The sequence below is a fragment of the Bufo gargarizans genome, chromosome 2, assembly GCF_014858855.1.
Source record: "Bufo gargarizans isolate SCDJY-AF-19 chromosome 2, ASM1485885v1, whole genome shotgun sequence".
NCBI classification, from domain to species: Eukaryota; Metazoa; Chordata; class Amphibia; order Anura; family Bufonidae; genus Bufo; species Bufo gargarizans.
In genome coordinates this window covers 701,622,811-701,694,899 of record NC_058081.1, presented here as the reverse complement: position 1 = coordinate 701,694,899, position 72,089 = coordinate 701,622,811, and the positions used below count along the sequence as shown (strand labels likewise).

General features: G+C 47.2%; 1 protein-coding gene across 9 annotated transcripts; it reads right to left on the bottom strand.

Annotated features, from left to right (window-relative positions):
• Window positions 1–12,868: 12,868 nt before the first annotated feature.
• On the bottom strand, window positions 12,869–70,287 carry EIF4G3 (eukaryotic translation initiation factor 4 gamma 3). Of its 9 annotated transcripts, none has more exons than XM_044282462.1 (35): window positions 69,914–70,287; window positions 60,441–60,510; window positions 59,988–60,119; window positions 55,756–55,851; window positions 54,968–55,000; window positions 54,309–54,329; window positions 53,172–53,354; window positions 52,979–53,093; window positions 52,789–52,895; window positions 52,587–52,709; window positions 51,134–51,224; window positions 48,109–48,858; window positions 29,224–29,312; window positions 28,764–28,971; window positions 26,141–26,340; window positions 25,736–25,855; window positions 25,448–25,624; window positions 25,139–25,336; window positions 24,213–24,359; window positions 22,397–22,636; window positions 21,701–21,805; window positions 21,489–21,621; window positions 21,309–21,403; window positions 20,962–21,055; window positions 20,740–20,854; window positions 20,440–20,654; window positions 20,233–20,339; window positions 19,981–20,153; window positions 19,684–19,809; window positions 18,958–19,039; window positions 16,980–17,078; window positions 16,737–16,883; window positions 16,472–16,553; window positions 16,250–16,396; window positions 12,869–14,167 (listed from the first exon to the last, which is right to left on the bottom strand). In XM_044282462.1, the coding sequence occupies exons 1-35, from the start codon at window positions 70,108–70,110 to the stop codon at window positions 13,986–13,988; spliced, it is 5,199 nt and encodes a 1,732-aa protein (XP_044138397.1). In that variant the 5' UTR covers window positions 70,111–70,287; the 3' UTR covers window positions 12,869–13,985. The 9 variants fall into 9 exon arrangements, with proteins under 9 accessions (XP_044138397.1, XP_044138398.1, XP_044138399.1 ...); XM_044282463.1 differs by having other exon boundaries at window positions 26,153–26,340; XM_044282464.1 differs by having other exon boundaries at window positions 22,397–22,633; window positions 26,153–26,340.
• Between the last annotated feature and the right edge of the window lie 1,802 nt (window positions 70,288–72,089).

Genomic DNA, 72,089 nt, shown 5'->3' with positions numbered 1-72,089 from the left:
GAGGCAGTTTAGGCTACTTTCACACTAGCGTTCGAGTGTCCGCTTGTGAGCTCCGTTTGAAGGGGCTCACAAGCGGCCCTGAACGGATCTGTCCAGCACTAATGCATTCTGAGTGGACGCAGATCCGCTCAGAATGCATCAGTCTGGCGGCGTTCAGCCTCCGCTCCGCTCAGCAGGCGGACACCTGAACGCTGCTTGCAGCATTCGGGTGTCCGCCTGGCCGTGCGGAGGCAAGCGGATCCGTCCAGACTTACAATGTAAGTCAATGGGGACGGATCCGTTTGAATATGACACTATATGGCTCAATTTTCAAACGGATCCGTCCCCCATTGACTTTCAATGTAAAGTCTGGACGGATCCGTCTGAGGCTACTTTCACACTTAGAATTTTTTTTACAATATAATGCAGACGGATCCGTTCTGAACGGAGTCACCGTCTGCATTATATGAGCGGATCCGTCTCAGACGGATCCGCTCTGAACGCAAGTATGAAAGTAGCCTTAGAAGAGCTGGAGGGGGGCGGGCACCAGAGGCTCTGACGTCTCGTTTACAGAGCCTGGCCACTCCCTCAAGCAGGGAGAAGGCTGTAAACGAGACGTCATCAGCGGAGCAGGCTTACTGACGTCGGGGGTCACATGACCCAGAACTGAACTGGCCAAATAGTGATAGAAAGGTTATGAAAGTGATTTTAATAAACTTTCACTGGACTACAATAAAAGCAATTAGAATAGATTTATTCAAGTCGGATAACCCCTTTAAAGATAAAAAAGTTGTGCGGGAGGATGTATTCCAGGAGTGTGATAACAAATGATTGTGTGCTCTGCAGTGAATGCCCCTAGTGCCGAGGTATTGTGAAACCGCCTTGAGTCCTTTCTCGTGCGGAATGCTACTATACAGGGACTCGACGTCTATGCTGGCCAGGAGGTAGGTGGGATCAATGACAAGGGACTCAATCTTATTTAAAAAGTCCATCATGTCCCTAGTGTACGATGGGAGGGACAGGACTAATGGTCTAAGGCAGGGGTGTCCAAACTTTTTTCGAAGAGTGCCAGATTAGATGAAGTGAACATGTGCGAGGCCGACCATTTTGCCTGACATTCTTTGAACCATTAAAATGAAATGCAAATTAACTATTTTATGCAAAGTTTATTGAAAACGGCATACTTTTCATCTTGTGACTTGGATGACCAATCTAAGCAGGTGTTCAATCACTCTGCCTTTAATATAAAAAAAAACAGGAAGCTGAAATATGTCAGGAATCTTGCAAAGTACATTACACAAAGTTAGAAAGGTTGTCTGTCGACAGGAGCATAACACCAAGTATACATGTGTTCAAATATACCTATAACTGATTTAGACCAACTGACATCCACTGAGATATGTATTCATCTCAATTGAAAAAAAAACCTTGCCTGCACTAATGTGAAGGGTGAAACTGAGATCTGCAGCACATAGACCAGGTCTGGTTCAAAGGCCGTGGTTTTGATGTGCACTTAGTCTTGTCCTCACGCGGTTCTTTGGTAAAGTTCATAACAGAGAATGTCTTCTCGCACAAATATGTTGAGCAAAACAAGCTCAGCATTTTCTTAGCCAATGTTCGAATCTCTTGAGACCGGCTCTTATCCAGTTGGCCGTAAAATTTCACAAGAGAGAGCTGTTGGTGCCGACTGTGTAACTCGCTGTCACAATGCAGGTCAATGAGCTCGAGCTGAAGCTGATCTGGAGCATCGTCGGGGTCAACAGCGAATGGAGAGGAGAAAAGGCTGATCTCCTTTTCAATAGCTGCAATATCTTGAAAGCGCCGTGTAAACTCCCCAGCCAGAGATGCGATGTCTGCTGCATACCTGCTCGCTTGCGCAGTGATATCATCCTGTGGAAAACGGTTCATTATTTCCTGCAACGCTGAAAAATGAATGGTATTGGGCTGTGTTTGTGACTAATGCCTTTGGAAAAGTTGCAGCTTTGTTCCAAAGGCTTTGAGGTGGGAATAAAGCTGGTTCACCGCTGCATCTTTGCCCTGAAGACTCGTGTTCAGTACATTCAGATGCTTTGTTATGTCGACTAGAAACCCCAAATCAGCCAGCCAAATAGGATCAGCTAGTTCTCGCATCGATTGTCCCTTTGTTTCCAAGAATTCTCCAATTCCCTTTCTGAGAGAGTAGAAACGCTGCAGTGCAGCCCCTCGACTGAGCCATCTTACATCGCTATGATATAAAACATCTTCGTATTCCGCCTGGATATCCAGTAGAAACTAAGGCACGGGGCTTTAGAGCGAATAAGATTAATGGTCTTTAGCACTGGTTTCATAACATAATCATATGTGAGATGTTTAGCACAGACAACTTGTTGATGAATAATACAATGAAGTTTAAAGGGAACCTGTCACCGGGATTTTGTGTATAGAGCTGAGGACATGGGTTGCTAGATCACCGCTAGCACATCCGCAATATCCAGTCCCCATAGCTCTGTGTGCTTTTATTGTGTAAAAAAACCAATTTGATATACAGACGTGGACAAAATTGTTGGTACCCTTTGGTCAATGAAAGAAAAAGTCACAATGGTCACAGAAATAACTTTAATCTGACAAAAGTAATAATAAATTAAAATTCTATAAATGTTAACCAATGAAAGTCAGACATTGTTTTTCAACCATGCTTCAACAGAATTATGTAAAAAAATAAACTCATGAAACAGGCATGGACAAAAATGATGGTACCCCTAACTTAATATTTTGTTGCGCAACCTTTTGAGGCAATCACTGCAATCAAACGCTTCCTGTAACTGTCAATGAGACATCTGCACCTCTCAGCAGGTATTTTGGCCCACTCCTCATGAGCAAACTGCTCCAGTTGTGTCCGGTTTGAAGGGTGCCTTTTCCAGACTGCATGTTTCAGCTCCTTCCAAAGATGCTCAATAGGATTGAGGTCAGGGCTCATAGAAGGCCACTTTAGAATAGTCCAATTTTTTCCTCTTAGCCATTCTTGGGTGTTTTTAGCGGTGTGTTTTGGGTCATTGTCCTGTTGCAAGACCCATGACCTGCGACTGAGACCAAGCTTTCTGACACTGGCTAGTACATTTCTCTCTAGAATTCCTTGATAGTCTTGAGATTTCATTGTACCCTGCACAGATTCAAGACACCCTGTGCCAGACGCAGCAAAGCAGCCCCAGAACATAACAGAGCCTCCTCCATGTTTCACAGTAGGGACAGTGTTCTTTTCTTGATATGCTTCATTTTTTCGTCTGTGAACATACAGCTGATGTGCCTTGGCAAAAACTTCGATTTTTGTCTCATCTGTCCACAGGACATTCTCCCAGAAGCTTTGTGGCTTGTCAACATGTAGTTTGGCATATTCCAGTCTTGCTTTTTTATGATTCGTTTTCAACAATGGTGTCCTCCTTGGTCGTCTCCCATGTAGTCCACTTTGGCTCAAACAACGACGGATGGTGCGATCTGACACTGATGTTCCTTGAGCATGAAGTTCACCTTGAATCTCTTTAGAAGTCTTTCTAGGCTCTTTTGTTACCATTCGGATTATCCGTCTCTTAGATTTGTCATCAATTTTCCTCCTGCGGCCACGTCCAGGGAGGTTGGCTACAGTCCCATGGATCTTAAACTTATGAATAATATGTGCAACTGTACTCACAGGAACATCTAGTTGCTTGGAGATGGTCTTATAGCCTTTACCTTTAACATGCTTGTCTATAATTTTCTTTCTGATCTCTTGAGACAGCTCTTTCCTTTGCTTCCTCTGGTCCATGTCGAGTGTGGTACACACCATATCACCAAACAACACAGTGATTACCTGGAGCCATATATATAGGCCCAATGGCTGATTACAAGGTTGTAGACACCTGTGATGCTAATTAGTGGACACACCTTGAATTAACATGTCCCTTTGGTCACATTATGTTCTGTGTTTTCTAGGGGTACCATCATTTTTGTCCATGCCTGTTTCATGAGTTTATTTTTTTACATAATTCTGTTGAAGCATGGTTGAAAAACAATGTCTGACTTTCATTGGTTAACATTTATAGAATTTTAATTTATTATTACTTTTGTCAGATTAAAGTTATTTCTGTGACCATTGTGACTTTTTCTTTCATTGACCAAAGGGTACCAACAATTTTGTCCACGTCTGTATATGCAAATTAACCTGAGATGAGTCCTGTACGTGAGATTAGTCAAGGACAGGACTCATCTCAGGTTAATTTGCATATGTATCAAATCTTTTTTTTACACAATAAAAGCACACAGAGCTATGGGGACTGGGTATTGCGGATGTGCTAGCGGCCATCTAGCAACCCATGTCCTCAGCTCTATACACAAAATCCAGGCGACAGGTTCCCTTTAACAGTTTTGCCTCCTTCTTCGATCACCTTGCTACAGATTAGGGTTTTGGATACTCTTCATCTATATAAAAAATAATGTATCAGATTTTAAGGGTCCTATTTTCTTTAGTTAGTGATTTATATTTTTTCGGGACACCACATAATTTTTTCTACATCACTATGTACACCCCCTCCCATTATATCATAGCCCTCAATGTCAGTATTCACAATACCTCTCCACCCACTACCAGTATAACAGGTTAGTAAACATGGTGTATGGATCAGACCGTATGCGTTTTCTGCCTGCAGACAAAAGCACAATGGCCCAGACCTTTATTTCCCAAGCCCTTGTGTGAAAGGTTGTGGCCCTCAGTGTGGGGACAATGCATTGGTTATCACCCCCTCAACAGGTCACATGTCTGACAGTAACGTGGAGGTGAGCAATTGTTTCGGAGGGAAACCAGCTCTTGCTGTAAATGGAGACCAGTTGAAATTACTTGCACTGCGCTCTGTTCACATTGGTGTTTTTTTTTCTCTCCGTTATTCTATTCTTTCATTTCTACAGAACTAAAGGGGAATGTTTCTGTTCACGTCTCTGCTGATTTAGCTGCAGTTCTGCCCCATAAGATTTCTGGTGGCCTCGTCTCCTGTATTCTTCTTTCTTTTTTCCAACTGATGCGCAGCAAAGAGAATGCGACGGCGACCCTGATGCCTCAAAACATGGACAGGACTAAGCACTTGTCTTGCACCACTGTCCTCTGGCCATGATATACACTACTCACAAAAAGTTAGGGATATTTGGCTTGTGGGTGAAATTTCAGGATGAACCTAAAATATACTCTAACCTTTACAGGTGAACTTAATGTGACCTTCTCCAAACTTTTGAATGCACATGTCCAACTGTTCAATGTTTCAGTACTTTTTGCACAACTTGCTGTTCTCTGACAAGGAACTTAACGGCAAAATTCACAAAAGGGGTGTTTGATCCATGAATCACCCAATAAATATCATGGTTCAATTAGAATTGGTATCTAAACAGTCATTTTGACATCATGAGACCAAGACAACACCTAACAATTGATGAACAGTACTTTGCCATTACAAGGCTTCAAGCAGGATGTTCTCAGACGGAGGTGGCCACTGAGCTTAGAGTGTCATCAGCAGGGTGTAAGAGAGATAGAGAGAGACTAAAACATTCACAGAAAGGCAGAGAAGTGGACTTCCTTTGGCCACATCCCACACTGATGACCGCTTCATTGTGAACAATGCCCTGTGGAACCGGATGATAAGTGCCACACAACTCCAGGCACATTTAAGGGAGGTGAGAGGCACCCAAGTGTCACATCAGACCATTCAAAACCATTTACATCAGCATGGTCTGCATGCTAGACGACTTGCAAGGAAACCTGACCACACAACCAGGCACAGACGACAGTCTTGCATGGACCAAGGAGCATCTACGCTGGACAAGGGACCAGTGGGCCTCAGTGCTCTTCACTGATTAAAGTCAATTCACGCTGAGAAGAAGTGATGTCCGCCAACGATGTTGGAGAGAGCGCTATGCATCAGCCACTGTTGTCACCAGATGAGCCTTTGGTGGTGGTGTTACAGGGTGGACAGGTGTGTCTAGTCAGTACAGAACTGCCCTACACTGTGTAAATGGTCCAGTGACAAGCCCATACTATTTGAGTAACATCAATAATCCAGTCATTGTGCCTCTGCATGAACAACACAGGCCTAATTTCATCTTCATGGACGACAATGCGCCAGCTCATCGAGGTTGAATCATTAAGGAACGACTGCTGGAGACAGGGGGACATCAAATGGAGTGGCCTGCACTTTCTCCAGACCTGAATCCCATTGAAAACCTATGGGATCAGCTGAGTCGCAGTGTAGACGCTCGTAACTCTGTACCCCAGAAACTCAATGACATGAGGGCCGTCCTTCAAGAAGAGTGGGATGCCATGCCTCAGCAGACAATAAGACGACTTGTGAACAGCAGGAGACGTCGTTGTCAAGCTGTAATTGATGCTCAAGGCCGCGTGACAAGTCATTAAGACACTGACATTTTTGTGGGGGGTGTACCCACCACTGGTGTGGGCTTTGGTTTCAGAAAATCATTTGAGATTAGGAAATCACCATTGCTGCTTCTACTTAAATGCTCTACTTTCATGATATAATATAACTGGAGCCTGAACTTTTTCAGTTTTCCATAAATTTCACCCGAAAGCCAAATATCCCTAACCTTTTGTTAGTATTGTATTTATACTCATCACTGATCGTGTTCTCCACATCCCAGGATGGATTTTGGTCACACCATCCAACAGATTCGGATTTAGCTGCTTTGACTGGTTTGGAGGCATCAGCATCAACTTCTGCTGGAGACCAGACATGCGTATAAGCCTCCATGGCCACATGTGGCTGGTGATGCATATTGTATTTTGAGGACACTTTATCAATGTCCTCATTACACACGTAAAAGGGGGATGATTTCTGCAGGATCTTGTGTATGGAGCCACCGGAACGCCCCTGACAGAAAAAGTCGGGTGAATGAGGTATTGGTCCTGCTGAATTTCACAATGCTCGACCTTTTGTCCCAGCAAGTGGCAAGCAACTTTCACTAAACAATTTCAATTTCTCACGATTTTCAAGATTCCTGCTTACTGACAGTGAACACACATTCTTGTTTGCTGTGTCCTCGAATGTGGTCATGCTCTACTATGGATTATGCATTTGATTACATCCAGAGGCTGGAAAGACCTCAAGAAGGAGGTCTTAACCTCTTGCTGTACTCAAGAACGTTTCCATTTTTCCGACAGTGAGCAGAGAATTAACCCTTTCATGATGAAGCCATTTTTGTTTTTCCCTCCCCACATTCCAAGAGCCATAACTTTTTAGGAGGGCTTATTTTTGCAGGTCAGGTTGTATTTTAATTGCATCATTTAATGTGCCGTGTCTTTGGAATTGGAAAAACGAGAACAAATTATTTGTGGGGGTGATTTTGAAAAAAAAATAAAAATCCATAATTGCGCCACGTTTTATTGGGTTTTGATATTACAGTGTTCACTGTGCGCTAAAAATGACATGACATCCTTATTCTGTGGGTCAATACAATTACGGCGTTTTTCTATAAAAAAAATAATCCTAATTTTGTTTGCATCGCTATTTTCTGACGGCCATAACATTTTAAAATTTCTGTCCACAGCGCTGTATGAGGGCTTGTTTTCTGCAGAACGAACTGTCATTTTTATTGGTACCATTTTTGGGGAACGTACAACTTTTTGATCACTGTTATTCAATTGTTTGAGGTGTGGGGGGGGGGTGACAAGGTTACTTTTTAGGGGGTTAGAACCTGCAATCTTCTGATCTCTTGTCCCATAATAGAACGCTATTATGGTCTTTGGGATTTTGACACTGCCTGCTGAGCTGTGCTTCATCCATGGCTTTACAGGCATTTAGCCATGACAGGCCTGGGAACCTTCAGCAGGCTCCAGGCTGTCATGGTAACCGATCAGAGCCCCGCAATTTCACTGCGGGCCCTCCATTCGGAAGGCACAGGGAGCTACTGACCGTGGCATCTGACGGGTTAAATGACCAGGTTCTGAGTCATCCCCAATCCCGGTCATTGCAGCCAGGTGCCTATTGTATTACACAGACAACACCCGCCATGTATGGTGAGCATAACAGCCTATCCATACAATCAACCCCTTACACAAGGGATGCCCAACCTGCACCCCCCACTCCCCCTCCCAGCTGGAATGAAGTTTTCTCTGTGTGACTGTAATGGTGATGTATGGAAGTGATTACAATATCAGAGAAAAGGAGTTTATTGGGGAAAACTGTACAACTGAAAGGAGGCTCTAAGACCCTGTTGTGCCACCTCTAGCCTGGACACGAGATGAGATATGGCCTCTAGCCTGGACACAGGATGAGATACGGCCTCTAGCCTGGACACGGGATGAGATACGGCCTCTAGCCTGGACACGGGATGAGATACGGCCTCTAGCCTGGACACGGGATGAGATACGGCCTCTAGCCTGGACACGGGATGAGATACGGCCTCTAGCCTGGATACGGGATGAGAATTCACTATATTGTTTTTAAAGAGATAGGCGACTGAGCGAAAATGACATTTAACTGTTAAAGTGACTGTCGCTAAAATATACCTTTTATTTAGATTCAATTAAAATGTTGGTAATTCAACTCAAGTGTATAAATAAATTATTTGTCGTCCGGGATCATAATCGTCCCAAGGGGCTGTACGAACCTTTCTGGTGCCCAGCCACGCCCGCCTGTGAAGGAGCCCAGCACCGCCTATGTCCTCCGAATCTCCTCCTTTCATCACAGTTAGATTGCCACAAGCTCGCGCATGTGCAGTGCCGGTATAGTGTTCCTTCCCTGTGCTGGCATCAGCCTCAGGGAAGGAACTGCGCATGCGCGAGTATACGGCAATATGTGTCGAAAGGAGGAGATTCGGAGGACATTGGCGGTGCTGGGCTCCTTCACAGGGGGGGCGTGGCTGGACACCAGGAAGGTTAGTACAGCCCCTTGGGCACCTTACAAGGCTAATTTACATATCTCTAAAATCAATTTTTAAACAAAATAAAAGCACACAGCCCTATAGGACCGGTATATAGCACCGGCTGAGTGACAGACAACAGAGGGTTGTAGTCAATGGAGAACATTCAAAACAAGGTCATGTTACCAGTGGGATTCCACAGGGATCTGTACTGGGACCAATTTTGTTTAATATCTTCATAAGTGACATTGCAAAAGGCCTCGATGGTAAGGTTTGTCTTTTTGCTGATGACACAAAGATATGTAACAGGGTTGATGTTCCTGGAGGGAAACGCCAAATGGAAAAGGATTTAGGAAAACTAGAAGAATGGTCAGAACTCTGGCAACTGAAATTTAATGTGGATAAGTGCAAGATAATGCACCTGGGGCGTAAAAACCCAAGGGCAGAATATAGAATATTTGACACAGTCCTGACCTCAGTATCTGAGGAAAGGGATTTAGGAGTAATTATTTCAGAAAACTTAAAAGTGGGAAGACAATGTAATAAAGCAGCACGAAATGCAAGCAGAATGCTTGGATGTATAGGGAGAGGTATAAGCAGTAGAAAGAGTGAGGTGCTTATGCCGCTGTACAGATCACTAGTGAGACCTCACTTGGAGTATTGTGCGCAGTACTGGAGGCCATATCTCCAGAAGGATATAGATACTCTAGAGAGAGTTCAGAGAAGAGCTACTAAACTAGTACATGGATTGCAGGATAAAACTTACCAGGAAAGGTTAAAAGACCTTAATATGTATAGCTTGGAAGAAAGAAGAGACCGAGGGGATATGATAGAAACTTTTAAATACATAAAGGGAATCAACTCGGTAAAGGAGGAGAGCATATTTAAAAGAAGAAAAACTACCACAAGAGGACACAGTTTTAAATTAGAGGGGCAAAGGTTTAAAAGTAATATAAGGAAGTATTACTTTACTGAGAGGGTAGTGGATGCATGGAATAGCCTTCCTGCAGAAGTGGTAGCTGCAAATACAGTGAAGGAGTTTAAGCATGCATGGGATAGGCCATCCTTCATATAAGATAGGGCCGGGGCTATTCATAGGATTCAGATATATTGGGCAGACTAGATGGGCCAAATGGTTCTTATCTGCCGACACATTCTATGTTTCTATATTGCGGACATGCTAGCGGCGATCTAGCCGTGCATGTCTGCAGCTCTATAACCGAAAACGAGGTGACAGAATCCCTTTAAGCCACCAAGCTTGGAGAGAACTCTGACCAGAGCGAATTTATCCATCGGTTCTCATAGTTATGTTTACTTTACTTTATTAATGGTTCCCATAGTTAATAGTGACCACAGCATCTAGGCGGTTAGACAGAGGAAGAAGGATTCCCTCTCCCCCTTTGTCATGTAATGATTTACAATTATTGATGTGCAGAAAGGGTTAAACAGCCAGAATCACAGTTTTCTACAATCCCGACTGTTACTGCTGGAGGACAGCTGTCAATCACAGGAAGTTATGATACCATTTGACTAGACAGAAGACAGCATTGGACCTTCTTATAATGTCACATCATTTTGTGAAAATCAGCACAGGCCAGTCATCAGGAAGGATCCATCCTTAAAGGCTACAGTATCTCACAAAAGTGACTACACCCCGCTCATTTCTGTAAATATTTTATTCTATCTTTTCATGGGACAACACTGAAGATCTGACACTTTGATACAATATAAAGTAGTCAAAATAACTCAGCACACCGCCATTAAAGAGAGTCTGTCACCTCCATATGGCCATATACAGCGCTTACATTGTCCTATCGCACACCTATCCATGAATGTAATGGTGTCTTTGTCTTTACACTTGCAGAAGCTGGAAAAAGAAGTTTGATTGATATGCAGATGAGCCCTCGCAAGTGCCCAGGGGCGGCGTTAACTGTGTCCAGGCTGCCCTTCATTTTTATCATTGTTTCCCCGCCTAAATTGTGTCCAAAGTGTCAATATTTTGTGTGGCCACCATTATATTCCAGCACTGCCTTAACTCTCTTGCGCATGGAGTTCACTAGATCAGTGTTTCCCAACCAGTGTGCCTCCAGCTATTGCAAAACTACAACTCCCAGCATGCCTGGACAGCCTTTGGCTGTGCGGGCATGCTGGGAGTTGTAGTTTTGCAACAGCTGGAGGCACACTGGTTGGGAAACACTGCACTAGAGCTTGCCAGGTGGCCACTGGAATCCTCTTTAACGCCTCCATCATGGAGCTGGTGGATGTCAGAGACCTTGCGCTTCACCACAGATGCTCAATAGGGTTTAGGTCTGAAGACATGCTTGGCCAGTCCAGCACCTTTACCCTCAGTTTCTTTAGCAAGGCAGTGGTCATCTTGGAGATGTGTTTGGGGTTGTCATGTTGGAATACTGCCCTGCGCCCAGTCTCTGAAGGGAGGAGATCATGCTGTGCTTCAGTATGTCACAGTACATGTTGGCATTCATGGTTCCCTCAATGAGCTGTAGCTCCCCACAGCCGGCAGCACTCATGTGGCCCCCAACCATGATACTCCCACCACCATGCTTAACTGTAGGCAGGACACACTTGTCTGGATATGATGCTCAGCACGTGGACTCCGCTTCTTTGGTCGACCATGGCGAGGCCTGTTCTGAGTGGAACCTGTCTTGTTAAACCGCAGCTCAGTTTCAGGGTATCTGCAATCTTCTTATAGTCTCGGCCATCTTTATGTAGAGCAACAATTCTTCATGAGGCGATATGTTGAACTTCCAGTGACCAGTATGAGAGTGATAACACCAAATGTAACACACCTGCTCCCCATTCACACCTGAGACCTTGTAACACACTAATGAGCCACATGACACCGTGGAAGGAAAATGGCTAATTGAGCACAATTTGGCCATTTTCACTTAGGGGTGTACTTACTTTTGTTGCCAGCGGTTTAGACATTAATGGCGGTGTGTTGAGTTATTTTGAGGGCACGCCCAATTTACACTGTTCTACAAGCCGTACACTGACTGCTGTACATTGTATCAAAGTGTCAGATTTTCAGTGCTGTCCCATGAAAAGATAGAATAAAATATTTACAAAAATGTGCGGTGTGGACTCACTTTTGTGAGATACTGTATGTGCGGGGGCAATTTTTTATGACTGCATTTTACTCATTTTGGGCTAAAAGTAATTTTTTCATTTGGTCTTTATTAACAATATTGAGCAGTTCTGTCACAAAAGGGTTAACTGATTTTCTAGCTGTGTGAATTGAACTTTTTACTTTTTGTCAGTCATCTAATAAACCGTATCTGTAAATAATTAAAATGTCAAAAACACTTATTTCAGCCACATTCTTTTCAGAAACATTAGAATGGAGCTATAATGAGTGTTTATAAGTTCAGAGATGAGGAGCCGTCAGCTGAGCTGCCTGATGGAACAGAGTGAGAATTCAGAGCCTTACTACTAGAGAAACTCATGGCTGCACAGAGACAATGGTTCACAATTGTTAATAAAGACCATTTTGAAAAAAATATAAAGCATTTTTAACTCAAAAGGAATAATAAAAAAAATGCCTCCCCTTTAAATGGGTTGTCTAACTTCCAGTGCCCATACTTTACCTGCTCCCCAATTCTTGGTTCTGGCTCTGTGGGTCCACTGCTGTCTTCACTACACCTCGGTCCCTGCATGTAAACCAAAGTGCAGTAAAGACCATGGTGGACCCAAGGAACCGCGAGTGAGGAGCAGGTAAGCATGCTTCCCTTGACAGGCCTCGCTAAGGGGGGGGGGGGCCTTACTTAAAAAGCACTTGGAAGTTGGACAACCCCTTTTTGAATAATGTCCTGCAGGTGGCATTATGGCACAGCACCACCTACAGTCTGGGAGGGAAGTATTGTAAATACTTCAATGATTATACAGCACTCCTCACCAGACAAATATAAAAGCTGTATTATGGATGAAATCAACAACAAAAAAATTATTGTAAAAACATACTAATTAGTTAAAAGACATGCAGAAGACAAAACACGACAGCACGCAGGGTACAGATAGTTTTATTAGCCTTTCTTTCCATAGGAAACCAGGCTAAAATGAATAGAAATACAACAAAAGAGAAAGCGTGGCACAGTGGCATGTGCCGTTATTGTGGAAAGCCGCAACTCGCACAGGCTCAGAGACACGCTCCCCCTCCTCTGCACCACTGTATCCCTGGAGGTTTTCTATTACTCCTCTATTTTTCTGCCAGTTCACTTAAAATACTGAATTTCAACAATTCTCTTTACCACGCTTCAGCAACACCGATTTGGTGGCAGCGAGTTGGCGCCTGTAATGGTCAATTTTTTTTTTGGGGGGGGGGGGGGCCCTACATCGTAGGGCTCGGCCACTGCTGCAGTGCTACATGCTGGCTGGACACAAGTGTCTGCATCCTTCAGTATTGCGTACCGCGCCAAAGCTCCAGTATTGACAGGGGGAGGGGGGTTTTGGGCCCCCCAAATCTTAAATGCCTCTAATGCATCAATACCCGGACACATGGGTATGTTGAAGAGAGGGCTTGTCCACTTCCAAAACCGAACCAGCGACTGCTGCAACCTCAGGGAGCCGACGCTCAAACTTTCCATAAAATGTATCTTTATATCCTTTTAAATATAAAAGGCAGGCTACAATGCGAGGAAGGAGCCGGGTTCCCATCCCGTGGCTTCTCTGAACAGAGGGAACGCCGCCTCATGAAGTCCTTGGACAATAAATTATTTTCTTTTTTTTTTTCTGAAATGATTTGTGGTTTCAAGTCTCTTGTCTATTTATAATTTTTTTTTTTTTTTCCATAAAAAAAAAAGCGACATGGGAAGGCATTTAAAAAAAAATTTACTTCTATAAATAGCGTGTGTGGGGGCAACGTTCCCCACAAAACTCAGGGGGTGACCTCCCCTCAAACGATTCAAATCAATGCTTGGACTGGTAAATTTCATCAACCTTCTGCGGATTTGTAGTTTATTCCCTTCACGCTTGTTTTCACCCACTGTTCTGTACCCTGATTGGCAAAGAGAGAGGAATGGGAGGGCGGAAAAAAAAATGTATATAAAGTTGCTGAACGTGACCCTGGCTGTGACTCCTCCTACCCAGCAGCGCGGTCATTAAAATGTCATTAGATTAGGTTTCTAGTTGTCCTCGGACTCCTCCTCGGCCTCTTGTAGCCACGTGAAAAAGGCAGTGACTGACTTTAGGGCTACACCTTTTCCATTCTGCTCTGCGGGGTCTTTACTGCTTTCCCACCTGTAGAAGGCGTCCTCGGAGATGACCTCTTCATCGTAGAGACAGTCAAAAAACATACGGAGCAAGTCTGCCAAGAAGAAGGTGAGAGTCAGTGGATGCAGCAAAGCAACACGTAAGAGCCGTCGGATGCAGCAAAGCAACACGTAAGAGCCGTCGGATGCAGCAAAGCAACATGTCAGAGCTGTCGGAAGCAGCAAAGCAACACGCCAGAGCCGGCGGATGCAGCGAAGCAACACGCCAGAGCCGGCGGATGCAGCAAAGCAACACGCCAGAGCCGTCGGATGCAGCAAAGCAACACGTGAGAGCCGGCGGATGCAGCAAAGCAACACGTGAGAGCCGGCGGATGCAGCAAAGCAACACGTGAGAGCCGGCGGATGCAGCAAAGCAACACGTAAGAGCCGGCGGATGCAGCAAAGCAACACGTAAGAGCCGGCGGATGCAGCAAAGCAACACGTAACAGCCGGCGGATGCAGCAAAGCAACACGTAAGAGCCGGCGGATGCAGCAAAGCAACACATTAGAGCCGGCGGATGCAGCAAAGCAACACTTCCAGACACTACAACCGTGAATCTACTGCCCCAACACGGGTGGCGCAAATACACTCAAAGGTGCCTGGTTTTCTGCGACTCATGGCAATAGAAAAAAAAAAAAGTGAGTGAGTCTTAACCCCTATTTTCAATTTCACTTTTTTATTTTTTTCCTCTCCAAATTCCAACAGCCATAACTTCTTTATTTCGGTCCACAAAGCTGTATGAGGGCTTGTTTTTTGCGTAACAAACTGCAGTTTTTATTGGTACCATTTTTGTTGTTTGTACGACTTTTTGACTACTGGTCAGGTTTTTGGGGGGACAAGATGACTAAAACATGGCGAATTGTGGTTTTAATTTTTTTTCCAGTTATGGCATTCATCTCACAGGAAAGTTTGTTTTAGATTTTAAAAGTTCAGACATTTTTGGACGGGGCAACATCTAATATGTTTATTTTTTAATAAATAAAAAGCACCCAAAGTTTAAAAAAAATGTATTGTTTATTTTTATATGTAAAATGGGGAAAGGTGGGTGATTTAAACTTTGGGTGCTTTTTATTTATTAACTGTTAGCCTCCTTAGGGGGCTAGAACCTGGGATCTTAAGATTCCTTGTCCTATTCACCCAAAAAGAGATTTATTCAGCTGAATAGGTTTTTTTACACTGCCCATGCTGAGCTGTGCCTCGTGCATAACTAGTTCAGCAGGCAGATTACCATGGCAGGCCTGAAAGGCTTCAGCAGTGTCCAGGCTGCCATGGTAACCAATCGGATCCTCGCGATTTCACTACGGAGGCTCCGTTTGGAAGGCAGAGGGAGCCGCGTCCCTCTGCATAACTCCACAGATACCGCAATGAGTGTTGACTGCTGCATCTGAAGAGGTAAATGACGGGGTTTGGCGGAATAGTTATTCCCAATCATTGCAGCCGGAGCAAACTGCTCCATACAAATGCATCGCATAACGCCGTACATGTACGCCATTATACGCAAAGGGGTTAAAAAGACTGTTACGGACTGGCCTATCCTAAGGAATAAGCCATCATTAGCTGTTCGGTGGTGGTCTGACAACCCATACCCAGCTGCGTGGGTGTAACTCTGTAGTCAGAAGTCGGCGCCAGGACTACACGTCTGTCCACCAGGGCCAGACTGACCATAGATCCTACCGGAAAACTTCCCAGTGGACCAGTGCCCAGGGGGCCATCTTAACCCTCCTCATGACCGCTAGCCAGGTAAGTAATGATCTGACACTCCCATCCTGACTTCTTAATTCAACTGTACTGCCAACCTGAGGCAACTGGAGTAGGACAGAACATGGAAGCTGGCACTGGTCACCACAGAGGGGCAGTTTTTGGGGAGGTGTTTTGTGATGCACTGTGGTAATTGGCTCTGCTGTAACACAGCTGTCACCTGCACAAGCTCCTTAGCTGGTGCCATATTTAAAATACTGACATCCGTCGTACATGCACGGTGGATATCGCTTAGGGATCAAGAGAATGAAACGCAGTGTCTTTAGTAAATGTGCCCACATTGCTCTCAGTGCCCTGGAAATGCCAACATAAGATAACGTACAATGCGGCGTTGCAGGCTGCCAGGTTACAGTGGTCTCCATGATAGGTCCATACTCACTGGGAGGTTGATCAAGTTTTACTATCAATGCTTGCAGTGCATAAAGTGCTTGTAGTTCTCTCTCCACATTGGAGTCCATGTATTTTAGTAAGACTGGAACCTTCTGTTTGAGAAAAGTAGTGTCCACGCGGCAGGAAGAACAGTCCCCTATGGAGAGACAGAGGCCGGTCACTCCCGGTAATCAGCGCGTGCGCAGAGAGGCCTTAAATGGAGGGGGCTCACCTATTATTGCCGCTTTGCATACTGCGGTCGTTAAAGCTCTCAGGAACGCAGGAGAACTCATCTGACCCTCGTCTAGGTTTGCCTGGATAACGAAAAGAGGCAGAAGATGTCACAATACTGAGCAGGAGAAACACAGGACAGCCTGACCCCAGCTGCTCCTACCAGCACCTGGACTGTGCAAGCAATCAGGGAGACCTTGAAACATGACCCATGTACAGGACAGTGCAGTTATCGAACACTGCGGCTCCTAAGGGTCTGTACTCACTTCTACCCAGTCAAATATCTGCTCGTCACTAGCGTTCTCCTCAAGAATGAGCTGCTCCAGCCGCTTGTTCAGCTCCTCCGCTGTCATCTCTTTCTTGGAAAGACTTTCTGATGGGCTGCAGCAGTCAGACAACGTGAAGTCCAGGTTCTGTGGGGTAAGAAGGAACACAGGGCTCATAGATGAAATACCGGGATAGCACCTACCTAGATGGCCACAGACGCTGATCATTGGAGGACCACCTACCTTTTCACTTACAAAACTCTGAACGTCTTCTCCTTCTGGCAACAAATCTTTCCACCTTAAACCAGTGTCTCTCCACAAAGCGGCCACTTTCTTATGGCTCTGGAACACACAAGTTTTCAGGTCACTTCAAGACGTAATGAAATTTGATTTTAAGTGATCTTAAAGAGGTTATCCAACACTAAACCTTTTTTTAACAGACCTCCTGAGAGTGGCTGGGACTCCCTGTGGGGTTCATACTTACCTGGTCCCTGCTGTATCGCTCCACAGCTGCCTCTGCAGGTCCCGAGTTAAGATCCTGTTGACAAGCGTCATGTGACCACTACAGCCAGCCACGTGTGCAGCACCACGTGACCCAGTCGCCTCATTGCTCGTGTTTATATCTATCCACCAAAAGGAATATACTAACCAAGAGGCTAAGACGTAGAAACACATGTTGGGGGCTGCCATGCCTCCCTGCCTGTAAGTCACCTAGACCAATCCGAGGGGAAGTGGCTTTGCCAAAAAAAGAACCTTAGAAGACTCTTAAAGTCTGACTTTTTGCAGCATGATTATGGGTCAAAAATGAAATATATATATCAAAATGTGAGTAAAAAAATAATTTCGAAGATGTTATTCCGCCACGAAAGTGATAATGGTAAATATCGCCAGATCTCAGACACAGAGGAGCAATGGTTCTAAGTTGACAGCAATATACAGACATCTTGGAACATGATCACACCCGAATATCTGACGTGATCCACCACCTGCAGAGGAAGGGTATAGACTGAGCCGTTGAGTACTGTGAGAGCCGAGGGAATAAAGCAGACTTATCCCAGTCTAGTTGTCGCCCAAAGAATAAACCAAACATGTGAATCAAAACTAAAACGAGAAACCAGAGAGTGACCATTGTCAGAGACGAGGGTATCATCAGAAAGGGAAACAACTTTATTCGGTGAGAGATGAACTTCAATGGGTGTTGGGGTGACTAATTGCAACTGGCAGTCTAGAAAAAAGAAAAGTGGGGAAAGGAGACATGCTTGCCACATTCCCCTTTCTAAAGGAAAGGGTGCAGATATATCAAGATTTGTTCTCATTCTGGTGATAGGGCTGAACCGATTACTCGATTGAATTGAGTAATTTGACACAAAAAGAATTATCCATGCAAATTTTTTGCATCGAGGATTCGTTTGTGTCATGCGACCATGGAGCGGGAGTAAAGCGCTTTCCATCACTTACCGCTCCAGGGTCACCCGCCGGCCCGTACCGCGCAGCACTGGATCCTGACACATCGTCAGGTCATAGTGCACATAAGTGCGCACCATGACCCGACGCTATGTGACGTCAGGATGACAGTGCAGCGCGCGGAGAAGAAGAAGAGGAAGGAGCTGTGGAGCGGCGCCCCTACAGGAAAAGTATTTTATTTCACTGGCCTGGGGGCAGATCTAATGGCAGTGGGGGGCATGAAGGGGCAGATCTGATGGCAGTGGGGGACATGGAGGGGCAGATCTGATGGCAGTGGGGGACATGGAGGGGCAGATCTGATGGCACTAGGGGAGTGGGGGACATGGCAATGGATGGCACGGAGGGGCTGATGGCACTGAGGCAGTATAGCTGAAGGCACTGGGGTGGGGGGGAGCTGATGGAACTGGGGGATTGTGGAGCTCCTCCTGCTTCCTTTGCTGGACCCTCCCACTCCATATTGATTGAATGGGTAGGTTCCTGCAAAGTCATCTCGCCTGGCCCTGTCAACTAAGTAGAGGGAGGAGAGAAGCATTAGGAGCAAGGGTGCACAGAGTGGCTTGGGCCCGCCCTCAATGCACTTAGCTGATCATTTGCATTAAAAGTGCTTTATCTCCAGAATAAAAACAAGGAATTGCTAAGTGAAAGGTGTCATTACATTCAGCTGAGCGAGCCCCAGAAGCCATGGAGCCTGGTTTATCAGTACTTTTCCTGGTGACATATCCCTCCAAGACCAATTCACAGATGATCGGGAACATACCATTTGTTTGCATAGAAGGTGCAACATTTCCGACAACAAAACACCGGTACGTCCCACAGGGAGCAGCGCCTTGTTAAACTCCCTGTTAAAACAGAAAACAGACATATTACCTTAGATTGTGAGCCCCACTGGGGACAGTTGGATGATAATGCCTGTAAAGCTCTGTGGAATATAGTAGCGCTATATAAGTGCAAAAAATAAGTAAATATTAACGAACACTGGAATATTGTCAGTGATGCAGGATCCCACATCTCCCAGTATAGAGTATGCTGGGCTGTGGTACACTGTGGGAAATTTCACATAACTAAACGATTAGTGTAGACTTCACAGAGTGGACATACGGCTATTCCGTTTGCAGGCAGGGCGGCAGAGATAGGGACGTCAATATGGATACTGCCCCACACCCTATACTATTGCTATGTTTGCTATACCCACTTACAATCACAGGAGATCGGAATAAAATTTTGCTTAACTTTTTTTAATTGTATATCTATAAGGGTGAATGGATATTAAATAATGAAATAAAGGTTATGTTTTAGAATAGTGTTTTTTCAGTGAGTCCCTAAACGATTAGTGTAGAAATATCCAACATTTCCTATAATAAAAAAAAAAAAACGGCAGCAGTGCGTCATGGGTGTTCAGCAGAGATCAGATGAAACTCATGTGTATATATGGGAAAAAAAGAATGCAAAAGAAAGGACATACATTACACGGGGAACAACTTACGTGATTAATTCTTTTAGAGATATGCCCCCATCCTTTAACATAGGGGTCACCAGCTCCGCCAGGTACAGCCAGATATGTGGGATATCAATTGCCATATCATCGGCCAGCTCGAGCGTCTCAGACAATCTGTAGAAAGAGGGTTGACAGTCGTCAGCACAGAGGAACTAACAGTCTAACAATAGGCTGCTCAGGGGGCAGGCTTCCTATAAATGTACCCTGCTTTACAAGTAACATGAATGCGAAGATCCCAGGTACCATGACAGGGTGCAGCGCCATGGACCTGTCTCCATATCTCACCCCGTGAAGAAATCCTGCTTGCTGAGCTTCCCGGACTGCACCAGCTGATACAGCAGTTGTCCCATGTGATCCCGGGTGATCTGACTCCTTTCCAGCGTGGACTCTACACCCACTCGAACAAAGACCGAGAGGGAGCCTTGTGCAGCGAGCTCCTCCACACACTGCATGGCCTCCTGGAGGCGCAAAAGAGAACAAGTCAGGGGTCAGGTCTGAGCAGACACATCGTTATCTCACTACAGGATTCTCTCCGACCTTAAAGTCGTTGATGTGCAGAAACTCATCTATAATGGCCTTTGATTTTCGTTCTAGCTCATCCTCTGACACTGGGGACTTGTCAGATTCTGGTGCCTCACACTTGGCTAAAGAAAAACACAAATATGTGATTGGTCCGTGTGACTATAGCTCTGGGTAAGACCTCCCGAGAACATGGCAGGAGGCGCTCTACAGGGAATCTCTAACCTGGTTCTCTGAGTTTCCGTTCTAAGCTCGGCGCCTTCTCCTGCTCTGTGGAGATGGGCAACGTTTTAGGCGTGTGCAGCGTTCCTCGCCGTTGCTCCTCTTGATTGTCTATTAGTTCCTTTGCACTGCTGCCTCGCAGGAAGCTGCTGGGGCGCGTGGCCGAAGCGGAGGGGGGAACGGGCTTGTCATTCCTCTCGCGGCCAGTGTTACCATGGCTGGAGAATCATATGAAACATCATATGAGGGTTGTCATATGCTCAATACACTGTCTAGACGTCTGTTCACATCACGGCCTGATACCTTGTTAATATTCTGCGGCTGTCGAGGTCTGAGACTGTGGAGGACACTGTTGGAGAGGCAGAAGGTTGTAGGGCAGAGAATCGATTCAGACTGGGGGCCCCTGGACGTAAGGACTCTGTCACGGAAACCAAAGACCGTTACAGTAAACTGGTCAACAGGAGAGCAGAGAACGGATTGCGATATATTAAAATTCCATCCAGAACCCCAGCAGCCGCCCCTCACCTGTCTCACTGGTCTTTGCCCCTCCACTGCTTCCTTTCCCCCAGCTGCCGAGCTGAGCTTTGGGCACTAGCTGGATCTTGTCATCAATGGTGGGCTGTGTAAAGGCAAGAGCAATCTAGTGAAATACATACACTCCCGAGAAAAGTTCTGGCAGAATCACATTGGCACTGCTTCTCTATGGGACAATCACGGATAACGGTGCCAACCTACATATTACCTTTGTAGGGAGGAATAGATGGAATATTAAATTACTGCTGCCCTATTGACCACAGGCAGGACGACACACAGCTTTTCAGCCCCCTATAACAATGCAGGAGTAAGCTGCAGATCAAACAGTCACATCTTACCTTGGTGATCTTCAGGAACTTGGTAGGGTCCAGGACTCTGTTATTCTTTGTACTTTGAACCATGTTCCATCCACCCTCCTCCACTCTCTGCACTCCTACCGGGACAAAAGACACCAATTAAAGGGCCAGTCATCTGATCAGAGGCTGCAGAAGCACCTGGTATGGGATGGGGGGTCATACCTGGCCTCCTCTTGTCTTTGGTCATCAGTTGCTGCACTTTCCTCTGCTCTTCCTGCTCTTCTATTTTGGCCTCTTTGTGGATCTGTTCTATAGTTTTTGGGCCCTGGTCCGCTCTCCGTGATACCCAGTTGCACTGCGTTAAAGTAAGAATAAAAGAGATGGGACATCTTATCCAACAAGAGGAACATGGTAAAGAGGATGGCAGCACATACCAGTCTCAGGTCTATGACATCCTGCAGCATGAAGCGGATCCGCGACGATGTTTTCCGCTCCTTCACAATCTTCTCCATCTGGTTGAAGTACTGATCCATGCGTGGCTGCAACAATCAGATCATACAACGGTCTGATCAGAGGGGCTGCTAACCTGAAGCTCCTCATCTCTACATGGACCTGCACCTCAGACTAAACCTGGTTATAGCCCATCACTGTCTACAGACCTGGCACTAGGGACGCATCAGTAAAATGAATGTACTAAGCATGCACTAGCTGAAGAGATAAAACTTTCTATTGCAGTAAAGTAAATCTTTTGCAGTCTAATTCACATGTTCGGCAATGAATCGCACATATTTCAAGGATTTTGTTTGCATTATTCCCCATGGGCTGCCTTCCTGTAGTTGTGCTACTGCACTCCATATTAAGGACACCATAGACCAGGCATGTCCAAACTGCGGCCCTCCAGCTGTTGCAAAACTACAACTCCCAGCATGCCTGGGAAGCTTACAGCTATTAGGGCATGCTGGGAGTTGTAGTTTTGCAACAGCTGGAGGGCCGCAGTTTGGACATGCCTGCCATAGACGCTATAGAAGATAGCTAAACCAAGGAACCAACTACAGGATTCAAACCCAACTAAGTATTTGACCACCAACATTACAGTAGGTCAGGATAAGCTTTAAAGTCTCAGTGATTACCTTCGCCTTCTCAAAGTCCAGATCCTTGCCGATGGTGGTGAGCAGCCGGCACAGACACTCCAACGACTCCTCATCATGGTTCTTTAGAAGTTTTACTACACAGTCATGCATGATCGCCTCCGTTAACATCTTCAACTTGAAAAGTTCTCCAATAAACTTAATGTTCCCTATGGACCTTCGCCGAGCTTTGTCTCTGGCTTCTTCTAGTTCTTCCTGAAGACGAGTCTTCTCTTCCGGCTGCTGACACAAAGAGCAGTCACCCATCAAGTGGGGGGTGCAGCAGTGGGCACCTCAACTAACCCCAATAAATACAAAAAAGAGCCCATCAAGTGGGGGGTGCAGCAGTGGGCACCTCAACTAACCCCAATAAATACAAAAAAGAGCCCATCAAGTGGGGGGTGCAGCAGTGGGCACCTCAACTAACCCCAATAAATACAAAAAAGAGCCCATCAAGTGGGGGGTGCAGCAGTAGGGACCTCAATTAACCCCAATAAATACAAAAAGAGCCCATCAAGTGGGGGGTGCAGCAGTGGGCACCTCAACTAACCCCAATAAATACAAAAAAGAGCCCATCAAGTGGGGGGTGCAGCAGTGGGCACTTCAACTAACCCCAATAAATACAAAAAGAGCCCATCAAGTGGGGGGTGCAGCAGTGGGCACTTCAACTAACCCCAATAAATACAAAAAGAGCCCATCAAGTGGGGGGTGCAGCAGTAGGGACCTCAATTAACCCCAAAAAAGAAAAGAAAAAAGCCCATCAAGTGGGAGGTGCAGCAGTATTCACCTCAAGTAACCCCAATGAATAAAAATAACAAAATAAAAAAATTGCAACTACTCATTACTTGAAAAGATCCCCTGTGAGTTTATCCTGGAGGCGCTGCAACTAAATTCCTGAAACAATGGGGGAAAAGTGGTTATAGGAAAAGCCCCCATAACCGGTAGGGAACCCATCTAGTGGCAGCTTGCATTGCTATTACTAGTATAACCATTACAATTCCAACCTTCCCATAAAAGCATGCTGACAACCTGGCCGAGGGGGGGTTTACTCAACAGAAGAGATGTAGACAAGCTGCTGCCAGACCTTCTGTCCCCTGCACACACTTCTGGAAGCCAATTATCTCCAGTAAGGCTACTTTCACACTAGCGTTATTCTTTTCCGGCATAGAGTTCCGTCAAAAGGGCTCTATGCCGAAAAAGAACTGATCATATCCCAATGCATTCTGAATGTATAGAAAACCGTTCAGTTTGCATCAGTATGCCTTCTGTTCAGTCACTGTCAGGCGTTTTGGCCGGACATAATACCACGTCCGTCCAAAATGCCTGATCAGTTGCCGGAATGCCTGATCCGGCATTAATTCCCATTCACATTAGTGCCGGGATCCGGCATTGCAAAACAACTGAAGGACGGATCCATCCATCCGCATGACAAGCAGAGAGACAGATCCGTTCTTGCAATGCATTTGTAGACGGATCCGCACCCGGATCCGTCTACAAATGCTGTCAGTTGTCACACTGATTGGCAGATCCGGCAGGCAGCTCCGACGACGGAACTGCCTGCCGGATCACACTAACGCTAGTGTGAAAGTACCCTAAAAAAATAAAAAAGAATCGGGTAGGAGAAAATCCAACATAGCCGATCCTCATTTCCCTGGACCAGAGGAATGGCCACTGTAATCCGATTGCTCAGAAATAGAAACATCTTGTATTAGACTGTAATTCTTTATACCCCTGTCCCAACCGAGGGTTTGTCATGTCTCCTCACTAGTAAATGGTGAACAATCAGCAGAAAACCTTCTTGCACAGATTCTCATCTTACTGTTGTAGCCAAATCCAGGTCTTTCTGCTTCTTCTCAAAGACGTCATCATCGACTTTGTCCTTCTCAAACTCCTTCTGACATCGGTTGAGAAGTAATTTGCGGAAGTTCACAGTGCTCCCGGGCTTGTCAGCCATCGGTACTTTTAACTATATGGAAACAAAGATGACTGTGGTAATGCCTCCGAACGATTCCTGCTGTCAGGGTGCAACACATCTTAAATCAGGCACCACAATTCTGCCGGCGGCCGCATAGTTAGGATCTGTTACAAATGTGAGAAAGTTGTGGGTCCAACAGGATAGGACCTGCCCCAGAACAGGGACCCTGAAGTGAAGGGGAGCACATTCCACAGTGTCCTCACATGCACAGTACCCTCTCCATTCACAGATATGGGACTCGGCTGTCGTCAGAACACAGCAATGAATGGAGAGCAAGCCGTGCAAGCGTGTATACCTTTCCATACCTGTTATGGGAGTGCCGGAGATAGCTGTGAATGGAGGGTGGCTGTGCCAGTGTACCTGGTCTCTATTCACTTTGGGGGTCCCATTCTGGAGATAGGAGCGGGATATCAGACAGGCTGATATTTGTGGAATATCCTAGAGCAGGCATGTCCAAACTGTGGCCCTCCAGCTGTTGCAAAACTACAACTCCCAGCATGCCTGGATAGCTTACAGCTATTAGAGCATGCTGGGAGTTGTAGTTTTGCAACAGCTGAAGGGCCGCAGTTTGGACATGCCTGTCCTAGAGATACACCACATATCTTGAGATGGAAACACCCCTTTCATTGTAATGAGCGACACTGGACGTCGCTGTAAAGATTTTATTTCAGTGAATTGAATTTGCATGGTCGGCACACAGAGCTGCCCACTGAATTACTGCCTGTAATGATGAATGCTAATAGCCTGCATGCTGGAGTCAATATACTCACAGTGGCAAGGCATCTGCACATGTTGGCATACGCCACGGAGAAGCTGGGCTCATCGATCGCCTTCTCAAACACCAAGTCAATCACCCCTTTTAGACGCTCCTCTGTGTCCACAGTCAAATCCATCACCTGCTTTATCAACTGGTTGAACATCTGAGGCGTCAGTTTGTTCAAGATGCTCCGAACCTTACGGAAAAGAGCCTGCAATGAGATGGTCCATGATACAAGCTGAGACCCTTCTCCCCACCAGCCATGACTGCTGTTCTCCATTTCTACAGATCGTTCACCGTCATCCATGCTGTGTGCACTCGCCTGTGTCCGGATGCTCTCTGGGTCCTCCGCCTGGGACTCCCTCTTAACACCGGGCTTCCATGCGTTCTCCGCTTTCTTCAAGTAAACTTCATCTGTCACTGAAATGTTCATGATTATTTTCCTGGGCTCCCGCCTCTGCCCTGGCTGTGAACGTCTGGGGCCCCCCACATTCAGCAACTGGGGGACACAACAGCAAAAACTTTACAAGTTTACGTGACAAAGTGCAGATCCCACGCTTCCGCTCAGGGGAACACGATCACTAATAAATCACAATGCACAAGTACTTACAGGTATGCCGCGACCTCCAGGTGCTAACCGGCCAAAGTCTGCATAGGCAGGAGTGAAGTCTGGTCCCTTCTGCAGCATTCGGGGGTCCAGGGTCCTCATTGCAAGCTTTGGCTGATTGATCTGTTAACAAACAGTAAAATGTAAAAAAAAAAAATAATAATAAAAAACAGTAACAGCTACCCATCGTCCCTGGCTGTATATCTGCACTACACCAACCAACATCTCCATAGTAAGAAACCAGGCCCATACTCACCGGCCTGCACACACAGAGGCGTAGGTCGGGCAGAGCGAGCAGAGCACGTCTACCGTTACCTCATCCACAAACATTCACAATGGACCCCATAACTCAGCTGATCTGTTCTACCTCCTAACATGCAGGACATGAGACTGCACCTAGACACCTCCCTCTCTCCTCACTTTGTCCAGGACCACATCGCTGATGGGCGGCAAGCCTTCGGGCTTCTGCACACATGCTGGCATAAACTGGAACCCCAGCAGGAAATCCCGGTCGTACTGTCGCTTTCCGTCATTCTGCACGTTGGAGGCAGGTGGTGCAGGGACATCCAGAGAGGATTCTTGGGAGGGCTGCTCTGCGGTTTCTGATCCTATGAGGTACAGGGTGGAGCACAACACACAATTACTACTCCATCTGAAAACATTGCAGTTACTCTTAGATCAAAGCTTTCACCGATTGTCAGTTTACAATTCTTACTGGATCAGTGGAGTCTCTCTATAAATGCATGACGCTACTTATCCTGAGTTACATCCTCTATTATACCCCAGAGCTGCACTCGCTATTCTGCTGGTGCAGTCACTGTGTACATACATTACATTACTTATCCTGTACTGATCCTGAGTTACATCCTGTATTATACCCCAGAGCTGCACTCACTGTGTACATACATTACTTATCCTGTACTGATCGTGAGTTATATCCTGTATTATACTCCAGAGCTGCACTCACTATTCTGCTTGTGCAGTCACAGTGTACATACATTACATTACTTATCCTGTACTGATCGTCAGTTATATCCTGTATTATACTCCAGAGCTGCACTCACTATTCTGCTGTGTACATTACTTATCTTGAGTTACATCCTGTATTATAATCCAGAGCTGCACTCACTATTCTGCTGGTGGAGTCATTGTGTACATACATTACTTATCCTGTACTGATCGTGAGTTATATCCTGTATTATACTCCAGAGCTGCACTCACTATTCTGCTTGTGCAGTCACAGTGTACATACATTACATATCCTGTACTGATCGTCAGTTATATCCTGTATTATACTCCAGAGCTGCACTCACTATTCTGCTGTGTACATTACTTATCTTGAGTTACATCCTGTATTATAATCCAGAGCTGCACTCACTATTCTGCTGGTGGAGTCATTGTGTACATACATTACTTATCCTGTACGGATCCTGAGTTACATCCTGTATTATACTGCAGAGCTGCACTCACTATTCTGCTGGTGGAGTCACTGTGTACATACATTACTTATCCTGTACTGATCCTGAGTTACATCCTGTATTATACTCCAGAGCTGCACTCACTATTCTGCTGGTGGAGTCACTGTGTACATACATTACATTACTTATCCTGTACTGATCCTGAGTTACATCCTGTATTATACTCCAGAGCTGCACTCACTATTCTACTGGTGCAGTCACTGTGTACATACATTACTTATCCTGTACTGATCCTGAGTTACATCCTGTATTATACTCCAGAGCTGCACTCAGTATTCCGACGGAAGGCACAAATGTAATATGAACAGAGCCTTAGTCTGCTCTTAGCAAGTGATTTACGATTTAGTGTCGGTGCCATACCGACTGGAGGGCATGTTTCTATATGGCAGCCCTAACCCTGGGTTCACACCTGAGCGTTCGCGATGGAGCGCTCTGTATGCGCGATTGTACGGGCGTTTACAATCGCGCATACAGAAACAAGCGAACGCCCATTGTCGCGCGTTCCCGAAAGTCTATGTGCGGGAACGCGCGACAAAACGCCCCAAAGAAGCTCAAGAACTTTTTTGAGCGTCGGGCGTTTTACAGCGCGATCGTACGCGCTGTAAAACGCCCAGGTGAGAACCATTCCCATAGGGAACCATTGGTTTCTCCTTGTTGAGCGTTTTACAGCGCGTAGGAACGTGCTGTAAAACGCTCAGGTGTGAACCCAGGGTAATTTACTGCAGGGCATGGTTGTTTAGGGAAAATCTTTTCTCACTATTTTCCCCTTCTTTGGTCCACTGACCCTATGTAGACTATTTTTGAGTTGATTTATCCCCTTCCCCTTTGTGATTTTTTCAATGCAATTCATTAATTCTGGTCAGTTTGTTACCTTGTACCAAGTATACCCTATTTTGTCCGTTTCCCCTTATGAGTTATCGAACGAAACGTTGCACGTCGGGAACCAACTTGTAGGGTCTTTTAGGGATATTGGCCGGGTATAGGGTCAGGTATCCGTACGGTGTCGCCCCTTTTGGGGCGAGTGCTCTGTATACATAGGTAGGGCATTCCTAGCTCCCTTCACATAAGTAGGGTGTTTTAGGGCAAGTTGTTTCTGATGTACTAACTACACATGAGGTTATGAGCCACCAGTCTGCATGCCGACATCGTATCCAGTAAGGTGCATCGAGGCACCAGGAGAACGTTTACTCGCCAGTAGCCATTTGGGACCGGTGTTGGACTACATCCTACGCAGCACACCGAGCCGCCTTGTTTGGTGAGATCATTCCAATGATTTGATTTTTCTCCATTGTGTTCTATGGGCCTTGTGGCTCTTATTTAGGGGACCACATTGTTTAATAACTACTTTATCTGTATGTCTTTTGTGGTGTAGCGTAATTATTTCAGTATATTAATGAGTAAAAGTTTAATTTTATCTCCCTTTTGCCCCCTAGGTTTTTTTTGGTAGCATATATTGATTTTGGGAGTTTCTAAGAGAAGTGATTAATTCCTCTTCATTGTTATATATATTCCCCATGGTAAAGCACAGTAAGAGCAGTATAGCGGCACACTACCTGATTTATACGGGTACTCTTCCTCAGGACCTGCCGGCTCTGCTCCTTCACCTTCGGACATGTTATCTGCTCCATTGCGCAGCGGTTCAGCTTCGCCGTTCTCCTCGGGCAGCTTAAGGTAGGGGTGTTCCGTCTCATCGCTGACTATGCCATTTTCCTCTTCGTCCACAACCTTCTTCTCTTCTGCCGTCTCCCCCTGCTCCTGCAGCTTAGACATGGACACCATGATACAGGTCAGTGACTCACTGGTACAGCACCGCTCGGGGATAATTATGCCTGACGCGCTATGGAACAGCTGCGGTGACACAGCACATGCCGACATGTCTCCGCTCCGTGCCTGCATATCATGTGATCAGTATGATGTGTCTGGAGCTAGAATAAAAATTCTGAGTCCCTTGAACATGTGATGAGGATGATGAGCTTCATCGGACCCCCGGACCCTCCCCAGAGCAAAGCTTACCTCAACATTGTGTGGCACAACCTCGTCAGCATCCGGACTCTCGTCTTTTGGCTTCTGCCACATCTTTGGTGAAGCTGCGACTGTCTGAGCTGTAAGAAGATTTGTAGCACAACGTGAGGAACGTTTACCGGAGGCGACATGTGACGGGGCACTAATTTAATCTATGATAGCTGTGGTCGTACATCACTTTTATTTATACCACGAGGCGGCCGCTGGAGCCGACACACGGGGCACGAGGACCTGAGCTCTGGATGCAGAAGAGGAAACTGTGACGCAACTGTACAAAGCCCTAAGCGTCCCTCCACCCTGGGTGCTGCCAGCCTCATGGCAGAAACAAGGAGGAACAATATTAGGGATGGACTGCTGAAGCCCATGAGTGGCCACAGTGGTCACATGACAAAGCCGGTTGCAGGACTGGGAGTGGCTGGGAATGGGGCAGTGGTGCAGGCATGGCAGGGCCGCGGCTAGATGAGGATCGGGCACATGTTTAGACCACTGAGGTTGTTGGCTCCTGAACAGCCACTTTAAAAGGGTGGTCTCACCTGAGACACTGGTGGCATATCGCGAGGATATGCCATCGATGTCTAATAGGTGCGGGTTCCACCTCTGGGACCTGCACCCATCTCTAGAACGGAGCCGCAAAGCGAAGGAGAGGGCACCACGCATGTGCAGACACCCTCCATTCATTTCTCTGGGAGTGCTGAAAAGAGCCGAGCAGCGTCATTGGTTATCTTTGGAACTCCCATAGAAGTTAATGGAGAGTGCACAGCGCATGCGCAGTGTACTCTTTCACTTTGGAAGCTCCGTTATAGAGTTTGGTGCCAGTCCCAGAGGCGGAACATGGGACCTATCTGACATTGATGGCATATCCTAACAATAATGACATCAATGTGGCAGGTGAGACGACCCTCTTTATTAACAGGAAATCTTGAGACCCAGATAAAGGAGTTCATCAAGGCAGGAAAGAAGTTATGTTATTAACCCCTTAACAACCAGGCACTTTTTGGGGGGGATTTATTGCACGTGGTGGTTTAAGGCCTCTTTCACACTTGCATTGTCCGTGTACTCCACTTGCCGGAATTACACGCCGGATCCGGAAAAACGCAAGTGGACTGAAAGCATTTGAAGACGGATCCGTCTTCAAAATGCTTTCAGTGTTACTATGGCAACCAGGACGCTATTAAAGTCCTGGTTGCCATAGTAGGAGCAGGGAGCGGTATACTTACAGTCCGTGCAGCTCCCGGGGCGCTCCAGAATGACATCAGAGCGCCCCATGCGCATGGATGACGTGCCATGCGATCACGTCATCCATGCGCGTGGGGAGCCCTGACGTCACTCTGGAGCGCCCCGGGAGCTGCACGGACGGTAAGTATGCTGCTCCCCCGCTACACTTTACCATGGCTGCCAGGACTTTAGCGTCCCGGCAGCCATGGTAACCACTCTAAAAAAGCTAAACATCGGATCCGGCAATGCGCCGAAACGACGTTTAGCTTAAGGCCGGATCCGGATCAATGCCTTTCAATGGGCATTCATTCCAGATCCGGTCTTGCGGCAAGTCTTCAGTTTTTTTGGCCGGAGCAAAAAGCGCAGCATGCTGCGGTATTTTCTCCGGCCAAAAAACGTTCCGTTCCGGAACTGAAGACATCCGGATGCATCCTGAACGGATTTCTCTCCATTCAGAATGCATTAGGATAATCCTGATCAGGATTCTTCTGGCATAGAGCCCCGACGACGGAACTCTATGCCGGAAGACAATAACGCAGATGTGAAAGAGCCCTAATGGTTGTCATTTATTTCTTGGACTGCCAACATTTTTGCAACGTTTTTATGCAACACATTTGGTTTTTTATTAAGTTTTTTTTTTAATCAATTCTGTTTTCCAGCTTTATTTGGGAAAAACTGCAAAAAATACATTTAAAAAACATTGTTAACACTATAGTGTCTTAATCTTTACATATGCAAATTGACACCAGAATATATTACTAAAATGGGTTCTCTATTTTGTGTCAGTGGTTTTGATATATAATATATAACGTTTGTGTGGACGAGGAGATACTGGTGACTCTTTAGATTGGCGTGAGAGTTTTTATTTTTTTTCATATTACTTTTTTTACTTATTTTTGGCACATATAAAGGCCCTGGGGGAGGGAACATTATATATATATATATATTAATTATATATTTTTTTTTTGCACTATTTCCACTGTAACTGGTGCATGCAATGGAGCCCCAGTTACAGGAAAAAACACCCCCGTGAGGTCACTTTAACCAGACAGAGCTGATCAGGGTCTGCTGAGACCCTGCAGCTCTTCTATGCACAGACACCCAGTGATCACTTGGTCCAGTAGAGGAAGTGGCATTACTGAGGTGATTCAAGTCAAGCTTTCCACTTCCCTAATTCAGGCTCTCCAGCTTGAAGGACATCTCAGCAGTGGGAAAGTCAGCACAGACCCGTACGAAATCTCACACATGCGTTATTACACTTTAAGAGCTCATGCACACAATGACATTTTCTTTCCATTTTTTGGGGGGAAATTACTCCATGTGCATTCCGTTTCCGTAGGTCCTTTCCACAAGAAAACAAACAAAAAAAAAAAACAGAACATGTCCTATTATTGTCCGCATTACAGCCAAGGTTAGTACTGTTCTATTAGGGGCCAGCCATTCCGTTTTGCAAAATACGGAATGCAAACGGACGTCATCCGTACTTTTTGTGGATCTATGTTTTGCCAACCGCAAAATACATACGGTCGTGTGCATGAGCCCTAACTCTGCGCATGTGCACTACACCCTGGTGAACTTACGCAAGATTCTGTACAGGCATGTGCGGACGTTCCCACAGCTCTGGGATGTCAGTGAAGCCTTGATGTGAACCCATTCATCTACATATATGTTATACGTCTTTTTACATGAATGAGAAAAATGTGCGCGAGAGGGGGGCCACTGGACACAGCATCAAAATACTGAGGGCCATTTGGGGGAGGGGTTAAAAAGCATGTGACAGGTTCCCTTCCAGTCTAACACTTCTGTTTTGAAATGCTACTCCCCTTTCTACACCACCCCTTTAAGATTACATCAATTTTTGCAAAATTTTCTAAAGTCGTAGTGTATACTCTGGCATTAGTCAGCGCAACGGGCTAAAACCACCCACTTTCCCAGCCAATTTTCAATACTGGAATAAAGAAAAAAATCCCCAAAAAATGGCAAAAAATTTTTGGAGATTATTTGAAGCCAGAATACCTCACCAATATCTCTGCTCACTGTTTAATCAGTTGGCAGTAAAAAAAAAAAAAAAGAACTAAAACTTGGAAGACCTGTCCTTAACCCCTTAACGACCGCGCCATTTTTCACCTTAAAGGGATTCTGTCACCAGTTTTTACCCCCTCCAGATAAAAATATGGTTATGTTCAGGGAGCTTTAGTGATTCCTAATGTGGTCTTATAAATGTAATCTGTAGGCTCATTTTGCCTAAAAAACGCTATTACTAACCTGTCATTCATAAAAATAAGGTGCCCAAGGGGATGTAAATGGATCCAAGCTGCCGCCCGCACCCGCCGCCGTTCGTGCCCAGCTCCTCCTTTCCTGACATCAGCGCCGCCTCAGAATCCTGTGTGACGCCTTCCGGCTCTCCCTCACTCCCCCCTCCTTCTTCTTCTTTAACATCTCGCGCGTGCGCACAGGCCCCTGCGGACTTCTCTGTTCGGCTTCATGGAGCGAAGTGCGCATGCGCCGGAACTTCGCTCACCTCCCGATGACCTGCACACTCGCTCCATGAAGCCGAACGGAGAAGTTCGCACGGGCGCATCAGGCAGAGGCCTGTGCGCACGCGCGAGATGTTAAAGAAGAAGGAGGGGGGAGTGAGGGAGAGCCGGAAGGCGTCACACAGGATTCTGAGGCGGCGCTGATGTCAGGAAAGGAGGAGCTGGGCACGAACGGCGGCGGGTGCGGGCGGCAGCTTGGAGCCATTTACATCCCCTTGGGCACCTTATTTTTATGAATGACAGGTTAGTAATAAAGTTTTTTAGGCAAAATGAGCCTACAGATTTCAGTTATAAGACCACATTAGGAATCACTAAAGCTCCCTGAAAATAACCATATTTTTATCTGGAGGGGGTAAAAACTGGTGACAGAATCCCTTTAAGGACCAGACAGATTTTTGCAAATCTGACATGTGTCACTTTATGTGGTGATAACTTTAAAACGCTTTTACTTATCCAAGACATTCTGAGACTGTTTTCTTGTCACATATTGTACGTCATGATAGTGGTAAATTTGAGTAAAAATTTTTTTGTAACTTTCCAAATTTCAGGTTCTCTGCTTTCAAAACAAATAGGGATACCTCAATATAATGGTTATTACTCTACATTCCCCATATGTCTACTTCATATTTGGATCATTTTGGGAATGCCATTTTATTTTTTGGGGACGTTACAAGGCTTAGAAGTTTAGAAGCAAATCTTGAAATTTTTCCGAACATTTCCAAAACCCACTTTTAAAAGGACCAGTTCAGGTCTGAAGTCACTTTGTGAGGCTTACATAATAGAAACCACCCAAAATGACCCCATTTTAGAAACTACACCCCACAAGGTATTTAAAACTGATTTTACAAACTTTGTTAACCCTTTAGGTGTTCCACAAGAATTAAAGAAAAATGGAGATGAAATTTCAGAATTTCACTTTTTTGGCCGATTTTCCATTTTAATAAAAAATTTTACAGTAACAAAGGAAGGGTTAACAGCCAAACAAAACAATATTTATTGCCCTGATTCTGTAGTTTACAGAAACACCCCATATGTGGTCGTAAACTGCTGTACGGGCACACGGCAGAAGGAGGAGAAATGGAACGCCATATGGTTTTTGGAGGGCAGATTTCGCAGGAATAATTTTCAGATGCCATGTCACATTTGAAGACACCCCAAGGTACCCCTACAGTGGAAAACCCCAAGAAGTGACCACATTTTGGAAACTACAACCCCCCAAGGAATTTTTCAAGGCATGTAGAGAGCACTTTGGCCCAACAAGCGATTAATAGAATTTAGAAATATTTGGCTGTGAAAACGAAAATTTTTATTTTTGTTACAAGAAAATGTCTCTTTAGGTCCACATTATTTTCACAAGGGGTAACAGAGAAATTACACCCACAATTTGTTACCCATTTTGTTACCCATTCCTGAATATCGCAACACTTCATATGTGGTCATAGACTTCCGGGGGGGCATCCAGCATGGCGGCATTTTAACGACGCTCTCCACACCAGCCGCAAAATCCGCCGGCCTCGGCGTCCTAAAGGGCAACCGACCCGACACTAAGGAGGGGACAAGTCCCCCTGTGGTAGCGCGGCTTGGAGGGCGGCAGTGAGTCATGCTGAAAATTCCCCCCTCTTCATGCTGAAAATTCCCTCACTTCTCTTCAGTCACTTTTGAGCCAATAGTGACAACTTGTGGCCTATTACGGCACAACATCATCTATCACCAGCACTGATGCTTCTACAACTCTTTATGGCCAAATTTTGCTTGGTCTTCCTAATGGTATAAATATCTTACAAGGATTACCCTCCCAAATAGCTAACGCAATTCAATCATCAGTTACACAGGCTTAAACCAGACAGAGATTATGGACAAATTTGTGGTCAAGAACTCTTCTAAAACAACACGTACCACCTCTCAGACGCAATCTGCCTTAGTTGCCACTGATACCTCAACTGATGATGATGTCCAAATCTGCAGGCAAATTGGCAAAAAAAAACTCCCAGGAATACTCAAGGCTCCTCCCAATCAGCCTCGGATATGCCCTTCTCGTCTGAACTTATTACAGATGGTGACATCACGCCGCCTAACCTCTCCCCTAGCTAGATATGACACTTCGCACTCCCTGGTGGACGGTTGCAATCATGCTTCTACCGTGGCGCAAGAAGTCTCCAGGGTTCTCCTACCTCTCTTTGACAAAAGACCGGAGGTACTCCATTCCTCCATTAGCTCTGCCTTACAATTAATTACCACAAACTCTCAAAAAATCTCAGACCTAGAGAATAAACACGCAGCTCAGGAGATAACCATCTCCAACTTGGAATGCACCGTACAACATTGTAGAGAAGCAGAGTCGGCTTTAACCGCTAAACTGGAGGACCTGGAGAAACGGGATGGCCGCAACAACCTTAGATTTATAGGCATCCCGGAAAGTGTTACTGGGGACGACCTACTCACATATCTTACCGTGGACATTCCTGCGGCATTGGGCCTGGACATGTCGACTGATAAACTCCATATTCAACAGGTACACAGAACTGGACCACCTAAATCGGCTGGAATGGACAACCCAAGACCCCGTCCGGTCATCGCAAAGTACTAGAATTGGACGATTAAAGAACAGATCCTACGCGCGTACGGACGCCAACGCACCCTGAAAATACAAGGACACAACGTCTTGTCTTTCAGGACTTTTCCGCGTTGGTCTCCCAGAAACGGAGAGCATTTACCCCAATATGCCAAGGTCTTTATAACAGGGCGATTCGATTCCAGCTGCTTTATCTGGCAAAATTACGAGTGCTGGAGAACGGCAGTCAACTAATTTTTTAAAGATCCGTGTGACACCCAACGCCCCTTCCGCCTTGATCCAGAGAACTGAAGCCTGTACCACCATAACGGGAGGGTACCATGTACCTTTCTATGCCCGTGATCTCACCATGGTGGGAAACATATGGGTCTCACTGCCCCCGCAGTACTAGTCTGTGAAATGCTGTTTTGTTCACAATGAGACCCACCTTTGTTCGCATCAATGTGCAATGGTTTACATGTTTTTTTGTATGTTCTGTTTTTATTAATGCCCACTCATCGCCTCTTATTTTCCTCCTCCGGGAACTTGGCCGTGTCGCGCGGGCCCCTAAGTACTCCACCACTGTCTCGCCACTCTATTCTCTGTTGCTGCTGGGACGACGGGGAATGATTAGTCGTGATGCAATTCCTGAATCTCTACATCATAGTCTCGAGATCAAATGACATCACGCACATCTCATGACACAGGGGACTATCACACCCCCTCCACACTTAAACTGATATCTTGGAACATAGCGGGCCTCAATAACCAAGTCAAACGAAAAAGGGTCCTCACCCATTTAAAACGCATGAAGCCGGATGTAATATTCTTACAAGAAACACACTGGAGGCGAGGGTCCGATAGGGACCTACGGGCGACTTGGCTTGATGGATGTCACTCATCGGACTATACGTCCAAAGCCAGAGGGGTAGCCATACTATTCAGAAGGGGCTTAGGGGCGTCAACATAGGAGGAACTGAAAGAAAAAAGGGGTAGATATATACTGCTCCAAATACAAATAGCGGGGAATTCTTACACTCTTTTAAATATATATGCCCCTAATCAGACGAACACAGATTTTTTTGCCAGACTCCAGGCCCTTCTCCTACCATCTATCCCACTCTAGACAATTCCGCTCCACAAACATCACTTAGACCGTCTTCCAGAGACCTCACCAATTTAATGGAAGCGGTCTCCCTATGTGACCCGTGGAGAATTCATCACACCACCTCCCGAGAATATACTTTCTACTCGGCAGCACATGCTAGCTTTTCAAGACTTGACCATTTAATAATATCATCTTCACTTTTCCACACTATCCACGACACCTCGATTATGGCGATTGCGATTTCAGATCATGCGCCCATCACCATGACTATACAAGCCTTGGAATCACAAATTAGAACTAGGCTATGGAAATTTCCCACATATTTATACAAGTCGGACGAGTTCCAGGACTACCTTAAAATACACTGGGCTAATCTTGTGGATGATAACATTGAACACCTCGACAACCTTCCACTCCTATGGGCAACTTCCAAGGCATCATTATCAAATACATTCAATTGAAAAGCAAAAAGACGGCCGAAAAATTATCTTCCCTACATAAAAATCTGCTTACATCCTAACAGTCATATATTAATTCCCCTTCCTCCCACACCAAACCAGTATATGAAGAAACTAAACAGATACTAGAATCATTTGTCCAGAGTCAGGCAAATTGGCTGACCCGACTGGATCAGAACAAATACTATAGGGAGGCAAATAAACCGGGACGTCTCTTGGCGCGCCTGACCCAAAACCACATTAAACATGCCCACATTCACCCCTTACATGATCCCGCTTCTATGGATATTACTACTGAGATTGGAAAGATCAGAGACATATTTCACTCGTATTACGAGGATTTATACAGGGCTACCCCAACAGAGCCGGACAAAATAGCCTCCTTCCTCGAATCTCTGGATCTCTCTACTCTTACGGAGGAACAACAATCAGTCCTAGATGCGACTATTACAGAGGCTGAGGTACGAAATGGGATTTCCTCCTGGCCCAACAACAAAGCCCCTGGTCCTGACGGACTCTGTTACGAATATTACAAAATGCTTAACCCCGAGATCATCCCTGTACTAACCAAGCTTTACAATGCCATATACAAAGACCATGCGGCGGTGGACTTGTTCCTAGACTCTAGGACAATATTACTTCCCAAACCCAATAATGACGTGACATTGCCACAGTCTTATAGACCCATATCCCTTCTCAATAGTGATTACAAATTCCTGGTGAAAATCCTATCAATTAGATTACAAGACATCCTCCCCAAAATCATACACCCCTCACAAAGAGGTTTCATTAAATCTAGACAATCTGTCAAAAACATCAGGGCAGACATAGCCGCCACCCTTGAGAAACAAGATGGTAATGCCCCCCCCCCCCACACTATTATTAAGTCTAGATGCCGAAAAGGCCTTTGATAAAGTGTCATGGCCCTTTCTGAATGCTGCTCTATCCTACAGAGGATTTGGCCCGGTATTCTCCAATTTTGCCATCTCCAATTGGATGTTCGCGCTACGCTCACGGTAAATGGCTATAACACCCCCTATTTGGATATTTTTAGGGGCACTAGGCAGGGCTGCCCTCTTTCTCCTTTACTTTTTAATCTCTTTGGACCTCCTCTTACATCACTTACAGCCAGCCACTCCACACAACAGTCATAATTTAGGCGCATTTGCAGATTATATTCTGTTAATCATCAAAAACCTTGAAATTACACTCTCACGAACATTACAGAATCTAACTGATATTGGACAACTCTCAGGATATACCCTAAATCTAGGTACATCTGAAGCCATGCTCCTTAAAGGCCACACGAGACCGAGGTGGACTGCTCACTTCCCATTTCAATGGCGCTCGCACTCTATATCATACCTGGGGGTACAGATCACCAAGTCATCGGGCAAATTATACAATGCAAACATCGCTCCCTATATCCGTGCGCTTGAGGACAAATTGGCAGGCTGGCGACACCTTCCTTTGTCTTACATGGGGCGGGCGTACCTTCTTAAGATGGTGGAATTCCCCAGCTTGTTATACCTTTTACATTCACTACCAATATATTTACGCCCTAGGTATGAGAAGAAAATCAACTGTCTATACCGTACATTTATCTGGCAGGGTTGCCGCCCCAGGAAACCTTAGATTGTCCTACAACAGCCTAGAATGAATGGGGGGTTGAACTTTCCTAATATAAGGGCTTATGATATCACAGCTCTCATGGGAATTTCTATAGACTGGATACACCACACGTCCATGTTCTCAAATAGGGGTCTAGCCCTCCCTAACTTACTCCATAACCCAATGGGAGAGATCCCAGAATGAGCCAGGGAAAACATTTTATTAATGTCGACTTGGGCGTGGCAAAAAATGAGAATCCTCAAAAATCTAGACCCCCACAACTCATTACATATGACCCTCTTAGCTAACCCACATTTCCAAATGGGGTCACCACATTAGAGATTTTTCTGAATGGCATAAGGGAGGAATAGCTTTTCTCAGCCACTTGGTGGACCACACCATAGATAAGATTCTGTCATTTGAAACTCTCAAAACTAAATACCCCACCATTAAGTTTAATTTTTTTCCCTTACCTACAAGCCAGTAGCTATCTCCAGAAGTTACTACCCAACCTAACCCCTTGAGAATGGAGTCTGGCTTTACAGGCCTCTCTCAAACATACTCCTACCTTAAGGGGACATACCACCAGTTACTATAAATTTCTAAATGCGCCTCTAGATCAGGGATGGCCAACCCGCGGCTCTCGAGCCACATGCGGCTTTTTGCCTCTTCAAGTGAGGCTCTAGTGGTGGAGCTAGGGAAGCAGTCAGACCAGAGCACTCTCCACCCTATGCTCAGATCTCCTTTCTTGATCGGGCACCGTTGCTACTGTGCAGCTCCAGCTCGCTTGCCACTACGTCTTAATGCACACAGTGTCAGAACTTAGTAGGTTGAGACGCGCATTATGACCTGACACTGTGCGTATCAGGTCACAGTGGAGACCGTGTCGGGCCTGTGGAGTAGCAGGTGCCTGATCAGGAGTCCGATCAGGAGAGGTAGGCGATTTCTTTAAATTATAGTACCGAGCATGGGGGTCTGATCTAAGCATGGAGGGGATCTTATCTGAGCAATGGGGGTCTGATGTGAGCATATGAGTCTGGACTGAGCATGGGGGGGGGGGGGGGGTCTAATCTGAGTATGGGGGGGTCTAATATGAGTATGGGGGGGGGTCAGATTTGAGCATGGGGGGGTCAGATCTTAGCATTGGGAGTCTGATCTGAGCACAGGGGGTCTGACACTGGGAGTCTGATTTGTGTTGTCTGATCTGAGCATTGGGGGTCTTATTTTGGGGGTCTGATTTGGAGTTCTGATAAGGATTGGGGATCTTATCTTAGGTCAGATGAGAATTAGGAGTCTGATGAAAAATATATTTTTTTCTTTTCTTCTCTGCTAATGAAAAATAAGAAAAAAAACTCAGAGCAGATAAAATAAAAATAAAAATCTTATTTTTCACCGCTAAAACCTAGGTGCATCTTTATAGGGTGAAAAATACGGTGACTCGTGTGTAAATATATAGCTTGTGGCTCCTGGTAGTCATACGTTTTTTTTCTGGCTCTTTGTGTCTGTAAGGTTGGCCACCCCTGCTCTAGATTATAGTCAAGGGCAATAACTAAATGGCTTAGCGATATCCCGCAACTGACGATGTCCACTTTGTATCAGGCCCTGGAACGCAACCTCCGCTATTTGCCGCCCAGTCGCTAGGCAAATAGCGGAGGTTGCGTTCCAGAGCCTGACACAAAGTGGACATCGTCAGGCACCCAGGCATATATATATCTCCGGTACAGGGCCATCGTATGGGCGTCTTTGAATCAGATAGCTGCTTCCGTTGTAGAGAGGCAAGAGCAGATATTTTTAATTGCTTATGGCTATACAATCCTTTTTGGGTAGAATACACACATTTACCACCACCCATCTGACGTCAGCAGCACCTTTAGACCCTATATGGCCCATATTTGGATACACTGACTCGAACACAACACGGTGCACCCCTGGCAGCCAGAAACTAATAAAACTATTTAATAGCAGCAGCAGGGGGTCAAGACCATCCTCCATACACGGATCGATCCTACACCCCCACCATTTAGGCTATTCCTTGAAAAACTTTCCTTCTTAATGAAGATGGATTGGATAGAGGCGTCTTCAAAAAAGGAGGCTCACGTGAAGCAATTTTGTGTGTGCTGGGAGAGTTTTATAGATATATTGCCCCTTCGGGATAGGAGATGTATTGAGGAATGCTTCCAGCTCACCTCCTAGTACCAGACAAGAATCCTATTAAATGGCTCGCCTATATCAGGGATGTGATTTAATCTGAGTGCTCAATGGGGGTCCCTGCGCGCCGCGTGCATGTTTAGATCTTACATGTACTGAATATGGAGAGGAGATGAATGAGCTGGGCTAATGTTATGTTTCATTTGCTCCGCGGTTTGCGGAGAATTTAGTTATGGTTCTTCCACCACTTTTTCCCCCCACACCCATTTTTTCCCCCTCCCCTTCGGAAAAAACCAACAGACATCGGAAGGTTGACGAAAGCATTTTTAATATATTGCTCTATTGGCTTGTATTTGGACCATCACCAGAGACGTGTCATAAATAATACTGATCAATATTACTGCTCTTAGTAAAATGTATGTTACTCTTTCTTATGTCAACCTTAAATAAAAACATTTGAAAATATGTGGTCGTAAACTGCTGTACAGGCACACTGCAGGGTTCAAAAGGCAATGAACGCCATATGGCTTTTGGAGAGCAGATTTTGCTGGAATAATTTTCAGGTGCCATGTCACATTTGAAGACACCCTGAGGTACCCCTACAGTGAAAAACCCCAAGAAGTGACCCCATTTTGGAAACTACCACTCCCCCAAAGAATTTTTCAAGGCATGTAGAAAGCACTTTGACCCAACAAGCGATTCATAGAATTTAGAAATATTTGGCTGTGAAAACGAAAATTTTTATTTTTTTACAAGAAAATGTCTCTTTAGGCCCACATTTTTTATTTTCACAATGGGTAACCGAGTAAATTACACCCACAATTTGTTACCCATTTTCTCCTGAATATGGCAACATATGTGGTCGTAAACTGCTGTATGGGCACACTGTAAAGTTCAGTGTACTGATAAACAACAGCTTATGTATTCAGTATCCTACGAATATATATATATATATATATATATATATATATATATATATATATACACACATATATACACACACACACACACTTTATATGGTAGGACAGTCGCTAAATATAGCAGCTAAAAGAAACAAGGGTCTCAAATTATATCAAAGAAATATGTTGTATATTATATGCCATCACATTGCAGAGGCTCTGAGCTACCAGAACATACAAAGTTCTAGTCCCCTTTTATAAAACACCCGTCAAGGTATTCATCTAGGGATGAAATGAGAATTTTTAGCTTTGTTATGAATTTTATTAGAATACCAATTGAAATGTGGAGAAAAGGGAAATTTCAATTTTTACCAGCATACAGTTTGATAAAATGATCAAAGGGGGTTTAGTTAAAAGTCAACAGAGGTGTGGTAGATTCTAAACCAATCCTTTATGCAAAGACCCGGCTTTGAGGGGCACGTCTCACAATGATGAGTTGTGTCTTTCCTGATTCCATTTCTGGAGCATACCCGATACCCTTTTTCGTGGCCTTCTCCGTGTCTCTGTGGGGGGGAAATGCAGTCCTCGTATTATTCTGCTCTCACTTCCTGTGGACCTGCTCCCTTCCCCTTCCTGTTCCCAAATAAAAAGGTCTTTATTACTTTTTCTTGAAAGTGCGGGAATTTTCCTCTGTTTGCTGCACTTCTGTATATTACAAGAGCATTATAGAGGGCTATTGGCGTCAGGTGCAATGCCAATTTTTGATACCATGCTGGAGTTTTGCGGAGGTGTGTGGTTGCAGTACCGGGTCTGACAGATCCACGCCTCCCATAAACATATTATAGTCCTGGATGCACACAGGTTTGGGGACCGATTCTGTGGATCCACAAACTGGAACAGGGGTGGATCTGTCAGCATGTAGGGTATCACGCTTGTCTTTGTACTTAACAAGCATCATGTCATCACTGCAAACTGCCCGGCTTACCCCCACTCTTATCCTTTGGTTTATAAAATTTTTAAGCAGATGTTTTTGGTTTCGTCTGATCGTTCCGCATGTTCTCTGGAAAACAGGCATTTCAGTAGTCATTTGTGTAGAAGTTGTACCCTTGACCTAGCAGGGGGTGAATCAAGTCCCATACTATTCTGCCTGCTATTCCAAGAACAGGGGGGCACTTTGGGGGTTCGATTTTTGAATCTTTTCCCTCGTAAACTCTGAATGCATGTGGCTTTCACATAGTTTGTAGAGTTTGATGCCATATCTTGCCCATTTGTTGGGCAGGTATTGGCGAAAATGCAGTCTGCCCTTGAAGTGCACAAGGGATTAATCAATGGACAGATGCTTTTGGGGGGTGTAGACCTGGTCAAACTTTAGATTATATTAATCTATAATGGGCCAAATTTTGTATAATCGATCATATCCAGGATCATTAGGGGGTGGACAATTTGCATTATTGTTATAATGTAGAAATTTCAGGAGAACTTTGAATCGGGTCCTGGACATAATGGTGCGGTATATTGGCGTGTGATGTAAAGGGTAAGTGATGTTTTTTTTTAATTATCCCCATATTAAGTATTGGACCCCAAATTTTTTTCATTTCCACAGGGTTCGTGGGGTCCATTGAAGGGGTCTTGCATAGTATGAGTTGGGGTGGGCGGCTAAAAATTGATTGGCATAAAGTAGGGCTGAAACGATTATTCGATTGAATCCAGTAATTAGACACAAAAAAAAAAAAAAAAAAATTTACATCGAGGATTCGTTTGTGTCATGTGACCACGGAGCGGGAGTGAAGCGCTTGCTATAACTTTATGCTCCGTGGTCACCCGCCGGCCCGCACCGCGCTGCACTGGATCCTGACACATCATCAGGTCATAGTGCACATAAGCGCGCACTATGACACGATGCTGTGTGACGTCAGGATCCAGTGCAGCGCGCGGGGAAGAAGAGGAAGCAGTTGTGGAGCGGCGCCCCTACAGGAAAGGTGAGTATTTTATTTCACTGGCGCTGGGGACATGGCACTGAAGGGGGACAGCCGGCAATGGATGGCATGGACGGGCTGACTGATGGAACTGGGGGAGGAGGGGCTGATCTGATGGCACTGGGGGGACATGGAGGGGCTGATCTGATGGCACTGGGGGAGTAGGGGACATGGAGGGGCTGATCTGATGGCACTGGGGGACATGGAAGGGCTGATTGGATGGCACTGGGGGACATGGAAGGGCTGATCGGATGGCACTGGGGGACATGGAAGGGCTGATCGGATGGCACTGGGGGAGTGGGGTACATGGCAATGGAGGGGCTGATGGCACTGGGGAGTGGAGCTGAAGGCACTGGGGTGGGGGAGAGCTGATGGCACTGGGGGAACTAATGCACTTGGGCTGATCGCAAGGGGGGAACGAAGGGTGTTGGGGACTGATGGCAGGGGGTCTGATGAGTTTTTATAAAAGAAAACAGTCTATTAATTCATTTTTTCTTATGAGATTACTCGATTAATCGTAAAAAATAAATCGATAGAATACTCTATTACTGAAATAATTGTTTACTGCAGCCCTGGCATAAAGATAAGTTTCCTCCACCATCATACCTATCAATTCATCAGAAAAAAAAAAAAAGGTAAAAAAAAAAAAATGTCTGTAGTGGCCGTGGAGTCCGGCCCCTGAGGTACAAAGTTAGTAGCAGAAGGTGGGGTCATTTGTAGAAGCTGATGCGCTGCTAACTCTACTGCGTCTGTGAGAGGGTTCGTACATAAGGAACGTTTCCTCTTCTCCGCTGTCAGAGCCAGGATCTGAGGCTAGTATGGCATAAGCCTCCTCGCCGCTGTACACCCGTTGAGACATTTTGTAATCCTAATACTAACTTGGAAAGTAAATTATTTAAATTATTATTTTAATTCTATTCAGAAAAAAAATAGAAAAAAAAAATAAAAAGTGCTACAAAAGCAGTGGAACTTTTATCTCAGTCACAGCTGGCAAAATCAGTGACAAGGACTGGTCACAGATAGAAGATAGAGGTTCGGAGGCATGGGGGGAGGCGGTGAAATGCAGAGTATTTATAATCAGAGACAAGTACTAAGGTCCCCAAAATTGTATTAATTTACTTTTTTTTTTTTTTACAATACACGTTAGTCTAACTGGCCGTCAAGGGGGAGTTGTTCTGTCCCCGACACAGAGGGGTAAGTTGCGTTTCAGGTACACAATCTCGGCCGGGGAGCATTTAAATGAACGCCGTGCATGTACGGAGGAATGCGTTCTGGCACAGCTTCCCCCGCCGTACATGCACGGCGTTTTGCGTTAAGGGGTAAAAAAAGAGTTTTCCGGGTCTTTATTACTGATGACCTATCCGACTCCAGGCACCCCCGTGATCAGCTGTTTGAAGAGGCTGCGGTGCTCCGGTGAGTGCTGCAGCCTCCTCACACCTTACCAAGCACAGCGCCATACACTGGATAGTGGCTGTACTTGGTATTACAGCACAGCCTGGTTCACTTCAATGGGACGGCACTGCAAATAGGCCGTGGAGCGATGAATATGACCGGCCTAGAAAGAAGACGCAGAGCTCACCGGATTACCACGGCCACCGAACAATATTAGACACACCTGGAAAACCCCTTAAACTAATACCTCTCACAGCTGAAGGTTTGTTATAATCTATCAGTGCAGCCAAATTCGGCAGCACAAATCTCCCTCCTGCTCCGATAGTTTGCCATTGTAGAACAGGAGTGTTTGGCCTGGATTCACTGTAACAAACCAGCAGCTATGATTACTCCCATTCACTGACAGCAAGGGGAGGTACTGAAAGAATAGTTATATTAGAAAGTGAATGAAACTTTTCAATACACAACGATGAAGATTTCTTGCTGTAAGATGCCACAGTGCTTTATTCTGCACAATGGGGGCCACTATTTAACACTGATGGACAGGAAAATTGGCTTAGTTGACCAATCAGCAACCAATCAGATTCCAACTCTTATTTTTCAGAGGTCCTTTGGAAAATGAAACAATCGATCTGATTGGTTGATGTGGGCAACTAAGGCAGTTCTTCTCTGCATCAGTCTTGATAAATCTCCCCCGATTATGTCTGCCCCTCAGCTGCGATCTCGGTTATTTAGGCGCACATCCATCTACCGCTCCTGCTGTACGGACGGCTCTCACAGATTACGGCACTGCAATACATTGTGTAGTCCATGCCGATCAGCGCCAGCCTCGCCATGGAGTGACCCGCCATACCACCGTTCACCTCCATGGTGACCAGTCACGGATCTCGTATATTTCTAAGGGGCAAGAGGTGCCCTAAACAGAGGCCTCTCTGCTATTAATTCCTATACATGTCAGGCATGACCATGAAGCCTCCCCCGAGGTAACACATGTGCCGGATCAGTATAGGCGTTCATCGTACATAATTTTAACTCCCTATTTGCTGAATAACCCCCGTGCCAGGTGAATGGCACCGTGCCAGAAGATTTTGAAGGCCTGAAATCACCACCGCCTCATAGCACGGACAGGGTCTTTGTGAGGGGAAATTGAAAATGCCCTTTGGCGGTTATCAGCAGAGCGCAGGACTCGTTCACCCCGAGAGCTGCAATCTCTGAGAGAACAGAAGTGTCAGTTATTCTAGAGATAAGAGGCGGTGGTGCTGTGTGCAGCCCTGAGTCACCGCTCAGGTGGTTAGCCTGTGCTTCCATAGAAGAGGCAGACAGCAAGAGTGACACAGCAGCGGACCGAAACCCGCACCAGTCAGCATGAAGCCGCCTCCACACGACGTTCTCCCTTAGGAATTATTCAGATGGCCGTAGCGGTGTGTGGTCTGCAAATTGCAGATCCGCAAAACACGGATACCTGCACGTGTGCTTTCCGCGTTTTGTGGACCGCACATGGCCGGCACTGTGATAGAAAATGCCTATTCTTGTCCGCTATTGCGGGCAAGCTCTATATTTTTTGCGGGACCGGGAACGGAACTACGGATGTGAACAGCATCATTGAAATTAATAGGTCCGCACCCGTTCCGCAATATTGCAGAACGGATGCGGACCCATTCATACGGTCATCTGAATGAGCCCGTACACAGTCACTAAAGGACTCCACTACCTTTACCCTTCATCTCAGGATGGCCATACCCAATAGGTAGCAAATACTCATTTACCTTAGGCCTCATGCACACGACCATATTTTGTTTCCTTGTCTGTTCCGTTTTTTTGCTGATTGGATGCAGACCCATTCATTTCAACGGGTCCGCAAAAAATGCAGACAGCACACCATGTGCTGTCTGCATCAGTATGTCCGTTCCGTAGCCCCGCTAAAGAAATAGTGCATGTCCTTTTTTTTTTCGATAGGCATTATTACAATGGATTTTTTTTTATTTTTTTTTGCGGATCCGCAATTTGTGGACTGCAAAACACATACGGTCGTGTGCATGGGGCCTTAAGGCTATTATTCCTCAGCCTCCCTGTATACCAGCGTGCATGCATCTGGAGTGTAAAGAGCTGTATAACCCGCTGTCAGACATCTCCAGTGACCGCTATCTTTGAGAACAAAAGGATCGGGCATATTGAAATCCAACAGCCTAATCTTTCTCTTCCAACATTTTGGCCAGCTTTACGCCACCTGCACACATTACGGAATACGTAAGAAAAAAACGCAACGTATTACAGTACCAGCAAAGTGTATGACGTTACACAAATGTCATGTACACTTTGTGGATTTTTTCTGTGCAGAAATCCGCAGTATGTTAATTATATTAGCGGTTTTAGCTACGGATTTCACCCTTTTCCAATGAAGAGTGAGATCTGTGGCAAAATCGCATCAAATTCACAATTCGGAATTGCTGATTTTGGTGTGGACATGGTGCAGAATGCACATAAATCTGCATGGAAATGTGCACAGATCTTAAGTGCGTTCACCCGCACTCGGGTGGCTTTAGCGCCCATAGGTGACTTTGTGAGTCCTTCACTGATCTTGAGTTCGTCTGACTCCTGTCACTTCCACAGCTGCACTCACAATTCTGCTGGTTGACCATGAGCTCTCAGGCTGCAGGGTATCATACAGCATCTCCCGGTTTGTTCAGTGGCCCTGTCGTCAGCATGCTGCGGTGCACTGTGGGTACTGGAATATTCGCATAGGTGCAGTGCATGATTGCACCGACAAATATGTCTAGTGGAAGAATAGTGACAGCAGCTCTGGATGTGACTAGAGCAGAAGATCATAAGAAAAGCAAAGGATTTACAGTGCCTATAAAATCAGAACCAACTTTTGATATAATAATGACAGACACTTCTCAGGTCCGACCACCTGATGTCCACATAGGACACTGAAACGTCTCCCCACGGGTGCTTCAGTGAGGGTACAAGGCAGGACTTACCCTCCACAGGACTCCTCCGGGAGCTGAAGCTTAGAAGTGTCACACTAGTCTCAAGCTCGGATTCTGTGTCTACCCGTCCAATGTTTGCAGAGTCTGCATGCCCATCCAGAATGGCAGTCCTGGAATCCTCCTGCTCGTCCACATGGTCACAGCCGATGGATGGAAGAACAGCAGCAGGAGGCGAGGTTTTAGTGGTGCAATGAGCAGCAGCTATGAGAGGAGGAGGGGGGGAATCTGACTGTAGTGGTGATGATAGAGGCACATTTGGAGAAGTGCATTCTACGCTCAGATCTGTGGGGGGCGCCAGCTCTGGCACATCTATTGAAGCTTCTTCCCCCGTTGCTTTATCCCCCACAGAACTGTCCATCGTCGGAAGTTCATAGCTTATGCCATTCATTTCCTGAGCAGTCACTGGGGTGTCAGCAGCTACGGGAAGCCCCAGCGGTTCCTTGCATAGCTCCTCTTCAACATCGTCAGCAGTGGTGGCAGCTTCATCAAGAGACGTAGACTCCTGCGATGTGTTCTCACCGTCCCCCAAGTGGCAGGGAAAGGATGGAGCTGGGGCGACCACCACTGGAGTGGCCAGCGTGGCAACGACGGGTAAAATGCCAGATGTCTGGTGGAGCTCAGGCCTGGAGTCTGTCGGGGCAGGGTCTGGTATCTGCTCCAGCACTGCGCACTTGCCATGGTCGCTGGGCTCTGGGCGCAGAGGGGCGGGTTTTAGGATGGCCTCTGGTTTTGGCTTTTCCTCTATACATAAAGAAAAACAGACATTAACTACACAGAAGACAACACCCGAGACCTTCACCAGGCCCTGCCCCCCCCCCCCCCCCCCCCGTAATATAAAGCAAGCAAACTGACTGCACAGAAAGTCTATGCAGGCATCAGAAGCCCCGCGTCTATCACACTCTGCACTCATTTTTAGATTTCAATCTGCTTTCTTTTCCCCTGTGCTGTTACCAGTCCCATAATACGTCAGAGCATCACCACCTACATTATAACTGTGCAGAGGAGTTTATATCCATCCTCCCCGTGAAGAATATACATAAATGTAATTTCATCAGAGGAAGATCTCGTCATACATTACATTACTTATCCTGTTCTGATCCGGAGTTACATCCTGTATTATACTCCAGAGCTGTACTCACTATTCTGCTGCTGCAGTCACTGTGTACATACATTACATTACTTATCCTGTACTGATCCTGAGTTACATCATGTATTATACTCCAGAGCTGCACTCACTATTCTGCTGGTGCAGTCACTGTGTACATACATTACATTACTTATCCTGTTCTGATCCGGAGTTACATCCTGTATTATACTCCAGAGCTGTACTCACTATTCTGCTGCTGCAGTCACTGTGTACATACATTACATTACTTATCCTGTACTGATCCTGAGTTACATCATGTATTATACTCCAGAGCTGCACTCACTATTCTGCTGGTGGAGTCACTGTGTACATACATTACATTACTTATCCTGTACTGATCCTGAGTTACATCCTGTATTATACTCCAGAGCTGCACCCACTATTCTGCTGGTACAGTCACAGTGTACATACATTACATTACTTATCCTGTTCTGATCCGGAGTTACATCCTGTATTATACTCCAGAGCTGTACTCACTATTCTGCTGCTGCAGTCACTGCGTACATACATTACATTACTTATCCTGTACTGATCCTGAGTTACATCATGTATTATACTCCAGAGCTGCACTCACTATTCTGCTGGTGGAGTCACTGTGTACATACATTACATTACTTATCCTGTACTGATCCTGAGTTACATCCTGTATGATACTCCAGAGCTGTACTCACTATTCTGCTGGTTGAGTCACTGTGAACATACATTACATTACTTATCCTGTACTGATCCTGAGTTACATCCTGTATTATACTCCAGAGCTGTACTCACTATTCTGCTGGTGGAGTCACCATGTTGTATCAGGACCCTAAACTGCATCTGACCGCTCTGGGTTCAGAGATGAAAGGGAATGATATCACCTATATTTTTTTGGCCAGTTAAAACCAAATAGCACTTCTTTTTTTTTTTTCTACTCAGTTTTTTGTTTACCGATTTTTTTTCCCCGTTTCCCGAAAATGATTATGGAGGCTGCCCTCTTTCCTTAGCTGTTACACCACTATGGACAATCTATCTGACATGGGAAAACTGGGAACTTAAAGTGGCGCTGGGGAAAAAAATTAAATAAAAGTGGCCCTATGTTGTAAGCGGGTCCAAAGTGACAGAACGGGGACTACATAAGTAGGCGGGGCCTGCAATACTGTAGTGCAGCACAAAATACTCAAAAATCACAGAAAAAGATACAAAACATCCTGCACGATATGATTACTAAAATACTGGCCCAACAGAAACAAACAGCATAGGGCAGCACAAATACTGCAGTAGTCGACTGTATCACCGTCCTGAGTACAGTGATACATCGGACTACAGATGGGCACCTGTGCCCGCTGGCCAGGTGCATAAGGGGCTCATGCTCCTAACACTAATTAATGCTTAGCGCATTGAATCGCTACGAACACAGCCAGCGGCCGCAAGGAGATCTTGGGGCGGCCCCCCCTAGGCATGTCGACTGAGGAATTTTCCTTTAGGGTCTATGGCCATTCCTCCCCTGCTATGTGATATCAGTCTTTCTAATCTGGCCTGTGATAATGAGATGACTGCTGAAAAGTGAACTGTACAGACCAGGAAGTGGCATCTATTATTAGGCCTAGTGGCCAGTGTGAAAACTGGAGGATTTTAGGATTTATTTTATTTGATATAAAAAGCAACATGGAAAATCAAATATAACATCAGCAAAATTTAAAAATACATTTATTTAGGGCATTTTCAGGCGACACATTCCCTTTAAAATGCTGCGATAAAGCTAGCACAATGTGATAATATCCTGGGATGATAGATTTGCTAGCCCCACTTTTGCCCTGTCATCATGTTCCCCTGCTCCATCTTCCTGCCGCCCAACGGGAATGCAAGGCTTGAAGGCCGAGGGGCACCTACCTGTTTTGTGCTCCCGGGTGGCAGTGAGATGAGGGCTCTCCACAGCCCCATACACCACTGGGCTGTGCTCAGGAGCCTGGTTGGGCAACTGCTGGGATTTGAAGTACAAAAGAGGGTGATAATGAGCGCGAGAACAGAAAAACTGGCAAAACAGGGAGAAAAAGCAACGTAGGCGGACAGCACAACGGAAAGAATCCAAAATGAGAAGGTTCGGACGAGCATGGAGGAAGGGGGGGGGGGGAGCAAAAATTAAGCACAAATCACAAAAAATAAAGTCAATTTAAGTAAATTTAAGGTGAGAAAAAAAAAAAAAGGGGGGAAAGAAACGGATAAAAAGAAGGAAAGAGAAAGATGTTACAATCAGAAGAGATCGACAGAGACATCACAGCATTATCTGACACAAGAGCTGACAATCGCCACAGAGCGCTTCATTCTAAAACAACGTATCGGGAGCATAGACATTTCCTATGGATATATACCATGTGACCCTGACATTCAGGAGGGCTAAGACGATTACTGCCACAGACCGCGCAGAGGCCACATATTACCCTCTACTCTCCACAGTTACTTCAGGACTCATATGACCTGTACCTTGGAATCCGTATATCCAGTCACGTGACCGGGCACATTATCAGGGCTTCCACAATGCACTGGACTCTGGAAACAGGGCTCCAGGCGTGCGTCTGCAAGTGAGCTATGGGGGTCTGGGAGGCGAATACCCCATCTACAGCGAGTTTACTTAGATTAAAGGGCATCTGTCAGCAGCTTTGTACCTACGACACTGGCTGACCTGTTACATGTGCGCTTGGCAGCTGAAGGCATCTGCGTCGGTGCGATGTTCATATGTGCCCGCATCTCTGAGAAAAATTATGTTTTAATCTATGCAAATCAGCCTCTAGGAGCAACGGGGGCGTTACCATTACACTTAGAGGCCCTGCTCTCTCTGCAACTGCCGCTCTATCTGCACTTTGACAGGACCAGACAGTGAAAACATAATGCCTGGTCCTGCCCGGGCGCAGCAGTCACAGAGAGCCTCTAGGTGTAATGGCAACGCCCCTGTTGCTCCTAGAGGCTGATTTGCATATAATAAAACACCATTTTTCTCAGCAATGCGGGCACATAGGAACATGGGACCAACACAGATGCCGTCAGCTGCCAAGTGCACATGGAACAGGTCAGACAGTGTCATAGGTACAAAGCTGCCGACAGATGCCCTATAAAATAGGCCCCCTAAACCCATTGGATCCTTGCATTTGCTCAGACTGGCTGGTGCTAATGGTGAACCTGGCCGGAAACCATGGTCACTGTGCCCGCTGCTCTGCATGTGAGTGGAGTATGACAGTATAATGATGGGGAACAAAGGAACGTTCCTCAACATTATTTGTCCATTTTGTCTGTAAAGACTCTCGTACATCGGCTGAATTGCAGGGCGCTGGTGATGGTGCTCCCTTACCTGAGGGGGAGTGGGCGTGGAGCTAGGTCGTAGGATTGGGGGGGTGGGATTTCTACTTCCTCCCCCTGACATGATTTCCTCAGTGATGTCTTTGCCGCCCTGATTGGGATCTCGGATTCGGATCTAGGAGTAAAGGAACATTTTCCGTGAAGCCATGTTCTACGAAACGAAGCCGATCGTCCAGGCGTTACAGGCGGCTCACCGTTTTCTTCTCCCTCTTGGTGGGAGGCGGGGGCTGCTGCGGTTGCTGTGTAGGCACTATGATCGGCGCTGATTGGTACACCGGCTGACTGGGATAAAACGGGTTTCCTGGAACATGCCAGTATATGCTCAGCAAGACCAATCTCACAGTAAAATCTCTATGACACAGCTAGAGCCAATGGTCTCCTTACCGTACGGGGTAGGGAACTCCCCAGGTCCAGGACCCGGATAGAATGGGCTAGGCCCGGGTGGCTGCACGGAGTACTGCTGAGGGGGTCCCACATAAGGAGGAGTGCTGTGTCGATACTAGGAAGACCAGAGAAAACATTATAGCGGCTGTGGAGGAGGCTGTGGATCGACACAGCCTGGGAAGAGCTCTGGTACCTGAGGGATACAGTACTGGGGACCCTGCGGCATAGCGTATGGCATCGGCAGATGATTCACCATCATGATGTGCTGGTTGGTCTGGTAGACTGCGGCGGTGGGGGTCTGTGCATTCGTTCGGATGGAGGGGTTGCTGTTCTGTATGGTTGCACGTGGAGGCTGGATCTGCGGCCTCTGGAAAAACTACAGGGGAGGAAAGAAAAGAGAAGGGAGCCTGAGAACAGCGGACATGAGCTCAGTGAGACGCCGCACGGAGGGAGCGCAGTGAATGTGGAGAACAGTGAGGCTGTTTGTAAGGCACCAGGCCATCTTCTATAAAGGACGGACTAGAAAAAGGAGTGTAAAAAGCGATAAACACATATTCCGACAGACACACAGCTGCTGTCTTAGCCATCCTACGTACACATCCAGGGCTGCAGTCAGCCTCCTGCTGCTTCAGTGTCTGCACACAGCGTGGCCTAGATGTACCATTCACACCAAGCACCGTACATGAATGTAAAGTTTCAGGTACTACGCCATAATTGCCGGGATCAGCCGAGTGTGCAAGGCATGTGCCATATGGAGAAGGAGATAAGCAGATGCCAGAAAGCGTCGATGCCACTCATCTCTAGCTGAACCATGGTAAATAGAATCCAACCTATCCGATCAGCAGACATAAGGGGACAGCTGGGCCACTGTACATTTTACAGAGCCGTGTGGGGTATCTAATATCTACAGACTACTGGCTGCTGACCAATATATCCCCTGCGACTGCAGCTCTGGATGTGACTGGAGCAGAATACACAATCTAAATCAGATCAGTACGAGATAGATGGAAAGGATTTACAGAATTACTCAAGTGTTACGTGGAGATTTTATGGAAAATGTTAAAAATGAGTCTCTACGGTTCATCTGCACACAGTGGAAGCAGCGATTTATCGGATGAAGAATCAGACCTCAGCCCTATGATTTCAAGTCATAAAATCGACCCCCCCTCCCCTTACTGGATCATCCTAGAAAATGGCCGCCCACGCTGTGCTCACATGACCGATCCCCCCCCCCATACTATTACGGGGCAGTCCAGGCCCTGCCCCCGCACCACCCACGCAATGTAGATTAAAAAAAATGGATTATCTAGGAGAAATTATTAGCAATTACCTGAATGGGTCTGAATCCTCCCTTGAATAAATGAAAGCAGCAGAAACAAGGGAAAGTCAATGGAATATGACAGAAATCAGTAAAAGGAATCAAACAGTCCTATCCCCCCCCTCCCCCTCCCCAAATTCCTCCAGAGAGGCTTCATCTGCTGGGGCATATACCAACTATGAAGACACTGAGACCAAGTATCGCCTCCCCGCACATCCATCCAATCATAATTCCCTTTAATTTTTGGACTTTTTATACATTTTCTCTAATGTCTATGTGCCGACAGATTGTAAGCTCTGCAGGAAAGCGCTCTGCTGAGACCTCGAGGAAAGTCAGTCTGCAGAAATGTGCATTACTAGGCTCTACCAGCAGGTGGCAGGACAGTCATAATATACCCCCCCAAGAAATAACAGTAGTGAAAAATGAAGAGTCTTAAACTAACGGAGTCAATGGGACAAGGCAGAAGAGCAGCATCCAGGGGAGCAGGGTCTGGGGGTCACCTCCACCTGACGCCTCAATCGCAGTGAATTATTACTCGTCTACTGATTGCACATGAAGTGGCCGAGTATAAGACTCCCTGCCGTGTCCCATCGACCCTGGTGCACATTCAGAGGTTAGTCAGTGGCAGGCGGCAGGTGAGCGGGACACGGGGACGATGAAGGTTACGGTACCTGGTGATGTGTTGGTCGAGGTCCAGCTGCAAACTATAGAGAGGAGCGAAAAGACAATCACAAAGGAGAGGCGACAGACACGGCTCACACACAAGGTCAAGCAGCACAGGAATAAGCCACGGCCTACAGGACAGAGGATCTGGGGGTGCATGCCCTACCAAACCAACAGCCTGCAAGACGCCCTGCACAGTGCTGTAACTGGAGCCAGCAAGCAAGGAATGACAGGCTCACAGCATGCCCAGTACTTCCTATGCCAGTCGTGCCCTCGGGGACAGCCGTGACACCTATGGGGAATTGCAGGTGCGGAGACGAAACCCGTGGATAACTAAGACTGTGGTTCTCGGCTGTTTTTGGACCACGGATACAACACTAATATGCAACCCATTGATTCCACGTGGAAACTGACCAAGCATGACACATTGCTGGAAACAAACGGCAGGGGGCGCTCCACTCATGCACCCACAGCACTAAGCAGATGGGGTGTAGGAGTGACTGAGCCCAGGATGGTACATTATATCAGTACAAGCACAGATCTGTTCACCATCTTCTATGGAGGGGGGAGGCAGTCATCAATATTATACGGACTGTGTACACATGTCAGGAACTGGGGGGCACAGTGCCGAAGAAACATGGCTGCTGTCAGGACACCTTACTGAAATTTCTTTCAAAACAGCAGAGGATGTTACACCCCAAGACCTCAACCCCAAACACTACAGACAGTATCCGGCACTGGAAGGGATTCGCACATCTAATAACGTATAACATCAATAAAACGGGCGAGTACTCACGGGTGTGCGGGTCTGTTGCTGCGTACTCATTGTCTGCGGTGGCTGAGGATACACTAGAGTGGGAGCCGCTGCACTCTGCCCTGTGGCGTAGGAGGCCTGTATGATGGAGACAAAGCATGGCAAAATATACACCACCTCTATAAAAGAACACTGCACAGTACCACTTCTCCTGTCCTGTATACTGGGTGTAATCCTCAGTATCTGCTCTTATTCTGTATATATGGACACTGCACAGTACCACTTCTCCTGTCCTGTATACCGGGTGTAATCCTCAGTATCTGCTCTTATACTGTATATATGGACACTGCACAGTACCACGTCTCCTGTCCTGTATACTGGGTGTAATCCTCAGTATCTGCTCTTATTCTGTATATATGGACACTGCACAGTACCACTTCTCCTGTCCTGTATACCGGGTGTAATCCCCAGTATCTGCTCCTATTCTGTATATATGGACACTGCACAGTACCACTTCTCCTGTCCTGTATACTGGGTGTAATCCTCAGTATCTGCTCTTATCCTGTATATATGGACACTGCACAGTACCACTTCTCCTGTCCTGTATACTGGGTGTAATCCTCAGTATCTGCTCTTATTCTGTATATACGGACACTGCACAGTACCACTTCTCCTGTCCTGTATACTGGGTGTAATCCTCAGTATCTGCTCTTATCCTGTATTTATGGACACTGCACAGTACCACTTCTCCTGTCCTGTATACGGGGTGTAATACTCAGTATCTGCTCTTATTCTGTATATACAGACACTGCACAGTACCACTTCTCCTGTCCTGTATACTGGGTGTAATCCTCAGTATCTGCTCTTATTCTGTATATACGGACACTGCACAGTACCACTTCTCCTGTCCTGTATACTGGGTGTAATCCTCAGTATCTGCTCTTATTCTGTATATAAGGACACTGCACAGTACCACTTCTCCTGTCCTGTATACTGGGTGTAATCCTCAGTATCTGCTCTTATACTGTATATATGGACACTGCACAGTACCACGTCTCCTGTCCTGTATACTGGGTGTAATCCTCAGTATCTGCTCTTATTCTGTATATATAGGACACTGCACAGTACCACTTCTCCTGTCCTGTATACTGGGTGTAATCCTCAGTATCTGCTCTTATTCTGTATATACGGACACTGCACAGTACCACTTCTCCTGTCCTGTATACTGGGTGTAATCCTCAGTATCTGCTCTTATTCTGTATATATGGACACTGCACAGTACCACTTCTCCTGTCCTGTATACTGGGTGTAATCCTCAGTATCTGCTCTTATTCTGTATATATGGACACTGCACAGTACCACTTCTCCTGTCCTGTATACTGGGTGTAATCCTCAGTATCTGCTCTTATTCTGTATATATGGACACTGCACAGTACCACTTCTCCTGTCCTGTATACTGGGTGTAATCCTCAGTATCTGCTCTTATTCTGTATATATGGACACTGCACAGTACCACTTCTCCTGTCCTGTATACTGGGTGTAATCCTCAGTATCTGCTCTTATTCTGTATATACGGACACTGCACAGTACCACTTCTCCTGTCCTGTATACTGGGTGTAATCCTCAGTATCTGCTCTTATTCTGTATATATGGACACTGCACAGTACCACTTCTCCTGTCCTGTATACTGGGTGTAATCCTCAGTATCTGCTCTTATTCTGTATATATGGACACTGCACAGTACCACTTCTCCTGTCCTGTATACTGGGTGTAATCCTCAGTATCTGCTCTTATTCTGTATATATGGACACTGCACAGTACCACTTCTCCTGTCCTGTATACTGGGTGTAATCCTCAGTATCTGCTCTTATTCTGTATATATGGACACTGCACAGTACCACTTCTCCTGTCCTGTATACTGGGTGTAATCCTCAGTATCTGCTCTTATTCTGTATATATGGACACTGCACAGTACCACTTCTCCTGTCCTGTATACTGGGTGTAATCCTCAGTATCTGCTCTTATTCTGTATATATGGACACTGCACAGTACTACTTCTCCTGTCCTGTATACTGGGTGTAATCCTCAGTATCTGCTCTTATTCTGTATATACGGACACTGCACAGTACCACTTCTCCTGTCCTGTATACTGGATGTAATCCTCAGTATCTGCTCTTATTCTGTATATATGGACACTGCACAGTACCACTTCTCCTGTCCTGTATACTGGGTGTAATCCTCAGTATCTGCTCTTATTCCTGTATATATGGACACTGCACAGTACCACTTCTCCTGTCCTGTATACTGGGTGTAATCCTCAGTATCTGCTCTTATTCTGTATATATGGACACTGCACAGTACCACTTCTCCTGTCCTGTATACTGGGTGTAATCCTCAGTATCTGCTCTTATTCTGTATATATGGACACTGCACAGTACCACTTCTCCTGTCCTGTATGCTGAGTGTAATCCTCAGTATCTGCTCTTACTCTGTATATATGGACACTGCACTGTACCACTTCTCCTGTCCTGTATACTGGGTGTAATCCTCAGTATCTGCTCTTATCCTGTATATATGGACACTGCACAGTACCACTTCTCCTGTCCTGTATACTGGGTGTAATCCTCAGTATCTGCTCTTACTCTGTATATATGGACACTGCACTGTACCACTTCTCCTGTCCTGTATACTGGGTGTAATCCTCAGTATCTGCTCTTATTCTGTATATATGGACACTGCACAGTACCACTTCTCCTGTCCTGTATACTGGGTGTAATCCTCAGTATCTGCTCTTATTCTGTATATATGGGCACTGCACAGTACCACTTCTCCTGTCCTGTGTACCTCTCTCACTTTGTGCTATTATTCAGTGGGTATGGGCAGTGCACAGTACCACCCATGGACAAGGTCCTCATGAATATACGGTCACATCCAGGATGCTGTACCTGGCACCACCTGTAGGGGGGAGCAGTGTGTTTGGGTCTCTGACTCTGGAAAGTATCAGTGCCAGGGGTCCCGGACCTCTTATACAGACCCTATACCTCATCATTAGGGCTGTTCATGAGTTTGATGAGCCAGGTGGAACAGACAGGAGGACAACCCCCACTTTCTCTGTGTGACTGAGCATCTTGCATGTTAATGAAGCGGCGCAGTCACTAGACTAAAAATAAACTGCTATATTGAGAAATAATGGGGGGGGGGGCTGCTCATGGGCACCGGAACCTGCAATTTCCCAAGCTGGGAGCAGGGCTGGTAATCAGATGTAACAGTAGTAAATTACCCTTAATTACTCTTCACACCCTCTGAGGAGAAGCGATCAGAGTACAGACCGCCACATACCGAAGATCCCAATGTAATCACCTACTACAGGCACTCCAGCTGTTCTGAAACTACAACTCCCAGAATCCTCCTCTCACTACTACAGGGGTTACAAGAACAGCCGATTAAGCGTGCACGCTGGGAGTTGTGGTTTCACAGCAGCCGGAGTGCCGAAGATTGCTTATCCCTGATCTACTGGGATAGGGACCCCACTCCATCCACTCACCTCAGTGTGACCTCCCAAAAAAAGCAAGATACACCTCTCCTGAAATACATTGTGCTGCAGAGTGCCCTTTTACCATGTAGTTCTCATTCTCTGACCTCCCACAACATTAGTACTCTCGTAAAATACTCTGTGCTGCAGAATGCCCTTCTAATATGTAGCTCTCTGACATCCCACAACATCAGCACTCTCCTGCAATACTCTGCGCTGCAGAGTACCCTTCTGCTATGTAGTTCTCTGACCGCCCACATCAGCACTCTCCTAAAATACTCCGCGCTGCAGAGTGCCCTTCTACTATGTGGTTCTCATTCTCTGACATTCCCCCAACATCAGCACTCCCCTCTCCTGAAATACTCTGTGCTGCAGAGTTCCCTTCTATGTAGTTCTCTGACCTCCCACAACATCAGCACTCTCCTGAAATACTCTGTGCTGCAGAGTACCCTTCTACTATGTAGTTCTATACTCTGACCTCCCACATCATCAGTATGCCCCCTGTCCTGAAATACTCTGTGCCACTGGGACACTGCATGACGAGAAAGCTGCTGCTAGATATCGCCTTACCTCACCGTCTGTGACCTCCCCACAGGAGCATCATCCCCTTCTACTGAAATACTCTGTGCTGCTGGGGACCTGCCTCCTCCTACTTTGCAACTATGCGTCTGTAACCGCGCAGGACCCATACTGCCGGACGTAGCTCCCTCCAGCAATTAGACAGACGCTCCCCTTGTCTCACCTGTGAGAGTCCTGGAGAAGAAGCATGTCCTGGAGGTGTGGCGGCCAAGTTTGGATGGCCCTTGGTCAAGTCATGCGTAGAATAGGGGGAGGGGGCTGGCGGGCCGGGCTGTCTCGCTACCTGTGCAGCGACCTGCAGGAAAGAACACAGTGACAGCGGGTGACACGGGGACCCTCTCTCTACCAGAACAAACTGTCAGGTAGAGAACTGCCCATCTACTCTCCTAATCTGTGGGGGTCTCGGTGGCTGCACCCCAGAGATTAGTTCAGTGACGGACCACCTTAGTGATACTCCTTTAAGAGCTTGTCCAGAGAGCCAAATCCAAATCCTTTGTGTCTCCATCTGTGTACATTCTCAAGGTATGCTTGCTGTCAGTGAACGGAACATTCCCGGTGTAGAGTCCCTGACCATACACTGGAATGTGCCCTCTGGGAAGGGTCAGCGTGTACTTACAGTGCTGTAGACGGCAGATGGGGAGAAGATGCGTTCATCGAGGCCCTGCGGCAGCGCTCCCCGAGAGAGTCTAACCGTGTTGGTTAAGGAAGACACACCCGGAAACACCAGCGCTGCCACGGCGGAATGGCACACAATGGGAGAGCTGGATGCCAACCTCTGTGGACCGGACACAATGACCGCCTTGTCTGCGCCTCACCATTCATGAGCGGCTGCAATGTACAGAAGGCAGCCCCCAGGACCTCACCAGCTGAACCAAACCTGGCGCACTGCCCATAACACGCTGTGAGTAAAGGGCGCCCCTACTGGCCAGGAACGGGGGTCCCCTTCACTGCCTTGTAGGGGTAATGCTGCCCACCACTGCCTGCGGAGTGAAGGAGCCCTCCCTGCACAGACTGTCATGGAGGACAGAGTCAACCAGAGCTGGATGCTCAGCCTTTAAAGCTCCTCGCCCCATGAACCCCCACCACTGTGCATCACACTGTGATTACTACTGAGACAGTGCGACAGAAAGCAGCAGCGCTACGTCCAGTCCACGCTCCCCGGCAGGACAGAGACGGCCTTTTATTCAAGAGGGGATCGGACATGTGGGGGAGGAAGCGTCAAGACTGCCGTTGTTCCAGCACGGAGCTGGCTGCTCCCATCGCTCCAGCTGCAGCCCGGACCCCCTCTCCCTCCCATCCGGATGGGTTTTGGCTGAGCTAAGCAGCGAGTCAGGAGCAGGTTCTATCCACTGCAGCAGAGCATGGCGAGGGAGCGGAGAGCCGTCGCTGGGCCCAACCATCAGATGCCAACAATCAGCCTGGTGCATTATGAAAGCCATACACCCAGACAATATAATATACCACCTGACATTACAGCATACACCAGAACAATATACCACCTGACATTATAACATACACCCGGACAATATGCCACCTGACATTACAACATACACCCGGACAATATGCCACCTGACATTACAGCATACACTCGGACAATATACCACCTGACATTACAGCAGACCCTCGGACAGTATGCCACCTGACATTACAACATACACCCGGACAATATACCACCTGACATTACAGCATACACCCGGACAATATACCACCTGGCATTACAGCATACACCCGGACAATATGCCACCTGACATTACAACATACACCCGGACAATATGCCACCTGACATTACAACATACACCCGGACAATATGCCACCTGACATTACAGCATACACCCGGACAATATACCACCTGACATTACAGCATACACCCGGACAATATACCACCTGACATTACAGCATACACCCGGACAATATACCACCTGACATTACAGCATACACTCGGACAATATACCACCTGACATTACAGCATACACTCGGACAATATACCACCTGACATTACAGCATACACTCGGACAATATACCATCTGACATTATAACATACACCCGGACAATATGCCACCTGACATTACAGCATACACCCGGACAATATACCACCTGACATTACAGGATACACCCGGACAATATACCACCTGACATTACAGGATACACCCGGACAATATACCACCTGACATTACAGGATACACCCGGACAATATACCACCTGACATTATAACATACACCCGGAAAATATTACCACCTGATACACCTGCATAATATACCATCTAACATCATTATAATACACTTCGACTATATACCCCCCAACAATATACACTAATATACCGCCATAAAATACAACATACATCCAAACAACATACCACCGGACATTATAACATCCAACCGGACAATATATCACCTGATATTATAACGTACACCTGGACAATATACCACCTGACATCATTATAATACAATCAGACTAAATACCCTGGACAACATACAATTATATTCCACCTTAAAATACACCATACATGGAAACAATATACCACCTGACAGTACAACATAACACTTTGACAATGTACCACAAGACACTGTAACATACACTCAGACAATATACTACTTGCAGTTATAACATACACCTGGACAATATAATATAAAACATCCCGTTATAACATACACCCGGACAATAAACCACCTGTAAATACAACTTACACCCAGATAATACAACACAACAGCCCAGACAACAATATAATATACCACTGACATTGTAACATACATCCCCACAATATAATATACTACCTGACAGCATAACATGGTGGACAACATAACAGACGGGCCATATAATAAACCACCAGGTCCAGGTTCTCCTCTATTTTCTGGTAAGTGCTAGATAGGTCTATGGTAAGAAATTTACGTAAGATGTGAAGACCATAACAAAGGGTGGGGGCGGGTGTAAACAAGCCTTAACAAGTGACATCACAGGCCAAACACAAGGGTGACAGTGACAGGGGCACATTGTACTATGGTAATTTCTTCGGCGCATATAGTAAAGATACCATCTACGTAGCAGACAATACACACAAGACGGCGCAGTCTCTCATACCTGCACGTACACCCCCGGCTTCCCCATCACAGCCGAACCTCTGATCTCGTGTCCAGGGTGCTGAGTAGGAGCAAAGAGTCTGAAACCTTACAACCAGGAGCCAACAGCGGGAATCACTACTACATTCTGGCGGCAGCTGAGGGGGTCTCACGTGATCGGAGCAGCTCCGGAGCTCGCACTCAGGTACTCTGAGGAGTCCTGCGGTTCTCGTGGCCAGGTAGTCACAGGGTCCTCACAGCTCTTAGGGCAGTCTCAGGGTCCTGACAGTCACCAGTCAAGTCTCAGGGTCCTTGCAGCCAGGTACTCTCGGGGAGCTCTTAAAGCAGTCGGACAGTTTTGGGGTCCTCACAGTCGTGGCCCCTATGATCAGGAGCTCCGTGTTCTGCAGATGTGACTCATGTAAGTGCCGGGTGAAGAGTGACAGCAGAGCTCCTCACATCCAGGAGGCAGAGACACATAATCCAGACACACAGGACGGGGTTACTCCGGGTCAGAACACTACGTCTTTGTCAGGTGCTTTACATCTACACAGCAGCAGACGGTACACAAGCTGCAAACATTGCACCACATCCCTGCCAGAGCAGCAGACCGGGGGGGGGCAGAGCCGAGGAGCATGCTCTCCAAGGTTATATGCCCCATATATCACTGCCGGAGCCCCCCTCCATACACAGCAGAATAAAATGAGGTCTCCACAACAATACAAGCCCCTCATTACCATCTCCTCAGCCAATATACATACAGACATGATCTGCTGGGGAAAGCAAACGACTGTCAGCTCTTCAGCCGAGCTACGTGCAGCAGCATGGGACAGCTTGTTATCGGGAATGGGGTGTTTGACGATTGTCCCCAAAAGATGCTCACATCACACGGGGGACGTGTGCTGCCCCCCATTCTGCTGATGGTATCATGTAAACATGCTGCGCCAGTCACATGGCTCTCGATATAAACACCACCCCCCCCCCCGCCCCGGAGATTTACAGCCTGACATACAGAATCTAGTCTCAAAAAGCAAACTCAACATCTCTGCTTGCAGTCAGTGAATCCTGATTACAGCCAGAGACTGAGGTTTTGTCACTCGGCCGGCACTATGTCAGAGCGCAGGACGAGCGCAGCAGAACAACAACTTCCTGCTGAACTCAGAGAAAGGTCAGAGAGAGAAACGAAAACAGAAAGCATCGGGATGAGTCAGAGGATTGAGCAAGAGGGTGGCCTGCTAAATATAGAGCGCAGGAGGGGCCCCGCACACAGGACAGAGCCACCCCAATGTACAGGGGATCCCCGCACACAGGACAGTCACCCCCAATGTACAGGGGATCCCCGCACACAGGACAGTCACCCCCAATGTACAGGGGATCCCCGCACACAGGACAGAGCCACCCCTAATATATAGGGGAACCCCGCACACAGGACAGTCACCCCCAATATACAGGGGAACCCCACACAGGACAGTCACCCCCAATATACAGGGGAACCCCGCACACAGGACAGTCACCCCCAATATACAGGGGATCCCTGCACACAGGACAGAGCCACCCCAATGTACAGGGGATCCCCGCACACAGGACAGAGTCACCCCCAATATACAGGGGAACCCCACTGCTGCAGGATAAGAGTCACCAAGGCCTCCAATATACAGGGGAACCTGCTCCTAAAGGACAGTCACCCAGACCCCCAATATACAGGGGTATCCCGCTCCTGCAGAACAGACTCACTGAGACCCCCAATATACAGGGGTATCCCGCTCCTGCAGAACAGACTCACTTAGACCCCCAATATACAGGGGAACCCTGCTCCTACAAAAGAGAGTCAACAACACCCCTAATATACAGGTGAACCTGCTCCTTCTTTACAAAGTCACTGACTCCTCAAATAACAGTACGTGTGTCGAGAAAGGGAGAGGCGCTCAGAGCAGTAGGAAATTAAAAAGGTATAAAAGAGAACAAAAAAAAGGGGGGTGGTAGCCAATTGTTGTGCATCAAAAGGGCACAATACTCATGTTGGCGATAGGTTGGTGCTGCCGGTACCTCTCAATCCTCGTGAGTGGAGTGGCCGGTTCTCCGGAGGAGTGATGCCAGTTTCAGTGGGGGATATGTACTAGGTACAGTACAGTGGGGGGATATGTACTAGATACAGTACAGATGGGATACCTTCTTGGCGCAACACGACTTCATTGGATGTTGTTTTAAACACTTTTTTAAAGAGTTTAAAAAGAGTTTAAAACAACATCCAATGAAGCCGTGTTGCGCCAAGAAGGTTTCCCATCTGTACTGTATCTAGTACATATCCCCCCACTGAGCCTCAAATAACAGGGGAACTACTCTTCTACAGAAGTCACCAACACCCCCAATATACGGGGAAGCCCGCTAGAACAGTACAGAAAAACACAGCCCCCCCCCCCCCCTCTAAATACACAGGGTAACCCCACTACTACAGCCCACAGTACAAAGAGACAGTGGAGGAGATTTATCAAAACTGGTGTAAAGGAAAACTTAGTTGCCCATAGCAACCAACCAGATTCCAACTTTTTTTTTTTTTTTTTCAATCGCCTCTGAAAGATGGAATCTGATTGGTTGCTATGTGTAACTAAGCCAGTTTTCCTTTACACCACTTTTGATAAATGTACCCCAGTGACCCCGTCAATAGACAGAGGAACCCCGCTCCTAAAATACAGAGCGTCACAAAGCACAGGAGAACCCTGCCCCAACAGTGCAGAGACACAGTAACGCCCCGACTAAAAGGTGAATCCCACTACTACAGGACACAGACACAGAGCACCGGGGAACCCTGCGCCTACAAGATAGTCAATGAGCCCCAATACAAAGGGGAACCCCAATGTGTGCGCATCATTTTCAGCATCCAGCCACCCCCCACATGTCAATGAGCCACTGTCCCGTCACCTCCCCCATGTGTAAGCGCACCACTGTACTGTCACCCCCCCATGTGTCAACGTGCCACTGTCCTGTCATCCCCCCACAAAAATGTCAGCGCACCACTGTTCCGTCACCCCCCACGTGTCAACGTGCCATTGACTGTCCTGTCACCACCCCCCGTGTCAACATGCCACGGTCCTGTCATCCCATGTGTCAGAGCACCACCGTCCTACCATCCCCCACCTGTCAGCGCGCCACTGTCCTGTCATCCCACTCCACATGTCAGTGTGCCACTGTCCTGTCATCCCACCCCACGTGTCAGTGTGCCACTGTCCTGTCATCCCACCCCACGTGTCAGTGTGCCACTGTCCTGTCATCCCCCTCGCACGTGTCAGCGCACCACTGTCCTGTCATTCCCCTCGCATGTGTCAGCGCGCCACTGTCCTGTCACCCCGCTCGCAAGTGTCAGCACACCACTGTCCTGCCAGCCCCCCCCGCACGTGTCAGCGCGCCACTGTCCTGTCACCCCGCTCGCAAGTGTCAGCCCCCCCCCCGCACGTGTCAGCGCGCCACTGTCCTGTCTTCCTTCCCCCCCACATGTCAGCGTGTCTCTGTCCTCTCATCCCCCACACATGTCAGAGTGTCACTGTACTGTCACCCACCCTCCGGGTGTCACTGTCCTGTCCACTATTTACACCAGCGTGGTATTGCCCTCGCAGACCAAATGACAACAATTTCCATCCCCCCTACCTGTTAGTGCGCCACTGTCCTGTCATCCCCCCACGTTTCAGAGCGCAACTGTCCTGTCTTCACCCTGACGTGTCAGCGCACCACTGTGCTCTTATTCCCCACCACGTGTCAGCCACTGTCCTGTCATCCCCCTCGCACGTGTCAGCGGGCCACTGTCCTGTCATCCCCCTCGCACGTGTCAGCGGGCCACTGTCCTGTCACCCCCCTCGCACGTGTCAGCGGGCCACTGTCCTGTCATCCCCCTCGCACGTGTCAGCGGGCCACTGTCCTGTCATCCCCCTCGCACGTGTCAGCGCGCCACTGTCCTGTCATCCCCCTCGCACGTGTCAGCGGGCCACTGTCCTGTCATCCCCCTCGCACGTGTCAGCGCGCCACTGTCCTGTCATCCCCCTCGCACGTGTCAGCGCGCCACTGTCCTGTCATCCCCCTCGCACGTGTCAGCGCGCCACTGTACTCTCATCCCCCTTGCACATGTCAGCGCGCCACTGTCCGGTCATCCCCTCGCACGTGTCAGCGCGTCACTGTCCTGTCATCCCCCTCGCACGTGTCAGCGTGTCACTGTCCTGTCATCCCCCTCGCACGTATCAGCGCGCCACTGTCCTGTCACCCCCCTTGCACGTGTCAGCGCGCCACTGTCCTGTCATCCCCGTTGCACGTGTCAGCGCGCCACTGTCCTCTCATCCCCCACCCATGCGTCAAGAGTGTCACTGTCCAGTCCACTATTCACACCAGCGTGGTACTGCCCTCACAGACCAAATGACAGCAATTTCTAATCCCTCCTACCTGTTACTGCGCCACTGTCCTGTCATCCCCCCACGTTTCAGCGCGCTACTGTCCTGTCTTCCCCCCGCACGTGTCAGAGCCACTGTCCTATCAACCCCTCCATGTGTCAGCGTGCCACTGACCTCTAACCCCCCCATGAGTGTCACTGTCCTGTCCACCATTCACACTAGCGTGTACTGCCCTCGCCGACCAATTGGCAGCAATTTCCATCCCCCCAACGTGTCAGCGCGCCACTGTCCTGTAATTCCCCCCCCCCCCCCCCCGTGTCAGCACGCCACTGTCCTGTCACCCCCCCCCCCGCGTGTCAGCATGCCACTATCCTGTCACCTCCCCACACGTGTCAATTTGTCACTGTCCTGTCACCCCCCATGTGTAAGCAGGCCACTGTCCTGTCATGCCCCCTGTGTCAGAGTATCACTACTGTCCTGTCATTCCCCCCCCCCCCGTGTCAGAGTATCACTACTGTCCTGTCATTCCCCCCCCCCCGTGTCAGCACGCCACTGTCCTGTCACCCCTCCCCCCGCGTGTCAGCATGCCACTATCCTGTCACCTCCCCACACGTGTCAATTTGTCACTGTCCTGTCACCCCCCATGTGTAAGCAGGCCACTGTCCTGTCATGCCCCCTGTGTCAGAGTATCACTACTGTCCTGTCATTCCCCCCCCCCCCCCCGTGTCAGAGTATCACTACTGTCCTGTCATTCCCCCCCCCCCGTGTCAGCACACCACTATCCTTTCATCCACACCACATGTCAGCGTGCTACTGTCCTGTCCACCTCGCAGCCCAAATGGCAGTAATTTCCATCCGCCCCACCTGTTAGTGCGCCACTGTCCTGTCATCTTCCCCCCACGTGTCAGCGCGCCACTGTCCTGTCATCTCCCCCCCACGTGTCAGCGCGCCACTGTCATCTCCCCCCCACGTGTCAGCGCGCCACTGTCATCTCCCCCCCATGTGTCAGCGCACCACTGTCCTGTCATCTCCCCCCCCCATGTGTCAGCGCGCCACTGTCCCGTCAGCCCTCCACGTGTCAGCGCACAATTGTCCTGTCATTCCCGTGTCAGGGAGTCACTGTCTTGTCATCCCTGCCATGTGTCAGCGCACCACTGTCCAGTCACCCCCCCCCCCCCACGTGTCAGCGTGTCACTGTCCTGTCATCCCCCTCGTGTCACTGTCCTATCACTTCCCCCCACCACACGTGTCACTGCCACCACCCCATGTGTCACTGTCTTGGCCACCATTCACACCAGCGTGGTACTGCCCTCGCCACCCAAATGGCAGCAATGTCCAAACTTTCTATGCAGTTAAAAGCCTGAACAGTAAGCGACCAGTACGGGGGTCTCTGAGGCAGCGCACAGATGACAACGCACACCGAGGTTATACTCACGGGGCGGGGAGCACAGCCCGGGGCTTCCATTATCTATAGGCCGTAAACGTAAAACCAGCAGCGATATAAAGCGGAGCTGCTGCCGACCAATCAGATTATTCCGGTTTTATTTACTAACCTCCGCCTGAATCCGATTGGTCTACAGAGCGGCTGCTCCGCGTATGCATAACAGTGCTGGAGTGTAATATGTGTATAATGATGGGGGTTGGAGTGTAATATGTATATAATGATGGGGGTTGGAGTGTAATATGTGTATAATGATGAGGGTTGGAGTGTAATATGTGTATATGCTGGGGTTGGAGTGTAATATGTGTATAATGAGGGATTGGAGTGTAATGTGTATATGATGGGGGTTGGAGTGTAATGTGTATAATGATGGGGTTGGAGTGTAATATGGGTATCCTGGGGGTTGGAGTGTCATATGGGTCCTGATGTGGGGGTTGGCGTTCCATCTGGGTCTCCCTGGGGTTGGGTGTATCTGGGTCTCCTGCTGGGGGTTGGCGTGTCTCGGGTCTGCTGGGGGTTGGTGTCATCTGGGTCTCCTGTGGGGGTTGGCGTGTCCTCGGTATATGGGTGTTGGCGTGTCCTATGTCTCTGCTGGGGTTGAGTGTCCTATGGATATTGTGGGGTTGGGTGTCCCTGCTCTTGCTGGGGGTTGGAGTGTAATATGTTATAATGCTGGGGGTTGGTGTCTCTGTGTTCTGCATGGGGTTGGCGTGTAATATGTGTATCAATGATGGGGGTGGGGTGTATATGTGTCTCCTGGGGGTTGGGGTGTAATCTGTGTTCATGTGGGGGTTGGGTGTAATCTGTGTATAATGATGGGGTTGGCGTGTAATTGTGTATGATGTGGGTTGGAGTGTATATGTGTATCCTGATGTGGGTTGGACTGTATATTTATAATGATGGGGTTGGAGTGTATGTGTGTATATGATGGGGTTGGAGTGTATAGGTGTATAATGATGGGGGTTGGAGTGTAATAGGTGTACAATGATGGGGGTTGGAGTGTAATATGTGTACAATGATGGGGGCTGCAGTGTAATATGATGGAGGCTGCAGTGTAATATGATGGAGGCTGCAGTGTAATATGATGGAGGCTGCAGTGTAATATGATGGAGGCTGCAGTGTAATATGATGGAGGCTGCAGTGTAATACGTGTGTAACGCTCCCTGCCTGTGATCGGGCTCCGGGATTGTGCACCGATATAACGGTGTCCGGTGAAGGATACGCTGCGGCAGGCGGCGGCTGCAGGGCCCGGATTCCGGGGTGTGAGGCGGCTGCAGAGGAAGCCGAAGAGGGAGGAGGAGGCACGGCGGAGCTGGGCACAGCAGCGGGCACGGCAGCAGAGGGGGGAGGCCCCAGCACCCCGGTCCCGGCTCCGGTGGGTGCGGCGGATTTCAGGGCCGGCTTGTGCGGTAAACTCATGGCCGGGCCGGGCTCAGGGGCGGACCCTCATGGGAGCGCGGCCTTGGGGACACGGGAGCCGCTGTCAGTCTGGGGAATGCGGAAAGATACCGGTGATTTTCCTCACTCAGACACCGGAGCATCCAACATGGCGCTGCGTCCGCCTCCAGCAGTCCGGCAGGACGGACGCTCGGCAATCTCCGACAGCGTTCGGGAGCGCTCGGAAAGGGGGTGGAGTCGCCGAAGAAAGCTCGGCAATCTTCGGAGACGCTCGTGTTGGTTCATTGCAGGAAGAGATTCTCTGTTGCCGAGCTCGCGAACCAATCGCCGGAGAGGATGGGAGTGGTTTAACGGTGGGGCGGGGTCAATAAGAGCCTCGGAATACATCGCAAAGAGGCGTGATCACAAAGAGTACACTCTGACACAGAGGCGGGCTACAGCGCAGTGGGCGGGGTCTTAAAAGATGCACGGATTGGAAGGGGCGTGATCAAACGAGAGCGTTCGGTATAATTCGGAAGCTTTCGGCTTGTGCGTGTAACTTATATTGTGCCTCCCCCTTGTGGCGAAGTGAGATCACAACACCGGAAATAAACTCGTGTCAAAGGAAGCAATTGTGCGAGCGAGGTTGTAACCTAGGCAACCGAGACCCGCCCCCCTGCACGGCCGTGGGAGGAGCTACTAGAGAAGAGAAAGACGACAGGACTGAATGTTCCTGTCATTACCAAGGAGCACACGTTGTATGGGAAACATCGCAGACTGTAAACAGAACCTGCTGCTGTAGCTAAGCCCATCATGTGAGCTGCTGTATCTAAGCTTATGTGCGATACTCTGCTCTATGTAATTCTACTGTGTGTGATACTGTCTACTGAGCTGCTGTATCTAATCCTGTCATGTGTGATACTGTCTGTATCTAAGTCTGCCAAATGTGATACTGTCTGTATCTAATCCTGCCAAATGTGATACTGTCTGTATCTAATCCTGCCAAATGTGATACTGTCTGTATCTAATCCTGCCAAATGTGATACTGTCTGTATCTAATCCTGCCATGTGTGATACTGTCTGTATCTAATCCTGTCATGTGTGATACTGTCTGTATCTAATCCTGCCATATGTAATAGTCTGCTGAGCAGCTGTATCTAATCCTGCCATATGTGATATTGTCTGTATCTAATCCTGCCATATGTGATACTGTCTGTATCTAATCCTGCCATATGTGATACTGTCTGTATCTAATCCTGTCATATGTGATACTGTCTGTATCTAATCCTGTCATATGTGATACTGTCTGTATCTAATCCTGTCTTGTGTGATACTGTCTGCTGAGCAGCTGTATCTAATCCTGTCATATGTGATACTGTCTGTATCTAATCCTGTCTTGTGTGATACTGTCTGCTGAGCAGCTGTATCTAATCCTGCCATATGTGATACTGTCTGTATCTAATCCTGCCATATGTGATACTGTCTGTATCTAATCCTGTCATATGTGATACTGTCTGTATCTAATCCTGTCTTGTGTGATACTGTCTGCTGAGCAGCTGTATCTAATCCTGTCATATGTGATACTGTCTGTATCTAATCCTGTCTTGTGTGATACTGTCTGCTGAGCAGCTGTATCTAATCCTGCCATATGTGATACTGTCTGTATATAATCCTGCCATATGTGATACTGTCTGCTGAGGGGCTGTCTCTAATCCTATCCTGTGATACAGTCTGCTGAATCTAATCCTGTCATGTCTGATACCGGCTGCTGTATCTAAGCCCTGTCTGCTGAGGCATGTATCTAAGAGAGAGAATAGAGAATTAAGAATATTTCTTGACGGCAGCCCCATGGGCCACAGACACAATGGTCAGGAGGGGGACCTCACAGACTTCTATGGGCATGCTCTGTGACCTGTTCAGAGGTCATTGTACAAGGAGAGAATAGATAAGAATTGTGAATGGTGGATCTTGTCTTATCTATACACAGAGGTGATATCATTCCAGGCAGGATTAGAATAACA

Coding starts and splice junctions, on each gene's coding strand:
- EIF4G3 (XM_044282462.1), bottom strand. CDS start 70,110: ATGAGTTTACCGCACAAGCCGGCCCTGAAATCCGCCGCACCCACCGGA. Junction 25,337..25,447: donor CAGAGAGCATCCGGACACAG/GCGAGTGCACAC, acceptor ATCTCATTGCAG/GCTCTTTTCCGTAAGGTTCG. Junction 16,884..16,979: donor AGAGTTTTGTAAGTGAAAAG/GTAGGTGGTCCT, acceptor CTTACCCCACAG/AACCTGGACTTCACGTTGTC.